At 47.3% G+C, this 72,089-nt stretch overlaps 1 long non-coding RNA gene across 2 annotated transcripts; it reads right to left on the bottom strand.

Moving 5' to 3' along the window:
• Nucleotides 1-24,006: 24,006 nt before the first annotated feature.
• Nucleotides 24,007-38,468, bottom strand: LOC138504284 (uncharacterized). 2 transcript variants are annotated; one of them, XR_011279818.1, is made up of 5 exons: nucleotides 27,612-38,468; nucleotides 27,184-27,348; nucleotides 25,885-26,022; nucleotides 25,273-25,457; nucleotides 24,007-25,041 (listed from the first exon to the last, which is right to left on the bottom strand). It is a non-coding gene; the product is annotated as an uncharacterized lncRNA (long non-coding RNA). The 2 variants fall into 2 exon arrangements; XR_011279817.1 differs by having other exon boundaries at nucleotides 25,885-27,348.
• Between the last annotated feature and the right edge of the window lie 33,621 nt (nucleotides 38,469-72,089).

A 72,089-nucleotide genomic window follows, 5' to 3' on the forward strand; every position in this document is an offset into this window, starting at 1 on the left:
AGCATGGCTTAATGCTGCGTATAAGGTTTTGGCTCATGCAGATATCACAATTGATCTTTTAGCTTCTAATCCAGACAAAGCAAAACTGAAAATTTTCCAAATGGCTTGGATTGACAACCAGCTAAAATGTTTGACATACAAAAATGCTAGCAGCAATCGTTGTCCTCCAAAATCTAGAGGAACTTTGGAAAAAATATTTGTCTAAAGCTCCTTCTCCATACTATAGACCATTGATTTTGCGCTTTCGTTGTCATATATGGAAGACTAGGGACTTGCTGTGTTCTCGACAAATCTTATCTGTTGACCAGAATATTTGTCGCTTTTGTTTAATTCCTGCTACTCCCGAATCCTTGGAACACCTCATCACTCAGTGTCCCTCATTATACACCAAGAGACAAACCCATTTTCATAAGTTTTGTTCTAGTTTTGCTCTGAGTGATCCAAGTGATAGCTGGGGCTGTATTTATGGTTCTTCCTCAATAGCTCTTCAGGTAGCAACTGTACATTTTTTATCATCCTTGCAATTGGACATTGCGTGAGATTCCTTGGCTAATGGATATTTTTGTGATTGTATCCATGTTTCTGTTTGCTGGTTTTTGTGTACCTATGATGTATGTAAGTGTTTTTAATTCAATTTGTTAAATTTGGTCTTCTTTTTGATTGTCTTACTTTATAATGTTAATTGTAAATAGGAACTGATATTGTATATAATGATATTTGTCTTTTCTTTTGTAAATGTATATTGAAAAGTTGATTGTTTCAAATAAAAGAATAAAAATAAAAATAAAAAGGAGGCGGGGAGGAGAGAGTGGAAGGAGAGATCACTAGGTGGTAGGCCGTGGATACTAGAGAGAGGATCTAGGGGTCTGCGAACCTCGTGCACCAGTATTGGGACCGAAAGGCAAGCCTGTCCCCCACCAGAGATAAGTGGCCCCGGATCGGCATGTAATGCCTTTTTTCTGTCTGAAGCGGATGCAGAGGACTGAGAAAAGCCCTTGTGTGCAGCCTTGTGTTGTTTACTCTGGTGTTGGATCGGAGATCTGCCCGGTTGCCTGGATCTTCACTCCTGGAAGCCTCGGAACCACCAAAGGACTGACCTTTGTCTGACCGCTGCATCTGGCTGTATGTTTTAGGGGTGGTCTTGGTGAGGATGGACAATGATTTTGCAGTCTGTGAACTGTTTTTCCTCTTGTCCATTTCCTCATCAGTGGTGGAATGGAACAGGTCGCCACCCTCAAAAGGAAGATCCAGTAAGCGCTTCTGACATCCGGGTTGAACTTGGTCACCCCTAGCCAGGCCATCCTTCTCATGTCCATAGCAATGCAAATAGCATGGCCTGAGGTGTCAATGTGCTCCACCATGGACTCCATAATGTCCTGCGCTACAATCTTTGCCTCATCCAGCCCCACCTTGAAGCGTGCCTTACTCTGTACCAGAGGTTCCTGGGAGGAAGTCAGCAATTTCTCACCAAAGCCTCTGGTTGACAGCAGCGAGCATAGCTTCCGCATTAGACTGACGAAGATGAAGGGAAGCGTTTTAGTATATCTTCTTCCCGTATGCTTCCAGGATCTTCTCTTCTCCTTACCTAGGAGTGCAGAGGCTGAGGTAGGCAAAGATGATTGTGGCTTGGAGTAAAGTGAAGCTGCAGCGATCACCGAGGAGTGTGGCTGAGGGTGTGCCAACAGCAAGAGTGGATCCCCCTCCATCTGCCTGAACTTGGCGTTGCGGCACCTGTTGGTACGCTGCGCCGATTGGGGTTTAAGCCATCCCTTCTTGGCTAGTGCTAAAACATCTTTTTGCATCAGGATCCCATTCTAGCCATGGGGCATAGAGTGAGGACCTCTGCTAGGACCCCCCGCATCCAGTTGTTCCACCTCCGGCTGAGGAAGCACCAAGTATTCAGCCAGTCCGGCGAGCCGCTCATGGAAGGCCTTGGCCGACGATGGCGTGTCTGGGTCCTCATCCGTGTCCACCAAGTTGTCCTGCTGGCCTGGTGCAGCTGGAGGAGTGCTGCGTGCTGGTGGCCATGCCGTACTGACAGCGGCCGGCGGCTGTAACGGAGGCTGCGGGGCAGCCAAGACCGTTGGAGGCGCGGGAGCCGGTGTGGTGGGAACTGGCAGGGGCAGCTGGGGCTGCTCCATGGGCAGAGTCACTGGAACCACTGGCAGAGTGGCCGCTGGCGGCAGAACTGGAGGGAGCATGTACCTGATCACATCCCTGAGGATGATGCCCATTTGCGGAGACCTCATGAAGGTCATAAACTTTTCAAAAAACCTGTCTTCACAGGCCAGTGGAGTGCTTGGAGGCGGAGGCATGGGCCGAAATATGGGCGCATTCTGCCTTACTGTCTGCTGGGTGTATCTGCCCTCCGACACTGAAGGATAAGCCAGTCCCACCTGTAAAATTGTTCCCCTACCTTTTCCCCAAAGGGGGAAGTTGTCGGCCGAGGCACCATTTTCTCTGGGCCGGCAGCCATTTTGTCGGGCTGCACACTTCGTGCCTGTGTCGTGGTGCTTGCCGCACTGGGCCCGGCCTCTTCCAACACTCTTGGTGGTGGAGGTTGAGGCCTGCCCTGCACCTCAGGACGAGGCCTGGTAGGCAGATTGTCCTTGGCTGTGTCGCCAGTAGTGCTGCATACAGATGCCCCCTTAACATTTGTGCGGTACTAGGGCATAGCCCCCTTGGGCGTAGACCCGGTAAAAGAACCTTGCGGTTCCGCAGTGACGTCAGCGGTAGGATCTCGTGACCCCTCGGCCTGGTGGCCGGTAGCTGTAGCAGCCTCGGTAGCCGCCCTGGTACAAGAACCTGAACGGTCCCTTCCGCTGGTGCGCTTCCTAGGAAAGGAGTGACCTTTGCGGGGTGCCGATGAAAAAAGTGCCCCTACTTTGGGCCTGGATTTGTGCTTGACGAATTCCTTCAAGTCCTCCGGAAGCGACCTTCCGAAGAGCTCCCTCCATCGAGCTAGCTTGTTCTTGAGAGCGCGCAGTGTAAGCACATCGCACGTGAAGCAGCCTTCCCAGCCGTGCTCAGGGTCAAGCCAGCGGAGCCAGCGAGTGTGGGGGTTCGACATGGGGAAGAGCCGCTCGCAGGCTGGACACCTGCTGAAGCCCGCTGACATCAACATGCGCCGGGGAGGAGCATGGCGCCGGAGAACAGAGGTATCTGAATAAGGACAAAAAAGAAGAAGACAAAACAACACTTCTCTGGGGAAGAGCGCGTGGAATTACTCAGGCTGGAGGCCTAACCGAGGAGCGCTGGTGAAAGTGGTCCGTCCCGTCGACACAGAAAAGTGGACTGAGGAGTGGCACTGGTAGGCGGAGTCAGGGAGGCGCATGCTCTCCGGGCCGCTCCCCCACGCGCCTTTAAATTTAAAGGGGAAGATGATTTGTTCTGGTGAAAAAGGTTCCATCTCCCGTGCCCATACAGTATAGAGGAAAGGGGACGGGACATATAAGTATCCAAGATCTACAATATTCACAGAGTCCCAAAAACTGCTACATTTGTTTCACAGTGACTGGCCTAGGCACGTTTTGAACTGCAGTGGCTCTTTATGACATTACCTTCCTTCCTGCAGGCGATATTACTTGCCCCAAATATACTACCTCTTTCTGTCTTTCTGTCAGTACTGCAATTTTTTTTTTAGTCCACTTTGTACCGCTTCTGTGCAAGCAGTGCGAGGAGCGTTATGGAATCTCCTCGACACTGCTTTTTTGAAATGCTAAAAACTAGCAAATCATCCACATACTGGATTACTGTACTGGACACATGTAAATTCCCCTTAATCCATTTGAACCACCCTGTTGAAAACACTCTGATATTCACAGTACCCCTGAGGCAACCTTGTATGCTTGAATCTCTGGCCACGATCCATAAAAGCCATGAGGTACTGAGAATCAGGGTCTAAGGGGACAGAGAAAAATGCATCCTTTAAATCAATCACTGTGAAGTGGGTCAGCCCAGTAGGTATACTACAGAGAATGCTAGCAGGATTGAAGCAGGTTTAAATGTTATCCACACTGCTCCAATACAGTCGGACATCATGAGGATTGCTGATCCATAAATAATCCAGCACTTTTTCCAAACCTTCCAATCTGGTAATGTATTTTTAACAAGCATACTATACCTTCCTCCGTGAAGGCAATTGACATGTGAAGTCGACTAAGGCGATCTATGCCCATGAGATTTGCTGGGGTATCTATGCAATATAATAAAGGAGCAGATACATTTTGTGTACTCTGATGAATCCTACAAAGTCCTCACAAAGATCCTACCTAAAGTCTCCTTCCAGGTGACATGGGGCAGGCAGCCGCTAACTGATCCCGACCCTGGTGGTGGTATAAGCTGGGAGGATCACCTGGGAGGAGAAGGTCCCCAGGGGAACAGGAGCACTGCATTGGGAGAGGTGCTCTATTCGTATTCCTCAGAGGAGAAAGTGTCAGTGATGCCAGAATATGTAATGGCTTGCTGTAAGAGGGAGCTTTTCTTTCCCAAAGCTAATTATCCCGATGGTGCAGAAACCTGTCATAACCAATCATGTATTGGGAGTAAGAATCCCCCTTCCAAAGTCACTCACATTTATGGAGGTGTAAGCTCCTATGATCAAGAGGGGAAATGTTGAAGGTGAATATCTAAACATTAATATCTCAGACTCTGAAAACCCTAATTCCGCTGTAAAGAAAACCAACTCATTAAATCCTTATAGTACTCTTTTAGAAAATGGAATTAAGGATATAAATTAAATTGGTAATAATATTTCCTTAAAAGAAGTACATTTGAAAATTGGGGACTTCAAGTCCCACAATGCCCAAAGTATTGGGCTGAAGAGGAGGGAGGCAGAGGCACTGGACTGCAAGTTGTAGGCTAATAGGGTTAATGACCAACACTTAAGGGCGACTGGGAGGCATAAAAGCCCTGTCAGGTGCAGGCCAGAGAGAGAAGTAGCTGGAGGTGGAGTGATTGCACTAACTCCACGTAGAAGATGCAGCAGAAGGAGATCAGAGATGCCAGATCCACCATCGTTTGCCAAACGGATGCCGGTTCTGAGAGGGTCTCTACCTTCAAAGACCTTGAATGCAGAGGGCGGGAAGTTAAGAAGCTTTCCCCCATTGTAAGTTAGGCCCCGATGGTAGGAGAGGAGCGCTCCTTTTCTGTCCGGTGTGTGCAGCGGAAAGGAAAGAGAAGCAGTTAGCCAAGCTGAGCAGAACACCTGGAGGCAACGGAGCGAGCAGACGTGTACGCGAAATCCGGCAAGTTCACCAGCAGTGTGTGACCCCCGGAACGCTCCATAATCGCCTGCTGGCCAGGTCTCATTATCCTGAATACCATCTTAATTTCAAGACGAGCGCATTGCCCCTGAGCTATCCTCCCCGCAGAAGGCAATAACAAAACAAGTTGATAAGAAGCAACATTGTCAAAGCCCAGAGAGGGCAATTAAGAAACTAGTTGTGTGTAGACCCTATGGCCGGAGTGAGAAAGAAGCACTCGTGAGAATTTACCTAAACAAGAATTCTCTAAGCCAAAGAAGAACACGAGTGAGAGAAACCCATTATCAGCACTTGTTTAAAACAAGATTGGGAAAGCAAGAGTGGCAGGAGAGCTACCCTTCTGACAGAGTATTCAGGAGGAAAGGAGTGTGGCCTGCATTGCATGTGGCAATCACAAGGGTGGAACAAACCGCACCAATGTGTTTCATGTCTTCCCAGAAAAAGTAGTCAAAACTGATATTGTGGAACTTGAAGAGACTTTACAAGTTGTTTCAACCACAGAAGTACTTGTAATAGTGTTAGTAGTTTCATTAGTCCTTGCCAGCAAGTACACCAGGGCAAGGGACCTTGTAGTGGTAGACCTGGCAGGTGCGTGGACCAAGTGCAAGTCATTTAAGTACTGTGGTTAAAAGTGTTGAAGAAGTGGCAACAGTGCTAAAATATATTGTGAACAGTTGCAAGTGAGAGACTTACTGGAGCAAGAAGAACTTTATTCGAACTTTGTTGCAAAACAGAATTTTCTTCTTTTTGAACTATTGATTGAAATCCTGTTTGAAACTGGGGAAGGAGAACTCAACCAGATTAAAAGGAGAAACAGTTACCAGGTTTTGAACATAACTGTTATTTTCGATATATCTGAATTGCCATATAACACCTCGCCAAGTTTGTTGCATGCACAAGTGTAAGGGACAGAATCTTTTTTGTTAGATTGTTTCCTTTAGTATATTTTGATAGGCAGGGAAATCCTCGACAGGGTAGGGATAGTGAGGCAGTCATCAAACCCTTTTGAGTTAATAACATAGCATGTTATGAAAAACCTTCCTAAAGTTGTCCACCTCACATTTCTGACCCCTCACAGTACCTACCTTGATACGTAGATATTCAGTGTAAGGAAGCGACAGGATAGCTGTTAGGCTCACCTGATATCCGCGGGGGCGTCTGGAAGGCTCTGAGATCTGGAACCCTGGATGCGTAGTTGCCCAGTGCTGAATAATGAATCTTAGTTGTTTTTAGGGTGAGCTATCCGTCCTGCGTTCCTTGTGCAGGAGCGCTTGACGTTTGTTGGCGAGCTTCCCAAGTTGCTTCACTGGTGCAGTACGCCCTCCTTGGGCCAAGGCCTGCTGTGACCGCGAATCTGCTGGTAGGCATGTAAGTTTGTTAATTGTAAGTCTTTGTTCTGTTTATGGTGGGAATTTGTTAATGTCTTTATCTCCTTTTCAGGTGTAAAGGTCTTGATGCTGGCATGCCAGATGAAGAGGCACGTTTTCTAGGTAAGAAAAAGCGCGAAGCGCAGCGCCTTTATTGTCTTTTGAAGCTAACCTGTGTTTTCTTCTTCTCCTCACAGGCCGCTGTGGTGCTGCGAGTGGATGAGGGCGCAATGTAAAAAAGGCCCCCGGAATCCGTTAAGGTAAATACATCGCTGTGCGGTTGTTTAATATTGAAATCAAACCTGAATATGTCTCTTTTCCTTTGCAGATGTTGCTGTGGTGCTCCGGATGGAAGCGTGTTGTAGCGCGATGGAATTCAGGTAAGACTGATAAATTCGATGTTTTGAAAGTATGCATTCTAATATTGTTTTTCCCTTTCTCATTATTGCAGGCCGCAATGTTCGAACAGCAGCTGTGGTAGCGGTTCGCCGGAAGTCCTTAAGCTAGTAGTCACAGAGTGATGTTTCTTCTTCTCTCTGTTTCCACAGATTGCATCCCAGTTGAGATGCTGAGTGCTGGATGGTGTTTTCTCAGGTAAAACAGAATAAGCTTGTTCTTGCAGGATTACAGGAAGATGCTGAAGACCAGGAGCAGGATACGGTGAGCGTCACGCTGCGGGTTGCAGAATAACACGAAGCGTGTTCTGCAGTCTGGATGTAGTTGATATAGTCCAGGTAAAGTAGTACCAGAGAAAGTAGTTCCAGGCCTGCCACACCCAAAACACTATACTGCATGGCTTGGTTCTTAGAACTAGACTGTGTGAGTGCTTCCACGTTGGATTTAAAGGCCCATGTACATAAATGGAACCTAGTTTGAACAGCCCTTCCTTCCTACATATGAGCCTGGTGCCAAAGGTACCAGGACTGGCTCCAGGAGCCCTTTTGCAGTGGTTTTAAGGCCATCAGGGTTCTGGTGGGAGCCTGCTTGTGGCACAACTTGTGCCCCCTCACAGTGGTCATGACAATAGTCCCAGAGAATACCTGTGTGTGCATTATTTTGCCTTACAAGGGGGATGCACCTTCCTTGCTGCAAGATTTTGTAGCCCCTGTATCGACCATGAATGAAAATGTTTGTCACCTACCTGCACACCTATCCAGGGTTCCTCTTCCAGATCGGTGGTAACTGACAGGACTGGACACATGAGAGATCCCTGTGGGCTGTCCTAATCTTGGTACATATTAGCACAAGGGAGCGAGAAAGTATTCCCTCCAAAAACGCTTGCTCCAGTGTAATGACTGACCTTCCTTGGGGTAAAGGACTTTTCTCCCATGCCTGTACTGGTGTGCCGATGCTGGTATGGACAGTTGAATCACATAGGTCTGTGCAGTCCCAGTCGGTGGATTCTCAACCCATGTATGCTGCGATTGCACAGATTTTGGAGCATATTGCTCAAGCAATCTTGTGCCACGTTTCCCATCCTTCCTCAGAACCAACACTGGATCCCATACAACCATCCATAATTATGTCCCATTGGTCCATTAAACCAGGGACCCATTCCTCCAAACCTGCCAAATGACCCACTTTCTAAAGAGAATCCTCCTCTATCCATCAGAAACGTTTTTGCCTTGGACCGGGAGCATACCTGTCCATTCAACCATACCCGATTCATTATGTCCCTGTTGTCCCAATTGTCCCTGGTGTCTTTCCGTGGTACCGGTCACTGCTCCTTTTAAACAGGTTTTCACTAGCCTTTTCTGAACAAGCTTGTCCCCTGCCTTGTGTGCTTGTTCTATACTCTCCTTTTCCTTCTTTTGCCTCCTTTTACAAAAATGCACAATATGTGCCTGAATTTCCAGCCAACTCGTGGCCTCCATCGCTACTACTTTATCTAGATCGTGCAGGACTTCCTTAGGAAGACCCTTCTTTAGGGTAGGGTAGATAAAAAAAATCACCACAATCTTATCCCACGCTTCTCCTGACTGAGCCTTCCACATCTCCTGAATTAACTGGATGTGTACAGGCCCACCATACCCGTGCCCTGTAATTATTGAATGCTTCTCCATCGTGGGTATTTGTATCCAACTGAACTCCCAGACCCTCGCTTGTCTCCGAAGCTCGTCTAACCATTTCCCCATTAGAGCCACAAACAAGCTTTTCATATCCCCTATGGCCAACATGACATTGTCAGTGGGTTTCTCTAATGCACCACACCACTTACCCGTCCCTGCAGTGAGCAAAGGGAGCATGCTCTTCAAATGACTCCGGTCATGTGTGACCATGGGACATAATACGCCTTTCCCTGACCCTTCTGGAGCAACAGAAATTGAGTTACATCCACTTTTACTGGGGCTACCCCATCTCACTCCTCCTACATAATATAGCCATGTCAGTACCACAGCACGTCCTAAGACCCCATGGTATACTCTCTGTCACTGCTACTGGAGCAGGAGGTGGGACTGCCACACCCTGCTCAAAACCCGACCCCCATTTACATTCTTCTCCTACTCCTGTTATCACCTCCACTGATACTTCTACAGACTCAGAAGCATATTCAGCACTACCAGAGTGTGTCGGGTTCCATTCTCCCTGCTCGAATCCTGTACCCATAGCAATACTTCTGTCGTCCAGGTCCACATTGACCTCGCTGGCAACGGATTTATCCAACCCGACAAGAAACTTGTCAATGCCTCCACCTTTCTTCCTCTATGCCCTTTGTCTGTCTATTCACTTCTTCCTACTCTTCACTTTTCTGCAATCGTAAGAGCACTACCTCTTCTTCCACTAGCCTAAGCACTTTTTCCAAATTGTTTCCGCTCCTGGGTATCTACTACCATTTGCAGCCTATCCTCTATCCTAGCGGTAAAAGGCACATTCTCCCCTTTCTCATCATTCTCAACCCTTCATCTGCTCAGCTAGTTGCTGGCCTCACCCTCTCTCGTTCTTCCACCCTTAGAGGGTTATTCATGGAATCAAGCGCAGAAGTGGTGCACACGGCTGGCGCACAGAGGGAGCTTGCGCCAGCCGCGTGCGCCAAAACCCATTTTGACACACAGCGCATTCATGGATTCTTACATCCATAACCAGCCGTGGCGCAGCGACCCTTCAGCAGCGCCAGTTACGGCCCCAACCCTGCCCCATGCGCCAAAACCATCCACACAAATCCCCTACATATACAAAGGCCAGTGGACCAGCATACAGCCACCACAACAATGGAAAACATGCTAAATACGCCACACAGCCCTCATGCAAGAACCTAATTGTGTGTAAAACTCCCCGCGCACCCCTCTGAATACGCGTGCCCCACTTATGCCAGCGGAATCGCGTGCAAACCACCCACGCACCCCTCAGAATACGCGCACCCCACTTGCGCAAGGCCAATCGCATGTAAAACTCCCCGCGCACCCCTCAGAATACCCGTAGCCCACTCGCGCAGGGCCAATTGCATGTAAAACTCGCTGTGCACCCCCATATTTGCGCACCCATGTGGTGAGGAGCCACCTGCACCCCCTGCAGGCAGTCCACACCACAGGGGTGATCCGCTGGCGCGAGCACGGTACACATATTCCGAGGGGTGCGCATGGAGTTTTACACGTGATTGGCCTGGCGCGAGCGGGGTACGCATATTCCGAGGGGTGCGTGGGGAGTTTTGCGTGTGATTTAGCTGGCGTGAGCGGGTACGCGTATCACGTGAGGTGCTGCATGCTGACCTAAGTGCCATCGCCACACAGGACCAGGCTTACCAGTCCGCAGACTTGCTGCCGTCGAGGGACAAGCTGCGCATAGGCATGGTCAGGGAACTGTGCCACCTCCACCTTCTGATTTCCATCCAGAGGGTGAGCAGGACGACTAATCTCCCACACAGGTCGGGCCGTGCAGGCGTTGAGCCCATGAAGGTTTTTTATTTTTTATCTCAACATCATCGCATATGGGTGTTGAGGTGCACCCTGTACCTCCCCCCTCCTGGATGCCCCCCGGGTCGTATGTGGCCATTTTTTATTTTTTTTAAATAATATTGTTTGTCTATTGTGCATTTATGTGACGGTGCAGTGCTTTGTGGCTTTTGAAAGCATCCACTGGCTGTTCCAGCTGGGCCCATTCAAGCTTGTCTCGTGTATGTGTTTGTGGCTTGGGGTCCAGACACATATGCCACTCCTGCTTCCCCTTTCCATGGGCTTGCAAGGATGGTTCGGTGTGACAACAATTTACAAAAGGGCATTGGACATTTGTCATATCTGTGGCCTGTCTGCTGCTGTACTACTTGTGTTTACACCCCTAGTGCGGATTATGGATGGTTTCTCCACAGGACGTCTGCAATCAATTTTGGTGAGTACATTTTTGAACTGTCAATTTATTGAAGTTGATTGTAAAGTTTTTTCATTTCTTGCCTGTATACATGCTTGATGCACTTCATGCTGTAGACGGTAGCCTGCACCCTTTAGCTGTCAAAGTCACACTGATGACGGGAGGAGGCCAAGTGGGGAACAATGTCAAGTTGGTACGTGTTGAGTTCAGCCCCTGGGGATTGTGGCAAAGGAGGATGCATTAGGAATGTGACCCAAGAAGCACAACTCACGGTCCAGTCCTCACCTGAGATGTCCGCCTATACTACTTCTCCACTCTGTTCTGTTTGGACGGCATGTTGTATCCGTCTTCCCTCTTGGTCTTCGCTGCTGCCTGACGGCACAGTTTTCCTACTGGACTACAGCTCTTTTACTTGTTTTTCACACCCTGGTGCCTCTAGTCCTGTTTTTCTTCCTGCTACTGTCCTTGTTGCAGATCTGTCCGCCCGTCTCTCGGGCAGTTATTTCCACGTACTCTTACACTGCCTCGGTTTGCCTTAGTACACTTCTGTTCCACAGCATCTCTCGCTTGTCCTGTCTTTCATTTATTACATCCATACCTTTATGTTGACTTTGGCCTTTTACCAATGCTATTCAACTGTTGTGGCTCTTAACTTGCTGTCACCTGTTTCTGGCTATCTCGCATTCCCTGTGCCTTTCTAGACTTGTGCTGTCTCTGCCTTTCTTTGTTCACACTATCAAGGATTGATTGGGTTTCAGCTCAACCATCCAATTGTGCCAGCCACCTTGGTTATTTTCACCTGTGCTACCTTGGTAGTTATTCTATCATTCAGCTTGGACATGTGCTTGGCCATATTCTGGGACTTCAAGTCATCTACTGGAGACTCTTCCAGGGTTTTTTGGTGCCTAGAAGCTTTTTCCCTGGTTTGGGGGTTTGGCTCCTTGGAGTTCTCTGCGATTTGGTATTTTTACTGGTCAAGGTGGCCTCTGAGTGGGCTAGACCCTATTTACACGAAAGGAAGAACAAGGAAACCAAGGGGAAGGGGGATCCTGAAGCCAGGTAGGACCCCAGATACAGTTCTTCTGAGGGTCATGGTGATGAGGAAATGAGGGAAGGGCTTTTGTTGTCAGACAGTACGCTTAGGCTACAGTGATTGGGCACTCTCTGACATTGTCAATGTGGGGTACTATGTATATGATGTGTGTGTTCTGCTAGTCAATGGCTGTTCCTGTGTTGGGTTTACTTTTCAGGTGTCAGGGGATTGGTGTGGTTTGACACACTGGGGTGTCCACACGGGCAATGTTCATGTGATGTGTACAGGACACTGAAGGTCACTTCATTTCACATGCATGTATTGAGTGCATGTCCCTACTTACACACACACTTACACAATGCACCACCACACATGCAACCACCCTTCCATGCCCACACGTGCACAGAGATTGCCTTCTCTGCCATGCTGTGTCCCTGCAGTGCATGATCACTAACCATTTGGGGATCGTATACATGCATCACTGGGTTATTTTTGTTGCTTGTCCTTTTTATATGATGCTCAAGGTGTATCCCCAACACAATGGCTGCTCACTGTACTGTGTGCTGAGGTGTGTGTTGCAGGAGACGCTCTCAGCACTCAGTTTTGGTATTTGCGGATTTGGATTGGCCAATGTGCATGCCAACAGGCATTCTGTCTTTTGTTGAAGGTACCGCTGGTGGCATGCATTTGTGTATGACTTTGTATGTGTGGGAGGTTGTTGGTCAGTCATTTTATCTGATTCCATGTCAGGTGCGATTGCCTCAGGCCTCTTTCCATTTATTACATGGTACTTCATATCTAATTTGTCATGTGTTGTGCTTTTGGTTTGCTCTTTTGCTGTTGCATGCAATGTCATGGTGTGGTTGACAAGGGTGATGAGGTTTGGGAGGGTTTGGGTGACATACCAGTGATTTTCATGGCCTGTTTTGCAGGGGGTGGGTGGTGGTGTGATATGCACCTTGCATGTGTTCCTTTTGGTCACACCGGATTGGTTATGTTTAAGTAGCTAGGGATGCACACAATGTAGCACTTCCGGGGAAACATTCTCAGAGTGGTAAGGTTGTGACAGTTGACTGTCTCTTTGTCATCATCGATTGTCACCTGGTATGTGCCAGACCTGTGTGCAATCGGCAGGGGTGGGAGTTTAGATGAAAAATGTGGCCACAAGCTGGGTCCGGGCTGCCTCGCCACGTGCCCTTTCCCCCTCCCATGAGCAGCACCTGTGCCTGTGGTTGGGGATGTGGGGGCACCACCATGTCCACCGGTATGCCCCACTGTGTTGCAACATTGTGCAGGACACATGCTGCCACAATGATCCTGCACACTACTGGGGGTGCATATAGTAGCTGCCTGCCAGAGCAGTCGCGGGAGCATGACTTGAGCACTCTGAATGTGCGCTCCACTATGCCCCTGTTTGCAATATGGGCTGCGTTGTATCTTACCTGGGGTGGTGTGGTGGGGTTCTATATTGGCATCATCATGTGGTTGCTCAGAGGGTAGGCACTGCCCCCTGGGGAGGTGAGGATGGTTGTCATTAGTTGGGTTTGTGTATTTGTCTGTGTGTGACATGCATGCATACAGACATTTGTACTCACCAATGAGCCATGTGTCGCCATGCTTCCCAGCTTCCAGGTCCTGGCTCAGGGTGGACATTCGGTATATGAAACTGTCATGGGTAGACCCAGGATAGTTTGCATAGACAGAGGTGATGATTCCATGGGCATCGCATACAACCTGTAGGTTGATGGAATGCCAGTGCTTGCGGTAGATGTTCTCAGTGGATGGGTGCAATCTACGGCACCAAGTACTTTGGGGAAGCGTGCCACCCTGTAAAAGTCCTGGACCACAGCCTCCCTTTCTGCAGGTGTTCTGGGCATGTATAGGTGCCTGCGGACTGAGGAGCACACAGTCATGATTGCCAACACCTGGTGTAGGCAGCGTGACTGTGTGGCCTGTGAGACAACCCCAACTATGGCAGTTGTCCGCTGAAATGACCCAGTGGCCAAAACATGCAGGACATTGAGCACCTTTTCCAAGGGGCTCAGTGCTTGGGAGCACAAGGTGGGTGATGTGAGCTCATCCTCCCACTCAGTGACCAGGTCTAGGATGATATGAGGTGGAAACCTATACCTGCCATAGACCTGGTCATCAGGCATCCCAAAACGGCTGGTCCTGGGCAAAGAAATGCAAGGCCTGGCTATTCTCCTCCTCCTGCGGTGTCCCACGATCACTGCTGTGAGAAATGGGACATTCATCGTAGCTGTATATACGTGTTGGTTGTTTGCGCGCACTTCTATACTGCGCGGGGACACTTCCACCTTCCTTCGTGTGGCGGACGTGTTTACACCGGTACGTGTCTTTTGGTGTGCGTGGGTTTCCCCTATTCCATTCCATGAAGACATGTTCTTCGCGACTGTGTGGGTGTTCTGTGTATTTCCCAGCAGTACCTCCCCAGTTACGCCCTCATTTTCACGTGTGTTCCGCCCCCTTTTTGGTGTGTGCGCTACATGTTGTGCGCTTTCGCTGTGCGCGTCGCACACAGCGTTTGGGATGTCGCAGTGACGTGTGCGCCACGGCGGTTTCGGCACAGCTCCCTGGAAAAAAACACACACTCAGACTTCCATGAATCGCTTGCGTGCGATTCGCATGCGTGCACTTGATTTTGCACGCTTGCGCCACCGAATTCGGCGCACAATTGTTCCATGAATCGGCCCCTTAATCTCTCTGCTAATCTAGCAGTCGGGGGTTATTCCTTTTCCGTTCTCAACCTTTCTACAGCCCTAACCGTTGGAGTTATTCTTCCACTTTCCTCAATATCCCATTTTCTAGAAATCGTAGCTGATGGAGGAGTTACCTGTGTCCATCTTGCAAACATTGCAGTGGCCACTGGAGAAAACAGATTTCAAACTCAGGGTCTGTATACCCTTCTGCAGGTGGCCAATGATAGCACCCATTTGGGGGCGTTGTGGAAGGAATACCTGCATCCTCTGTTTTTGGCCCTTCTGAGACTAACATTATGGTCCTTCCTGCTTTTCTCATACATGCTCCATAGATCTAAAATGTTTAACCGCTTCTCTAACTTCAAACCCTTGTGCCTTACAACTAAAAAAAGTATGCAGGTTTTCCAATATCCCCTTATCATACGTCCCCTCAATAGGCCAAGAATTGAGCGGTTTTACTCTTGGTATCCCTCAGCCATTCCCGATTGTACGTTAAAATCTTGACCTTATAGCCAGGAAGTACCGGATACTAATTATTCAGTGGAGTCTCCATACTCCACCCAAATTTACCCAAAATACTTTCACAAAAACAAAGAATTTTCACCAAAGGAACCCACACCTTTCCCTGACCCGGTTTCTTAGTTTTCCCCAACAATCATTCACCTTACTCGCTTTCAATGCAATCACCTCGCTTAGCTATTCACTTTAATTATGCTCCTCACTCTTACAACACAAAAGACAGCATATTTATCCAAAATAACACATGCCGGCCAATATCTATGAAATATCCCTTTCATTCGAGCATACAAGGAGTACAATGTTTTACACTACAACACCGCTGCTCTCGCCCTCTTCATTACAAGTACGGAATTCTCAACTAAAATACCGTCTTTCCCCGACAATAGGGAGATACCCTTCACTACTTTCAATAACCAAGAAAAGTGAGGAAGGTAGCTATGGGTGGACTTATCATAAGATGCCACCTCACCCGTAGGTGAGTGCTCCAGCCAACCAGACCAGCAAATTGAGGGATCTCAGGACAACCGTCACAATGCGCATATTGGCGGGGATACCACCTCACACCTCTAAAATAAACTAGGTAAAAATATATACAAAGGACTTACAACATAAAACAGTTCACTCACTCCTTCAAAGCATTCACCCTTTCAATCCCCTTAACCTTGTCTAACTCCACACATTCACTCCGATTCTACCCTTACCAAACACCTTAAATTAAAGAAACAACCCACTTTTCCCCTATTTACTCCTTGCTTTACTCCCCAAAAGTGCACTCGCATGAACCTAAAGTGCTCGGAAGTGGTGCTCCTTCAATTTGCACTGCACAGCTGGACCACGGTACCACGCATCCGGGGAACAGACAGTCCTCTAACCAATATGACACCTGTAGACCTCTTTTCTTTTCACTGTGGACAAAACACTGTTTCCCACAGAGAAGCGTTGCAGCCGAGTTGTGTGGACAGGAGACCCTCCCAACATCTCGGTAAGCCTGGGGCCCACCTAGGGATGCCAAATGTGCAGATGGGCCTCCAATTACCTAAACCCAAAGTAGGCCCACCACTTAAGTGAGTGCACATTTGTACAGTAAAGCAAGAGCACCGTCCAGGAGCCGGAGCTCCTCGAGCAGGTTTGACCCCTGCAGGAGCAGCGGGCACCCTGCACTAAGGCCACTGTGCCTTGCCGAAATCTGGAGGAGCGCTGCCCTCGCTGCGCTTCATTTCCTGAAAATCCCTCCATATTCCTTCATCCGTGCCAGTCGCCGCCACGCTGCCTTTAAAAAAGAAGCAGACTGCCTCTCGACCTGTAATCAGGTTTTTCTACCGAGGCAAGTGTGCATTCGCCATTACAACACATGTTGTATTTGATGCAGTCCAATATGGCCGCCCGATTTACGTTGCCGACTATGGAAGCCTAACTAGGCTCACAGCCCTGCATTGCAACCCCTGATTGGCCGCCCTTCCATTTTCTGTGGCCATTGGTCACCGGCAGGCGAAGCCGGGCCACAGCCTAAGGACATCGCCTGTTTGCTGCCTGTTTCGTGCCGATTCAGCCTCAGCAAGTCCCCCTGGCCCATTCACAAAAGATCCAGCATGGAGGACCCGCATCCGCAGGACCACTTACTAGTGCCCACCAGCGCCTGAAATCATTGGGTAAGCCTACTAGCTGCATAATATGTGCACCCACTGCTCCCAAGTTGGTCAGTCGTACCCCTAGGTGGTAAAACAATTCCACCGCCTTAAACACCCACCGCCACTGGTCTGTAACACTTTGGTCACGGTAGCTGCACATCCACCACGTGACAACCGCACTGTATGCGAGTAAAGCCTCTGATGCCTTTGAATGCCTGCACATGCACACACTGAACTATCCATACTTAAGTAATGCCTTTTTCAGTCATTGATTGCCTGCACTGCCTAGTCTGCCATACCTGAGTAATGCCTCTTTGAGTCATTGATTGCCTGCACTGCCTAGTCTGCCATACCTGAGTAATGCCTCTTTGAGTCATTTATTGCCTGCATACGAATCACTAGCGTGGTACTCTAGATAGGTCACCTCCATACAATTATGTATCTACCAGCTATTTACACAACCTTACTGAGGACTATCCTACATCTACTCATCATGCCAGATACCAATATATTTAACTCCCTGCCACCTTTGAAGCCCATAGTACACCTTAACACTAACGCTCCTGACTTTTATGTACGCCCGAGTCATGAGTCCCTTGTGACAGCTACCGTGATATCTCATCCATGCGTCACTCCCAGTAGGAACCTTAGACTCCGTGCTAGACTTTCGAAACTGCATGAACCCCACCCGCAGATCTTTGCCCTCTAGCAATATCAAAACAAACCTCAAGCAAACTTGCAAACCGCGTCATACTGGACAACCCTTACAACCTAATCCCTACACTTGTCCAACTCAAATCAATATCCCAAATACACCTAATATGTCTACTACTCCACCTCCTCAAGTCATAGAGGTCACTAAGACCCCAACTATTGTTGGAGCACTCCTCAACGTGAGATCGCTTGTTGCCCATGCCCTAGACATTGCCGACATAATAATAGAAGGCAACCTTGGCTTTCTCGCTATCACTGAGACCTGGCTACATAATGCAGCAGGACTAGCGCTCATGCTAGCCATCCCTGATGGCTACACGATAGTTAGACACGACCAAGTAGGTGCTAGAGGTGGCGGCATCGCGATAATCTCTAAAACAAGCCTTTCACTCAGACTAGTACCCACCCAATCGATTCAATCATGTGAGACTCTATCTGCTAAACTCCAACTAAACAATAATCACACCCTTATCATTCACCTCCTATAGAGACCCCCTGGCCCGTTAGGCACCTTCGAAGATGACCTCCATAACCTACTCACAAATAATCTTAAACCTTGCTCTCAATCGATCCTTCTTGGGGATTTTTACTTAGGTCTCCATGACACTACAGATACTAATGCTACATTGGTAGCCAACACTATTCACTCGCTCGGCCTAACTCAAAGAGTTGATAAGCCTACGCACCTGAAGGGAAGAACTCTGGATTGGATAGCTGACTGCAACTGTACAACCACTATTTCATCCATAATGCCCTTACCTTGGACAGACCATTCCCGGGTGTCCTTTAATCTAGCTACTGCCAGACCCAACCCTATGGCCCTTCCACTAGCGCCACCTTGTTTAACTAGAAATAAAAAATGCATCACCCAAGAGAAAGTAATCCCAGCCATTTTACTGACCCTTAATGCGGTATCGGCTAACCTAAACCCCAGCATCCTAGTGCAAGAATTCAACACTATCATGCTCACTACTCTAGATAAAGTGGCCCCTCTCAAACTCAGACCAAGTAAGCCGAAAGCTCATCTAAACAAATGGTTTACTCCACAGCTAAAAGATCTATGTATCCTAAAAAGAAAGAGTGAAACCACTTGGAGGCTTTGCCCATCAGTTGACAATAAAGCCAAACTTTCCACTCTCTCCGCACTGTATAAAAAAGAAGTCTGCCAGGCAAAACGTAATTCATACGATGACCGCATAGCTAAATCCAATTCTAGCATGAAAGAGCTCTTCTCCATTCTAAAGGAACTCGAGTCTCCCACTGCCATTCATGACACCTGTACCAAGGACAAACCTTGGTGCACGGATATCCAGCAAGCCCCAACAAATAAAATTATCACACTCCAAAATAAAATCCAGCAAAAACAAGAAGCACTCAAAATTCAGGATCCGCCTCATACCAACAACTCATTGATGCATAGTAACACCTTCCACTTCTCCAAAATGACCACCCTGGAAGTAGAAAAAGTTATCCTGTCGCTTAAACCATGAAACTGTAAAGGTGACATTTGCCAAGCACAGCTGATAAAAGACGCTGCCAGAGAATTATCCCCCTTTATTGCTAAACTGATAAATGCATCCTTCGCTTCAGGTACGATCCCTGCCAACCTCAAACAGTCCTGGGTTCTCCCTCTCCTAAAGAAGCAGACACTAGACCCCCTCATCCCCACTAACTACCGCCCTATTACTATGGTACTGTTTCTTAAGATTCTGGACAAAGCCGCCTACATCCAAATTCGAAGGCACTTGGAACTACACAACCTACTAGGAGAAAGACAATCGGGCTTCCGACCCTTACACAGAACAGACACTGCCCTCATAGACTTGAAGGCCCAAATTGGTGAGCTAAGAGACAAAGGGAGAACAGTACTCCTACTACTCCTGGACCTCTCAGCGGCCTTTGATTTGGTGGATTATAGAGTCCTCTGTAGTCACCTGGACTCCGCCGCTCATTTCTCGGCAGAAGCCATTGGATGGATCAAGTCTTTCCTGAGTGAGAGAACGATGCGAGTCTTCTCTCCCTCAGCGGAGGCAGATCCCACCCCGATCTCGTGTGGTGTCCCTCAGGGCTCTTGCGTATCCCCAACTCTATACAACATCTTCACCAAGCCCCTGTTTGACGATCTGGACCATCTTGGTATCACCTACACTAATTATGCAGATGATACACAGATCCTCCTCCCGCTTTCTGGGGATCATGCTAAGGACACGGAATTGGTGAACAAGGTATACCTTATCATCCAGGCATGGATGGCCACTCACGGCCTTTGTCTAAACGATAAGACAGAGTTGATTATCATGGGTACCCAAGCCAATATCAAAAAACTAGGACAGGAATTATCCTCCTTCAACATAGACGGGAACATCATCCAAGTATCCAAGGATGTAAAAACCCTGGGATTCTATCTTGATTCTACCCTATCTTTTGATAAACAGCTAAAATCCCTTGCCTCCTTCACGGCCTACACGTGCAAACTGATTAGAGCCGGTAAACCATTCCTCTCCAACAAGAGCTGCCTAATCCTGGCTAGAGCCCTAATTCTCTCCAGAATAGATTATTGTAATGCTCTATACTCTGGAGCGAATAAAAAAATAACCCAAAGACTACAAACATTACAAAATAATGCCCTGAGAGCGGCACTAGGCATTAATAGAAGGTCCCACATCTCTTCCACCAGACGACATTACAATTGGCCGTCTACGGAGAACAAAATAAAACTCAAGATGCTATCCCTGACCCACAAAGCCCTTAATAACTCCGCCCCTAGTTACTTGACTGACAAACTCCATAGGAGAACATCTCTTAGACCTACTAGAGCTGGCAACTCCAATTGCCTGACAATACCGAACTTTAGACTCAACACTATTGGAGGAAACAGCTTCCCAGTAAAGACAGCTAAAACCTGGAACTCACTACCACAAGACTTGAGAGCAGACCTGCCCTACCGTTGTTTCAGGAAAAAAGTTATCCAACTTCTTACCTCGACTGACCTTTGATGACCGGTGTTTCCCACCTCCCACGGGTATTTTGACCTCCTTGAACTTGTATATTTGCTGTAATTACTGTATGCCTGATTTGTGTGACCCTATGTAATCTCCAATGTACATTTTGCTATGATATAACCTGTAAGTTTCGCATTTTCTTGACCACTGCGCCCTGCTACCCCTGGGTCTGGCGCGCATAAAAAGTGAATAAAACAAACAAGTTTATTGTACGATCGGCTGGGAGGAGCTAGAGGACGCCAGAGTCAAACTAACCTGAGACTCCCTGAACCACACAAGCTGACACATTATATACATTTAATAACAACCCCCCCCCCATATGATTGGTCAAAACCTATACAAAGAAATCCAATCTTTCTCCAATTCCCCCATTCCCATTGGTTGCAGTTATCTTAACTACCATCTCCAGCTCATGTGTACAACAGAACGCTTTTTAGGATTTCTCAATGGCAGGTCATGACATCCTCATATAGTTACACATTCACATACAAACATAATTCATTACAAGTCACACCTGGCCTGAGACCTCCTAACGCCAAACACAATTGCACATGGTTAGCAAAAGTACTTCAAACAATAAGAAACAGGGATGCATAAACAGGTTCAAACAATAAGAAACAGGGATGCATAAACAGGTTCCCTTTGAACTGGCAATAACCATCTAACCCAGCCCAACTTGCAGGCATCTCTGAGCACGCTGATCTAAATGACTACCAATTCAACACGCATGGCATCTGGTCACATCTTGCGAAAACAATGGAAACACATGGAGTATCGTCAACTATGGCCTCAGGCATCCTTCACTCCAGGTTTGTTTGGTCAAAAAACAAATGGTTTTATCCCTCTAAACAGTAAAAAAAAAACAAGCTCCCATGCACTTAACAGATTACCTATTCCTTCTGCGATACTGCCAAGCCATAAAAACCATGGACCGTACTGTTGGTTTAGCATCTGCTTAAGTCGTAGTTACTCATCTCTCCTCCGGTCTCCGAACCCCTGCAAAACCAGTTTTTCCCAGCCACTCAGAATTCCCTTTGCAAACCCTAACTGCAGAATTTAACTAATTTATGAAAAGAGCACATTGCACTGAGATTTGTAAAGTCCCCATGTATGTATATACATGCATGCATGTTTAATAACCATCATGTCGCCTTCACAGTGGGTTCTTCATGACAAATCTACCTTGCATGCGTATTATGAAGCTACTCGTTGCCCAGCTTCCAGGTGATTTGCGACACACCAGGCCCAGATTGTAGTTATATTTCATCGCTGATTTTGACATTTATCTTGCTGCACACGTGCAAATCTTAAATGTATCAATCTAAACACAAATTAACACTTACAGTAACACGTATCCCATTTGCATTAACTACGCTAGATACATATAAAGTTGCATCATTCCAACTTCGAAGCTCCCCCAGTCACGAATATGGCATATGCAGCACAAACCACTCTTATTTATTGGGACCTTTCCCGACCAGCCCAACAAGTAAAAGCATGATTGTAGGCTTTCTTGAGTGGGCACCAACCTACAGAGCCAACTAATTGTCCATCTTAGTTCTCAATAAAGGGACTCTCACCCTTTGCTCTGTTGACTTAGATACGCTGCACTTCAGCCACACCTCACTGATGACAGTTAAAGCAGAAGCATGTTTGGGGTTGCAGATGGAACTTAGTTCAGTGGATAATTGTCTAGTATTTCATGCTGGACTCGCCTTGTGACCAGGCCAAAATGATGTGCAAAGTGCAAATGGATATTTCTCTGCACAGAGCCCATGAGGGGAGGGGACGCCATCCCATACAACAGGTTGTTTGGACGTGTTCATTCTCAGTTGAGGGGCTCTTAAAATTTTGGCCTACAATTTATGCTTGGACAATTGGTTTAAGCACAAAAGCAGGAAAGATCAGTGTTCTAGAAGAGAGCAGTCTAAGGGAGAGGTGTGCAAGAGAGGTAGCAAAGGAGAGTGGTGCAAAGGGAAAGATGGGTGCATTAAGATAAGAGTATGTGGAGAAAGACATTAAGAGGAGCGGGCGCGGTTTAGCTCCTGCAAGTCTAATGCAGGCACTGCCTTTCACACTTGCAGAATTAGCCACTTGGCACCCTACACAAATCAACCTCACAAAGACCAGCAAAGATTCTTTGTAAGTGAAGCAGAGCAAGTGTGCCACCAGAGCCCTTCTCGGAACGCACCAGACAGGCATAATCTGGAGAGACAGTTCTTGCACAAGTGAAACATGGCTCGGCAAAGTCTAACAACCGGATGCAGTTTAAAATGGGCAAAATATGCCTCCTGCCGTGCTTTCGAAAAATAAGTCTGTTTCACTCCTTTTCTTTGGGAAAAGAAATGGGTGCGATATTTATACAGCCCCTAGTCAAAAAGAAAGATCATCCTGGAATCATTATGGAGTCTTCCGATGACTCCACTCTAGAGTCATCCATGGATAGTCCAGGAAGATCATCCTGAAGTATGTGTGTGGGCTGAAATATTTAATGAGATGATGACTCTAGAGTCATCACAGAAACTACTCCAGGATTACTTCCAGTGATGATCTTGGATTACTCTAGGATGAGTCCATGACAACTTCAGGATGGGTGGGGATTACTCCAGGATGACTTCAGATTACTCTAGGATGACTCCATGACAACTACAGGATGACTTCATGACAACTTCAGGATGGGTGGGGATTACTTCAGGATGACTTCGGATTACTCTAGGATGACTCCATGACAACTTGAGGATGACGTCATGAACTTCAGGATGGGTGGGGATTACTCCAGGATGGTTCCATGATAACTTTAGGGTGGGTTTTGAATTGTGAATTATTATTGCAGACCACTCCAGGATGAGGTTAAATGATTTCAAGATGCTTCCAAAAGATTTAGGAAAAGGGGTTGGATTACTTTTGAGTAAGATTGGTGGCATTACTTTCGAATGACACTAGTTAGACTTACTTATAGTGTACTGGAAAAACTCCTAGGGAATTTTGCAGCCGTCACTTTCCCTCTGACTTCTATGCTATAGCACCCAAATGTTAACTAATCTGATTTAGTGTACAAAACTACAAACCCCCCCCCCCCATGTCACAAACCAATCTGTACACTCGCTCATTTCATTTCTCACCTCTAGCTAACATGTCCTCACACCCAATAAACTCCCACAATTACAAAGCGCTGCACTAAAATACACAATCTTCAAATAAACCCAAGCAATGGCTTCCTTTTGGTTTAATGCACCCGAAATATTTTAATTAGAAGTCCTTCCTGGTAGAAGCAATGCAATCCCACAACAATCCTATAAAAATCCCAAAGTGATGTTAACTATAACCCTGAAAAGAAACTCTTGCAGGCATTCCACTCATTGGGTCTTAAGTCGTCATTTGGGTAAAATGCTATGACAGTCGAACAAGGCTAATGGGATATTATCTATTTTTAAAAAAGAACACCTGCTTTTTATTCAATTGCATTTATTAAAAGAGGCACAATGAGGTTCAACCTGACAATTGGCACATATACACAAGCATGACTGTAGCAATCCCAGAACTGGGTACTTTATAATTAGTGCATATGTACGGATTTTAAAAAAAAACAATACCAGCCAGGGAGTCAAACCCGGATAAGCCCAGCAAGCACAGCTTTCAAGGAAGTTAGGTGGGGAGCCAGAACCAGCCAATGAGTCAAATTTAGACCCAGGGCAAGCCCAGGGAGCATGGGTGAAGGAAGGATCCAGAACCAGCGCAGGGAGCCAGATGGGTACCCAGACAGAGCCCAGCAAGTAAAGAAGTTCGTTAGGGACCCAGAACAAGCCAGTGAGTCAAATGGGGATCCAGAGCAAGCTGGGGAGCAAGGGATTCTGATGTGGACCTAGGGTGAGTCCAGGGATCTGGGGAGTCACATGGTGACCCAGAACGAGCCCATGGAGCAAGGGAGGGGAGCACAGACCCAGACCAGGGAGCTGGGGGGCACGTCCCATCCCAGGGAGGAAAACAGAGGTGTGGACACAACTCAGATTAAAGGAGAGGGTGATGCAGACCCATCCCAGGGATCAAGCAAGTGTTGGGGCGGCCCTCGATTAGACTTGGGAGCAGAGGAGAGGGAAGACACAGACCCAGCCCAGGACGCAAAGGGAAGGGAAGGGATACCGGCCCACGGAGCAAGAGTCAGAGAGGGGAGGGCACAAAAACATGCGAGGTAGCAAGGGGTGGCAGGGACCAAGCCACAACGCAGGGAGCAAGAGGGACCCAGACAAGTACAGACAGCAATGGAGTTCCCATGAACCAGCCCAGGTAGCATTTTATAATACAATAACTAAATGTTTTGAAAAATAAGATGAATTTTGCATTCTGTAAAAAGTGACTAGACTTGTGTAGAAAAAGACAAGTCAGGTGCCTTCTGCTTCAGTCAGTAGATCGCAATTGTGTTCGGCAGTGCTTTTCGGTATTCAACAGCAGAGTGTTCTCCAAAGCCCATTTCTGTTGCTTTAACAGATACATTCTGAAATGCAAAAAGGAATAATTCTGTAGAAATTGTTTGAAAAGAGCTGGAAAAAGACATCTAACCAATAGGTAGATCTTGAAAGGAGGCGCTTAACAAACATTATAACTTTGCTGAAGAAGTGCCTGGCACAGAGATGCCTGAATGAAAGGAGGCGCAGTAGACAATTAGCACTGTACAAGCTTCAAATAAATATATTTAACATGTGTGTTCTGACTGGCATTTATGTACCTTTTTATAGCTTCTTGTCGCTGACAATCCAATGTTAATCTTCCCTTTTCTGCCATTTTTGCTACATTCACGGTCCAGCTGTTTTTTCAGTAGGTAGCCGGGCCAAGTTGCTCGTCTGTCTTTTTTTGCCGACATCACAATCTCCCTTGGTTCACCATGAAGCCTTTAACGAGAAGAATGTTTTTCTGTGTATGTAAGAAAAGAAAAATTATTAGATTTCTCAAACCTGAAAAACTATATCAAGATCTGGAAATTGTTCAATTTCAATATTTAACAAAGCCACATCCACAAGTATGTGCTCTCTTTTTGGTGGTCTGTTTATCTGGTTTCCTTACTGCTTTTCTGCCTAACTGGTTATTTATTCACATAGTATCTTGCTTTGGTGAAACAGCTTTGTAAGCACAATACAAAAAATTATAGATCTTAGGCTTATAGTCGATTGCAAACTTTACAAGGGTATGGACCCCAAGATGTCTTCACAGGAATGCCGGGGGTAGAGGGGAGAGATGAGGCAGGAGAAGACTAAGATTTCACTGGCATATTGACTGAACATAAAGCATTACTTTTAATAGGGGTGTCAACCAACTTTCTTTTTACTCAAGGGGTGCTTACTTCTGATGCTGTTGCCGGACCAGGATCAGGCACTCGGTGGTTCCGGTCCCCCTCTTTCTCCACTGAAGAGCCAGTTCCAGGCAGTGTCCGATGTCCAGCTTGCAATGCAAGTCCATTCTATCCCAGGACACTGAAATACTAGCACAAACATTAATATTACACATGACCAGTGACCAAATTCCCTTCTACCCCCAACTGCTTGAAGGCGCGACGAGGCAAGGGAGGAGAAACAAAGGGAGGACGGACGGACAACGATCATACTAGGCCAGGTGACATTCAGATTGCGCTAGTACGTGGGAAGGGGGCACGGATAGTGCAGTATAAGATGATAGCAATAAGTAAGTGACGGCCAACAAGTGGCAAGTGCATGGGTAAGTACGGACATCAGGGGGCTGGTAGGGGGACTGTAGGGGTACAGAAACATTCCCCAAGTGTGGGGGTTGCCAGGTGGGCAGTACAGGTGTGAGACACTGGCGGGGGAGGGACCTGGGCCCGTGATCAGAGGGTGTCCAGGTAGCCAGTGCAGTTCAGGCTACAGCCAGGAGGTCAGGAGAGGAGGAGAAAAAGCAGAAGCAAAGAGAAAGGTTTTGAGGTGCTTCCGGAATCAGATTTGGTTTGCCTCAAGTGTAAGGGAGGAAGGGAGGCTGTTCCAGAGGGAGGCACCAGCCGAGGAAAGAGATCTTCCACCAAGTCGTTGCTTGGAGAAGCAACTGACCTTGAGGGATTTGGAGGCGGATGAGCGAAGAGCACGAGAAGTAAGATATTTAGGAAGAGAGAGTTGAAGGTGTTGAGGCCCCAGAAGGCCTTGTGGACGATGCAGACGGTTTTGAACTTAATCCTCACAGCCACTGGGAGCCAGTGGAGAGATTTCAGTCCTGGAGAGATACGATTCCTGGGCTTGAGGCCAAGGACAAGTCTCACAGTCCTGTTCTGGATAAGTTGCAGAAGGTAGAGAGTAAAAGCAAGCAGATTTAGAAAGAGGCTGTTGCAATAGAGTCCAGCCTAGAGAGAACCAGAGAACTCTGGAGAAAGTGAGCTTCTGGGGGAAGGAGAGGAAAGGAATAATACCTCTGAGGAGGTACAGCTGGTAGTGTGACTTCTTAGAGACGTCAGAGATGTGAGGAGAGAAGGTGTGTGTGGAGTCGAAGATGACCCCCAAGGCTTTAACAAGCATAACATTGCTGAAGAAGTGCCTGGCACACGGATGCCTGGATGAAAGGAAGCGCAGTAGACAATTAGCACTGTACAATCCCCAAATAAATATATTTAACGTGTGTGTTCTGAATGGCATTTATGTACCTTTTATAGCTTCTTGTGGATGACAATCCAATGTTAAGCTTCCCTTTTGCTAAATTTACCGTCCAGCAGTTTTTTTCCTGCAGGTAGCGTGCCAAGTTGCTCGTCTGTCTTTATTTTGCTGTCATCACAATCTCCTTTGGTTTCACATAGGGTTCACCATGAAGTCTGTAACAAGAAGAATTATTTATTCACATTGCATCATGCTTTGGTGAAATAGCTTTGTAAGCACAAAACATAAAATGATAGCGCTGTAGGTTTAGGTATATAGTCTATTGACCACAAGATGCCTTCACAGGAATGCCCGGGGAAGAGGGGAGAGATGAGGCAGGAGAAAGACTAAGATTTCACTTCATATTAACTGCGAAAATAAAGCATTTATTTTAATAGGGGTGTCAACAAACTTTCTTTTTTACTGAAGGGGCGCTTACTTCTTATGTTGCCGGACCAGGGCTTGGGAACAGACTAAAGCACTGGGTGGTTCCGGTCGCCCTCTCTTTCCACTGAAGAAGCAGTTCCAGGCAATGTTCGATGACCACCTTCTGATATGAAGCCATTCTGTCCCAGTACACTGAAAGAGTAGCACAAGCATTAATGAGCCATCCAGACAGACACCAGCCCACACACCCAAGAGTTGGGGGTGGGGGGGACTGTAGGGGTGCACAGGTGCATCAGTTATGTGTGCAGCTGATTATGTTGCCCGATGGTAGCTGCATCCTAGCGGTAGGTGTTGTGGTTTTGACATCAGGTGAATGTGTGCAGTCTGGCGGGTGAACATCCAGACTGGTCCTGGCTGCCTTAGGCCTGAGGGACGCTTATGTGAGCAACTAGGCCGGTTTCACATGGGGTAATGGGGTATAGCTGCGTTTTATAAGAGTGATGAGGTGTCCATGGGGTAGTGTCCGTATGTGAGCAGCTAGGCCGAATTGATCGAGGGGTATAGCTGCACTTTAATTGTGTGATGGTGTATAGCGGAGAGTAAGCATAGAGGTATGCGGGGGGGGGGGGGAGTGTTTGGGCGGAGTTATGATTTATCAGGATATGCATGTATATTTGTTCTATATAAACTAAAGCACTCTCTATCCAGACGCCCACTCCCATGTTACATCTGCACTGGATTTCTCTCTCCGACGCCCTCGCAGACATCACGGTACCGATTTCCTTTCGTCTTTTCTTGCACCAATGACTTCCTTAGTGCTTTAAAATTAGATAACTATGTTACATGAGGGCATCAAAGCAATTCAGAACCTTATAGTGTGCAGTAGCCAATCAGGACGCAAGGAACACAGGCTGTAACTGCAAGGACATGCTTATGTTCTGCACTTTACTATAGGTCACCATTTCACCCTCCTCCACGCACCAACTTTTTTGCCGCTTTTGGTCTCTTGCTGCACTCTCTATTGCCCGCTAGATTCCACTGCGCTCATGTCTACTGTTGCCACAGGCCTGTAGTCTGTGCTGGAAATCGAAAAAATGTACTAGAGGAATCCTGCTTATTGGGGGGTGCATGTCCCCACTATCTCTTCATAGAACCCAAGCCTGACGTTTTGCATAAAAGCAAAACGCATTATGGAAACACAGGAATGCTCACAATTTTAAATGTGAAAGATGCCCCGTAGCAATTCAGCAAGAAAACCTTTTGAGCAAATAATGGAAGTTGGCTTCTTTGCTGTTTTCATTGGTCTCAATACACGGCCTAACAAGAAAAATTTCTGTAAATTGCAAGACATATATACCAATTTGGACAGCTGCAAAACAGTACATGAGGGTTTTGGTTGTTTCGTCTTTCAGTGTCCTTTGCTTACCTTGGAACGTCATCATGCAGTGTTAGCTGCTCAGAATGGTATTATGGCTTAATTACTGGACTTCTAAAACCAACAGTGGGGAGAGCAACTACCTGAATACCGAGCTCGTATTGTGTAAGCCAAGCCTAGCGAATTTGCATAAAAGCAAAGTGCATTTTGGGTTATGCCCACACTTTTCAATGCGATACATGTCTGTGATCGTGACTGAGTAAGAAACCATTTTAACAGAGTAATGAAAGTTGAACTCTGCTCTTTTTTATTGGTCACAATACTCACCCTAACAAAACAATGTCTGTAAATTGCAAAGCACATATACCAATTTGGGCAACCTCTGAAGAGTGAGAGAAACCAGAAGGTCTCTCATCCACTAGTCCCCGGGGATCTGTCATCCAGGTGGCCAGGACATGGCCATCGCTTTTGGATCCAGTTCCTGGGGATGGACCAGTGTGGGAGGATCACCTGGGTGAGGGGTCTTCTCGGAGTGGGACACCAGATGGTGAGACAGTGTATCCCCTTCCCTGTAACACCTTTACCCCATCTACCCTGTAGGATATTTAGGAACTCTAACTCCCTCCCCCTTTTACCAACACAAACACTGTCTCACGGAAGCCCGCTATAAGGGAAAACTGACTAACACCCAAGCTGTGTACCTGACATGTCGCAATCCTATGGTCAGACGAGGTCAGGCAATTATCAGCAATCACGCACACCTGACTTCCATTACAATTACCCACACGGATAAAAGGCGGAGCATGAGCGCACACTCTGAGCGAGGCAAAGCACATGAGGAAACAGCAGTTTGGAGACGGCAGCTGAGGACGAGGGGAAAGACCGCAAAACCAAAAGGGATCGCAAGGAGGGAAATTCCCTTGACCTTTTCGACAAGGAACCATTACTTTCCAGATACCTCGAGAGTAGAACACGCAAGACCAAGAAACCAGGCTGGACAATCTGCATTGTGTGTCGGAGATACCCAGAGCCCTCCCGCGTCAGTAATCAATGCAGGGAGAATCACCAGCCACCGCGGTACTGTCCTCGACTCCATGAGCAAAGCAGCATCAGTGAAGTAAACATAGCCGGTGATTTGGGGAGACTGATACAAGACCAGTCTTTGTTGAAGCCAAGGTTGCAAGCAAGCAGCAACATTGTATGGTGAGCGCTGGAACGAACATTGTTAAAACACGTGTGATAAGAGACGCAAGTGTGATGTTAAACTGCTGATGAGTGATTGAACTTTAACGCAAGATACAATACTTTTGACAGAGTGGTCATGCGTCGCGTGGGTGCTCAATCGAAGGTCTCTTTAAGGTATCCAGCTGAGAAGTAATAAATTACTAGTTACTCACTGTAGTGACTAACATACTCTTAGTCCTTAGTCCCCTTTCCTCCATAACTGCATGGGCGCCCCTCGCTGGGGACGGGAGACAGAGCCTTTTCAACACAAAAATCTTCTTCCCCTTTAAATTTAGAGGCGCGCGTGGACCTGCAAGCATGTGTTCACCTGACTCTGCCCACCGGTGCCACTCCTCAGTCCCCATTGACGCGTCATTATTATTAGGGGGGGGGAGATGGTGGGACGTATGGAGGAAAGGGGACTAAGGTACGTTAGTCATTACGGTAACTACTAATTACGTCCTGGCACCTTTCCTCCATACTGCATGGGCAATTACAACTGAATGTAGCCCCAGGGTGGAGAGGAGACCCTCCTTAAGCAAATAGTTTCCTTAGAACTGCCTGTCGAAAGGTCGCGTCTGACTTGGAGCTGACTCCCAACCAGTAATGCTTACAGAAAGCGGAAGGGGTGGCCGCCCTGCTTATGATTCACAGAACCTGCCGCTGGAATGCAATGGCTGTGGCCTCCGCTTCGACAGCGTAAGAGTGCAGGTTAGCTGACAGCGGCTTGTGCTGCCCCTCATAGGCCTCTTTGATGGGTGCAACCATCCACCGTGCAAGAGAAGCCATGGATGCTTGATACCCGGGCCTGGATCACCCCCAAAGGTGACAAAAAGTGTGTCGGACTTGCAGAAGCCCTTGGTCCTGTCCAGATAAATTTCAGAGCGCGCCTGACATCCAGACAGTGCAAGGCACTGAGCCTCGTCCATGGGGTCAGCAAAAAATGTAGGTAAGACTATTTCCTTGTTTAGATGGGAAGTGGATGGTACCTTAGGTAGGAATGCCGGGTGAGTCCGCAGGGACACCTTATCCCTGTGGAAAGTGGTATAGGGTTCTGAGACTACCAGAGCCTGGATCTCGCTGACTCTGCAAGCGGAGGTGAGGCCCACTAACAAAGCTGTTTTAATGGTGACCAGCCTGATGTATGCAGACGCCATTTGCTCGAAGGGTTTGTGCACCAAGGTGCCCAACACCACATTGTGGTCTCACATGGGGTGTGGCTTCTTGATGGGCGGGTAGAGCCTGGACAAGCCCACCAGAAGTTTCTCGACTATTGGGTTGGAAGAGAAGAGCTCCTCCTCTGAATTTCTGTAGGCCCCTATGGATGCGATAGGTGCAACATGTGTCCACATGTACGCCTGAGTGCCCAGATGTGCAGAGAAGGAGAGTACATAATCCAATGTGCACATAAGGGGGGTCGATCTCCTTAGAGTCGCCCAATGACAGAACCTAGTCCATTTACTCTTGTATTGGCTCCTGGTAGCCTTGCTCCTGGTGCCCTGAATGATCTCAGGGTTAGCCTGTGAGAGGTTCAGGTGCCTGAGGGTGACCTGCTCAGGAACCACGCTGCAAAGGCTAACTTTTGTGGAGCGGGTGGATGACCCCGCCGCCCTGCTGGGACAAGAGATGGGCTGGACCCAGCGGAAGGTGAATGGATGGTTTGTCCGTGAGGCTGAGCAGTTCGGGGAACCACGGTATCGCCGGGCCACCAGGGAGCTATCAGAATGATGCTGAGGTGACAAGCTACCTTTATCTTGCAGATTACCCTACGGACCAGGGGTGTGGGAGGAAAGGCATAGGCTGTCATGCCTTCCCATCGAATTTAACGCATCTCCCAGGGAGCCGGGACCCTGCCCCATGCCAAGACACAGGCTGATGGAACTTCCTGTTCTTCAAGGAGGGAAATAGATCCACCTGAGGGTGCCCCCATTTGCTGAAGACCTCCTACAGCACTTGGTCATTCAATTGCCATTCGTAATTGTCCGTCCCAGTCTGCCCGCTTCCAAGTGGGCCACCCCCGGGAGGTGGACGGCCATGAGGTAGATGTTCCCAAATGCTGACCGCTAGGCTGCACAGGGGAGGGGACCTGGTACCCCCCTGCTTGTTGACATAGTACATGCTGGTGGAGTTTTCGGTCTGGAAAAGGACGGACTTACCCACAATGAGAAGATAGAAAGCTCAGAGCTAGCCAGATGGCGCTGAGCTCCAGCCAGCTCATAAGTGTCTCCCGCTCCTATCCGGTTCAAACGCCATGGACGCTGTGGCTGTCCAGAGTGCCCCCCCCCCCAGCCTTCTAGGGAAGAGTCCATAGTGATGATTGCCTGCGGGGCCGGCTGGCGGAAGGGCTTGCCCGTCCACAGGTTGCAGTTCCTGGACCACCAAGAAAGGTCCAGTTGGAGAGAAGGAGGTATGCTGACCAGCTCCGCTTGGGAGCCCTTCTCCCGATTCCATGAGGCTGCGAAGTGCAGCTGTAACCTCCTCATCCTGACTCTCGTGTGTGGCACGGACAGGAGGACCACTGCCATGATACCGAGTAAGTGTTGGTACCACCAGCCGTAGCCACTGCTCTGGTAAGGAAGGGTGTAGTGGCTCTCTTGAGGGCCATAATCCTGTCCTCCGAGGGAAAGAAACTCTGAGCTTGTTTCCCAGATGAGGCCCAGGAAGGTGAGGCTCTGCATGGGCTGCAGCTGAGACTTCTTGAGGTTGATAGTAAACCCCAGGTTGTGGAGTGTGTTCATAAGTGCAGAGGAAGTGTGTGTAACCCCCTCTGGAGATCTCGCCCTGATGAGCCAGTCATCCAGGTAGACCTGGTGGCCCAGAGGAGGGTTGCCACTGCATTCATGAGTCTGGTAAATACCCTGAGGGCTGAGATGAGGCCAAAGGGTAGCACCTTGTACTGGAAATGGCAGCCCATGATCCTGTAGCGTGGAAAGGAGCGATGTGGCTGCCAAATCGGGACCTATATATAGGCGTCCTTCAGATCCAGGGAGCACAGCCAGTCTCCCTTGTCTAGTCTCTCCGCATTGAGTGCTGGCGTAACTGTCAAACTCACCTGTCTCTCTGCAGGAGCGATGGATGAGCCTCCTTTGACCCAGAGTTCTCACTTCCTGTTTCACCCGGAGGAACACCTGTCAAATACAAGATGTACACTTAGACCTGAATTCACCCGATTCCCATGGGCCCTTCCCTTCTCTTTCTGTGTGTTGTGCTGTCCCCTAAGGGCTTACCTTGATTTTTAGTAGCGTGTGCACGCCATCCTGCATTCGCAGGGGCGCGATTCAATTGTAGGGATGATGCCAATGTCTGTTGGCTGAGTTCTGATGCCACGCGCTGTTATATGCCTTCACAGCGAGGCAAAGTGTTCTATGTGCCAGTTTCTTCACTAGCTAGGAAGTCCTTTCCACAAAGTGAACGTTGCGCGGAGGTTGTTGAGTGTCTGGAGTTGTCCGTATTGTCTTTATTTTGCCATGGTATTTTTGGGTGAGTAGAGCTGCGTGTAGAAGTCAGCTGCTTGTAGGTACGCGCTGCGTCATAGGTTCAAGCACACCTGGTAATGTTTCTCCTTGCCCTTGCAGGAATGGATTATGGAATGCTAGCGCCTAGAATCTTGGTTCAGCGCTTCTGAAGACTCGGTGGTCCGGTAAGTATGCACAGAGGCTTTGGCAAGTATGCACCGCGTTATTGGAGAGAGCACAGTGAAAAATGTCTCTGCGTTATTGGAGCGAGCACAATGAATAATGTCTCTTCTTTCTTTTGCAGGACTTTGAACGCGGACCTGGATTCCAGCGTAGCGGTAAGATTCGGTGGGTATGCGCAGCGTTATTGAAGTGCGCGCTAAAGCAGTTCTTCTTTGTGCTTACAGGTGCCGGTGTAGGATTCCCCTCTTGACCAGAGAAAGGTGCAGCGTGGAGAAAGAACGTGGGTTGATCCGGAGCAGGTAAGCAGAAGCAGGATGATCCGGAGCAGGTAAGCAGAAGCAGGTTGATCCGGAGCACGGCGAGTATGTTGCTGATGCAGCTCACAGTAAGCAACACGAAGCACTAGAAAAATATTGGGTGTGGCTTATATAGCCAGCCACACCCGAACACTAGAGAGCTCATGAATTGTCATGCACTTCCTGTTTGACAACAGGAAGTGGTAACCAGGAAGTTACTACAAACACCAGGAAGAAATTAAAAGAAGATATCTGCAATGGGTTTTTTGTGTGCCTATGCCAGGCCTGCCAGGCCTCCAACCAGCTTGCCCAGACTACCTGCCTGGTACCCATGACAGCCTTCCCCCTCAAGACCCCTCCCAATGGTGTGTGTGTGGGTTTTTGTTTATCAGGATAGTCCCGATGGAATCTTCGCACCAATCGGGGGGCATGCACGTGTGTGCTGGGTTCCCATGATCTTTCCTGGGGTCCATACCCCTTCCAGTCAATCAAGTAATACAGGGTCTTTCGTACTAGTTTGGAATCTTATATGTTCTTTACCTCATATTCTGGTGCTTTACCGCCACCGTTATTTCGGTACCGGGTGACTCATAATTTAGCAACAGGAAGTGGTAACCAGGAAGTAACTACAAACACCAGGAAGAAATTAAAAGAAGGTATCTGCTATGGGTTTTTTGTGTGCCTATGCCAGGCCTGCCAAGCCTCCACCCAGCTCGCCCAGACTACCTGCCTGGTACCCATGACAGCAACCACCAACCATCTTGAATTTTTGAAGAGGGAGGGAAAGGTGGAGAGTGGATAGGTCCAACACAACTCTCAGGGCAGCCTGGTTCTTATTTTGTATAGTGAAAATCCTGGAATAGAAGCCCAATCCTCTCTGGGAGGCTGGGACTTCTTCCACTGCCTGGCTCTTGACGAGTGACCGGATCGGTGGGAGTGGAGGGGAGGGGAGGAAGGGGGAAGGGAGGGACCGGTAGGCGGTACCCAGAGGATACTAGAGAGGATCCAGAAGTCTGCAAAGTTGTGGCACCAAAAATACATGTGAATGGCTAGCCTGCCCCCCACCAGAGACTGGAAGAAGCCCTTGACCCCCCCTTTGTTGTTTGCGCTGGTGCAGACTCAGCGAGTGGTCAGGCTCTCTCGAGCCGCCGTTCCTGGAAGCCCCGGAACTCGCCGAACGACTGCCCCCTGTCGGAGCAATGATGCGACTGGGTGTACACCTTGGACGTGGCCGTCATTAGGATAAAGACTTCACAGTTTTCAAACTGTTCTTTTTTTATCTAATTCCTCGTCTGTGGTAGAGTGGAAGAGGTCACTACCGTCGAACGGAAGGTCCAATATGCGTTCCTGGACATCATGGTTAAATTTAGTAGCCCGAAGCCAGGCCGTCCTCATATCTGTAGCGATACAGATGGACCGGCCAGAGGCATCGTTGTGGGCCACGGTGGACTCCATGATGTCCTGCGCTACCAGCTTAGCTTCTCCTAGACCCTCCTTGAAGCATGCCTGGTTGTGCACCGGAGGTTCTGGAAGGAAGTCCGCTATTTCCAGCCAAAGCCTCTGGTTAACGGCTGCCAGCATGGCATCCGCGTTGGATTGATGCAGGTGTAGCAAGGCATTGGAGTACAGCTTCTTCCCGTACGCCTCCAAGATCTTCTCCTCCTTGCCTAGCAGCGCCGAGGACGAGGTGGCCGAGGACGACTGAGGCTTACAGTAGAGTGACGCTGCAGTGATCACCGAAGAGTGCGGTTGAAAGTGCGCTGACAGCAAGAGTGGATCCCCCTCCATCTGTCTATACATGGCATTGAGGCTCCAATTGACAGGTTGGGCCGAGTGTGGCTTGAGCCACCCCTTTTCGGCCAAGGCAACAACGTCTTTCTGCATCGGGATACCCGTTCTGGTACGGGGTTATAGGGTGAGGACTTCTGCCAAGACCCCCTCCTCGGGCTGCTCGACCTCAGGTTAAGGAAGGCCCAAATATTCCACCAAACCTGCAAGCTGGTCGTGGACGGCCTTCACCGACGGCGTGTCCGGTCCTTCTCATCTGTGTCCGCCAGAGTGTCCGGCTGTTTCGGAGCGGGTGGAGGAGTGCTGGGCGCCGTGGGCTTCCGTGTGGAGACCAGAGCCAGAGGCTGCTGCAAAGGCTAGTGTGGAACCACCTGTACTGTGGGAGGCAGGGGAGCTGGCAGGGGGGGTTCGCATCAGCGCAAGGACCCTTTGGAAGAACCGGTCTTTGGAGGGTGAAGAGGTGGCAGGAGATATTGACGCAGTGTCTGGGGGCTGCTGGGGCTGGAGCTCACTGTCTAGGATGCAGAGGGAACCTGCCCTGCGCAGCTGATGGATAAACTGTAGGCCACATACCTGATTGACACCAGTCCCACCTTGAAACTTGTTCAAGCCTGCTCTCTTCCTAGGAGTAGCATCGGACGAGCAGCCATTTTGTCGAGCTGCGTGCCAAAGTCGTGGTGCATGGCTACCTGGGCCCGGCCTCCTTCAAGACTCTTGGTGGTGGAGCACGAGACCTACCATGCACCACAGGCCGGGCACTGGAAGGCATATTGCCCTCGGAAGTGTCACCGGTTGCACTGCATGCAGGCGCCCCCTCAGACATAAGGCCGGTACTAGGACGTTGCCCCTCGGGTGTACACACGGTAAAAGAATCTTGCGGTCCCTCAGTACTGCTTCCAGAAGGATCTGATGACTCCCCTCTGCCGTGAGGCCGGTAGCTGGACTAGCCTTGGTACGTGTGCTGGTGTGAGAACCGGAGAGGTTCCTCCCGTTCAAGCGTTTCCTTGGGAAGGACGCCCTTATGGGTTGCGATGGAAAATAGCGGCCCTCCCTTAGGCCTCAATCTCTGTCTGACAAAGTATTTCAAGTCCTCTGGAGGCAACTTTTCAAAGAGCTCCTTCCACCTAGCTAGCCTAAACTTCAGTGCAACCTTCCCAGTCGAGGTCGGGGCCAAGGCAGAAGAGACAAAGAATGTGGGGTCGGACATAGGAAAGAGCCCCTCGTAGGCTGGACACTTGGTGAAGCCTGCTGAGGTTGACATGCGCCGGGGAGGAGGACCAAGACACCGGAGGACCAAGTACCTGACTGACAAAAAGATAGAAGAATCCGGGGAAGAGCGTGTGGTATTACACTGCAGAGCCAAACCAAGGAGCGCTGGTAAAATTGGCCCATCTGCATTGATGTGGGAAAGGGGACTGAGGTGTGGCACCTGTGGGCAGAGTCAAGGCAGCGCATGCTCGCAGGGCCATGGCCCCGCGCATCTCTAAATTTAAAGGGGAACAAGGTTTTTATCCAGTGAAAAAGTTGGTCTCCCATCCCTAGGAAGGGACGCCCATGCAGTATGGAGGAAAGGGGACGGGACGTAAGAGAACATGTTGGTCTTACAAAAGGCCTTGGTCCTGTCGAGATAGAAGTTCTTCCGACTTCCAAACAGTGGAGTGCCTTTTCCACGTCTTGCTTGGGGTTTGGAAAGAAAGTGGGGAGCACAATCTCTTCGTTAATGCAGAAAGAGGAGACCACTTTTGCTTAGGAACCTGGGGCGCATGCAGAGCATGACTTTATCCCGATGAAACAGTGTAGGGCTTGGAAGCCACCAGAGCCCGAATCTCGCTAACTCTGCGAGCTGAAGTAAGACTCACCAGTAGTGCTGTTTTAAGCGTGACCAATTTGATGTCCACTGTGGGCATGGGCTTGAATGGTTTGGGCGCTAAGAAAAACGTTAAGATCCAAGACTTGGTGCAGGTGTTTCACAGAAGAATATAGCCTTGTCAACCCTGCTAGATGCCTCTTCACCACTGGATGAGCAGAGAAGGTAAACCTATTAGAGTTCCTGTATGCGCCAATGGCTGCTAGATATGTTCTGCAGGCGTCGACCTGGACCACTGATTTGGCTAAATACACAGAGAAAGACAACACCTGGTCCAGAGTGCAGGATAGGGATTCCACTCAGTTTTCCTTGGACCAGAAGAAGAACCTGGTCCATTTGCTCTTGTACTGCTTTAGGGAAGTCAGGCTCCTGGCACGCTGGATGATTTCTAGGTTGTCTCGAGACAGCTGGCGATGTTGCAAAATCACCTGCTCAGGTACAAGGCTGATAGGACTAGAGTCTCCGGCCAAGGGTGAATCACCAAGCCCACCTGCTGTACCAGTAGCGGGCCCTCCCAGAGCAGGACATTTGGTTGAGCTGACAGCTGCCAGAGGTCTGAGAACCAAGGACTTGCCGGCCACTGCAGTGCTATGAGGATGGGACAAAGTCACTGGGATTGTCTGATCTTGTAAACAACCTTGTGGATGAGCAGGGTAGGAGGAAAAGCGTACAGCCACATTTCATCCCAGGGGATCTGGAGCGTGTCCCTGAGGGAGCTGAGCCGCCCCACACCAGCCGCCCCACACCAACCGCCCCCACGGCACCCCCTCCCCGCGGACGAACTGCTGACAAGTCTGGTTGCTCTCAATCACAAACAGGTCTGTGATCGGATGACCCCACCTGCTGAAAATCTATTGAAGGACTCCCGTGTTCAGTTGCCATTCGTAATTGTCGGAGACCATCCGACTGAGTCTGTCCACCTCGTGGTTCGATTATCCCAGCAGATGCACCTCTGAGATCCAGATGTTCTGCTCGATAGCCCACTCCCAGATGCAGAGGGCCAGTCTGCATAAGAGGAGGGCTCTGGTTCCCCCCTGCTTGTTTACGTAATACATGCAGGTAGAGTTGTCTATCCGAATGAAAACCGCTGTGCTCCTGATTAATGGCAGGAATGCCTTGAGTGCGGGCCAAATGGCCATCTTTTCCAGCCGGTTGATGTGGTTTTGCTGGTCGGTCTTGGAGCAGAGACTCTGTACTGAATGAGTCCCTAGGGTAGCACCCCACCCTTGGAGTGAGGAGTAGTCATAGTATGATCTGTCAGAGGTGGTCTGAATGGTCTGCCCACTATAAGGTTCGCATCCTGCCTCCACCACGTGAGGTCATGCTTAAGGAGCACAGGTATGTGACCGGGCCCTTTGATGACCTGACCCCTGGTCCCAGGATGCTGAAACATGCAGCTGCAGAACCCTCATTTGCAGCCTGGTGATAGGGGATAGCCAGAAAGCATGCCGCCAGTACTCCTAGCAGGTGCTGGTACCACCAGGCCGTAGTTACTGTTCTGCAGAGGAAGTGAGCAACAAAAGCTTAGATGGCCGCCACCTTCTCCCCGGTTGGGAACACGCTCTGCTTCCGAGTGACCCAAAGCAGCCAAAAAAAACCATCAGTTTGTGTAGGGAAGAGTTGAGACTGCTGGAAGTTGATTGAGAACCCCAGTTCGTAGAGTGTAGTCACGAGTCTGGTCACCGAGTACCTAACCAGCTCTGCCAACCCCCTCTGACTAACCAGTCATCGAGGTAAGGGTACACATGGAGGCCTTCTGACATGAGCAGAGCTGCCACTGCTTTCATCAGTCTTCTGAATACCCTTAGCAGTGACTTCAGGCCGAACATGCGGCACCATGCATTGAAAGTGCAACATCATGACCTGGAACCTGAGGATCAATCGATGGGACTGCACTATGGGGGCATGCAAATATGCATCTTTCAGATCCAGGGAGCACGTCCAGTCCCCCCACACAGCGTGTCCACTATAAACGCTGGCGTCACCATTTTGAACTTCTGCAGGGGTAGGTATAGATTCAGGAAGGAAAGATCTAGGACCACTTGCAGGCCAGCCTGATTCTTCTTTTGAATGGCAAAGATGCAGGAGAAAAAGCCCTGCCCCTGCTGCGAGAGGGGAACCTCCTCCACTGCCTCACTCTCCACCAGAAAACGAATCTCCACCAAGAGTGAATAAGTCACGATCAGTGGGAGGGGAGGGGGGCAGGGGTGACAGGGGAAATTGGAAGCCAGATAACATCACTGGAATCACCCATGAGTCAGTGAATGCCGAGCTTGACTGTGCAGGGCCAGCCTTCCCCAGACTGTGGTGCTGTGGACCGGAGAAGAGCCATCATTGCCTTTTTGGGTCAGAGGCAGATGACGGAGGGGGACTGAAAAAAGCGTTTGTGCAAAGACTTCTGGTGTTTTTGCCTATGCTGGCTGGGTGACCTGTCCGGTTGTCTGGATCGGCGGTCCTGGAAATCCCAGAAACCGCCAAAGGATCGGCCTCTATCTGATCAAGAGTGGCCTTGCATGAAGGTTTTGGCCGCTGGCTTGGTAAGAATGGCTAGGGACTTGGCCATCTATGAGCTGCTTTTTTTTTTTTTTTTTTAAATCAAGTTCAACATCCGTGGAGGAGTGGAACAAGTCACTGCCCTCGGAGGGTAGGTCTAGGATCCTGTCATGAACATCAGTATTGACTCTGGTTGCCTTGAGCCATGATGTCCTTCTCATGTCCTCGCAGTATCCATGTGCGCCACTGTGGACTCCATGATGTCCTGGGCCATGAGTTTTGCTTCTGCGAGTCCTGCCTTGAAAGAGGCTGGTTTGTCATCCGGAAGGTAGTCTTGCGTCCCTCCACAGCCATTGGTTAGCTGCTGCCAGGCTGGCGTCGGCATTGGCCTGCCTGAGGTTAAGTCCCACGTTTGAGTAGACAACCTTCCCGTAGGCCTCAAGCATTTTCTCTTCCTTGCCCAGCAACGCTGAAGTTTCAGTGCTTGTGCTGGAGGTCTGGGGCTTGGAATTCACAGATGCCGCTGCAATGACTTAGACAGTGGCTGTGGGTGCACTGACAAGAGCAGAGTGTCTCCCTCCACCTGACTGAACTTTACATCTAGCCTTTTATTTGTTGGCCGAGTAGAGTGAGGCTTGAGCCATTCCTCCTTAGCAAGGGCCTCCACACCCTTCTGTAATAGGATGCCAGATCAGGACTCTGCTTTTATGGTGAGCACTTCCACCAGTTCCCCCGACTCCGGCATCTCCCTCTGGGGCTGAGGAATGGCCAGGTACTCAGCTAACCTGGTAATCCTATCATGGAATAGCCTTGCCGGAGAAGGCTTGTCCTGCTCCACCTCATCAGCGTCTTGTTGGAAACTTGTGTTAGAATGGGGCCCTAGGTCTGCAGGCGTTAGTTCTGCCACTGAAGAAGGCCCAGGTGCTGGAGCTGGGGCTGTAGGCGCTGCTACTGGAATTACCGGAAGCGTGGGCAACGGTGGTGGTGGAGGTAAAGGCTGCATGGGCATCGGCTGCGGTGGCAGTGTGGGAGGCAGCATCTCATGGATTATGCCCTCGAGGATGTTCCCAATCTGTGGAGACCGCATGAGGGTAAAAAATGTTTTTTTTTTTAAAAAGGTATACTCGCAAGCAGGCTGGGTGCGATGCTCCACTGGCATCGGCGGAATAAAGGCCTGCTGTCTGCTCCCTCCTTGCGAGTAAATGCCCTCATGGTACTGTGGTTAACCCCCAAATGTCAGGTATAAAGTGGTCCACATGACAGAGTCATTGAACCCCAACATGCCCTGGTCACATGCGCAAGACTTTGCGGTACACAATGTTGGCGGGCTTCTGTCCTGGGCACCATTTTGTCCGTGACGTCTGCATGTGCCACTGTGGACGTAGGCATTGGCTCTTCCCCCACCCTGCACCTCAGGTGTGGGCATGGTAGGCAATTGGCCCTCAGTCATGTGGCCGGTAGTGTCGTCTGTGCTGCGTGTAGGCATCCCCTCATGCATGTGTCCGGTAGCAGAGCTAAACCCCTCAGGATGTGTCCCAGTACCAGAGCCAGTAGCCCCCTTGACGGTGGAACTGGTAGGACCCTTAGAACCCTTGGCCATTAAGCCAGTAGCTACAAGAGCTTTGGTGTCCTTGCTGCTGGTGCAAGGGTCTGACAGATCCCTCCCGTCAGTAGGCTTTCCTGGGAAGAGTCGCTCCTGCAGGGTGCTTGTGAGGAGAGTATGCTTACCCTTCTTGGTCTTCCCGCATATATATTCCTTAATGCTGTCCGGCGGAGTCCTGGAGAATAACTCTCTCCACCGCACCAGAATGTTTCTGAGGGATCGGGATGTGAGCATTGCACCCTGAGCAGCCTTTCCATCTGTGGTGTTCCACTAGACACCGGAAGCAAAGTGCATGCGGATCCACCTTTGTAAAGGCAATTTGCCATTTTATTTGATATATAGCGCAAACCACACTGGGAAGCAACATAGCGCTGAACAAAGGATACATACAGGGGATATAATAACATGGACACAATTAAAAAGATAGAGTTTGAGTGTTGTGATGAGGTGACACAGATAGTTGGGAATCAATTGTACATTTGTGTCAGTTTTAATAAGGAAAAGGCGAGACTGGTCTTTTCCCATTGGAAAGTACCAATAGGTGAAAAATGACTATGGTGTATAGGAATGACACTGGATTTGAAATTTAAAAGATATTTTTTTTCGGTCCCAACAACTTTTACTCTGAAGTGGGGTGTCTCAAAAATGCCCACATTCATATTATGAACCCTCATTTGTACTTTATAATGGGTGTTTCACAGTAAACAAAACTCATCAATATGAAATTTGAGTAGTTCCTTTATTTTATCTTGTGAAATACGTTTATACTAACAGTACGACCCAGCGTTGCCCGGGTCTGTAGCCGACATGCACGTGGGGGTCTGCTATATCCTTGTGTATGTTTTATTGTGTTATAACTTCCAATGGAGCCAACAATCACAAAATCAGCAAACTCCCAAAATCACCTAGAATGATGGAACAGGGCCGGACCGCGCCCTGTGCACGGAAAATGGGAGGAGTTGGTCAAATTTAATTTTCGTCAGTACAACCCAGTCTGGTATGCCCCTGAGGCTCCACTGGCCCCGGACAGAGCGGAGCACCTGTCTGGGCCCCACTAACAAAATAACTGCCCTCTTCCCCCCCCCCCCCACCCTGGAAAGGGGGACCAACTCTTGATGTCAACTCAGCTTAGGTCTCAGGGACCAGAACCGTGATGAGAGAGCAACAAAAGGGCCCTCACTGCCACCAGGTATTTTTATCAGCTGAACAAGTTTGGCTTACATAAAGACATTTCAAGAGGATCTACCAAAAAGTGGCACTTCCCCCCCCTCTCCTCGCTCCTGTGGGTGCTCTACCCACATTTTCCACTCACTTCCTAGGGTGCCCCAGCCCACGCATCAGCCACATCAATCCTGCCCACAGCTGAGAATAAAGGGACCCTGCCTGCCGCACCATCGGGGGGTCGTGGCCTCCAGAGGCTTCCATTCCAATAATTAACGTTGGCTGGGGCCTTTTGATCCTCGTACAAGCTAACCACTGTGAATTAACCTAGACAACAGCCTTACAAACCCTACTCCACATCAGAAGACACTGTGCTTCTCCTTCCACCATACAGAAGACGTTATGTCTAAGCAGCTAAAATCTGGTAAGAACCCAGACATAGCTACAATGTTGCTGTCGGCTGATGAGGAGGGAGGGGTGGTCATGTTTTCCCCCCTAAGCTCACTCCACACAAGTCCCCAGATAAGGGGTCCCTAGCTACCGAAGACAACATTTAGGTCTTCATGGCAGATATTAAGGCAGAATTTAGGTCATGCATGACCGAGCTCACCACAAAGCTGGAACATACTGATCAAAGGGTAACGGAAGTAGAACAAAGACTAGGGGAGGTTGAGTATCAGTCACAAGACCACGCAGCCCCCATAGGGGAAATTCAACGCTCGATCAGGACCCTGCAAGACAAGTGTGAAATCCTTGAATTTAAACAGGACCACCTTGAAAACAGGGCCCGACACAATAACCTTTGGATTTGAGGGATCCCAGCCTCAGTCCCGGACAAAGATCTAGTGGAATACGTGGGAGATTTCTTCCAATCTCTGATTCCACAGCTGGACAAACCTCAGCACCTTCTGGATCGCACCCATAGGTTGCGCCCGCATCGAGGGGAAGAATCAGACCCCCCCCCACCCCTGACGTAATAACTAGGGTGCACTTTTTCACAACAAAGGAGGCTATCTCAGCAATCAGCCGCTCTCTGGACGAATTATCCTTCCAGGGCTCTCCCCTCCAAGTCTACCAAGACCTCTCCCTCCTCACACTTCAAAAGAGGAAATCCCTTCGACTTCTGACTCTCTTGCTTCAAGACCACCAGATCCGACATAGATGGCTGTTTCGGACTGCGCTGCGGTTCTCGTATAAAGGCATGCCAAGGAAAATCAGTAACCTTGAAGATGTTGAAAAGATCATGCACCCAATCTCACCTGAGGGGGCTGCACCCCCAGCGGAAATCGCTATAGACGAGGGGCTTACCTCCCCACTGAAACCTAGGCAGGCATCCTGGTTGAGGGTACCAAGGAACGGCAGGAAAAGATGAACCGCTACAGAAACTATTATTGGGAAGGGAGCTGGATTCCGAGAGAGTCCTAGTCTGCCCAGAAAACTCGTGAGGAGCTGTAGCAACAGCATTTGTTTCCTCTCTGCTACTGTGACTGGCCCTTTAATCTCACTGACTCCACCTTAAAAGGTGTTTGCCGGCGCAGAGTCCCGTGAGAGTCCCAGTCTGCCAGTCCGCCTCAGGAGGGTGAAGAGCAAGTGGGCGGTGTGCAATAAACAAATCTTGCGTGCTCTCTCATGGCTGCACCTGGTCCTCAGACGCAGCAAAAGACATTGTTTAAACGCTGCCTCAACCGGGTCGTGAATAGATCAGGATTCGCCCATGGCAGAAATACATCTCTTGAGGTAAGCACTGATATAATGATGCTTGAACTTAATTCCAAAACTTTAAAACAAACGTGGCAGGTGCCTTCGCTGACGACACTTGCCAGTGCGCGTGTGGACAATGACTTTTCCACCAATGATTCCCCTGATGTGTAATTAAGATGTCAATAGACATCAGGGCAAATTGCGGTCTCTTCTGACCGTAAAGCATTCGTGCCATCCCTAACCGTAGGGTTATAGTAGTTCACAAAAAGACGGTTACTCGGGGGAACAATTCTACATTGGGTTTGGTTGCCCCTTTTGTTGCGTTAAATTTCAGGAGTCCCATTCAAAGGGCGCTGGATGATGAGTATGTGCTGAAACAAGGGGGGAGACAAAACACCCATTGCGTCTTAGATTGCTACGAGAATGAAAGAATGTCTCGTCGTGATGTCATACATATCTGGTGACTGGCATGAAAAGAGTTTCAGAGATGTTGGGATTTCCTGTGTTACTCTTTATTTACCCAAACAAACTGGAGGTATATTTCATGCGGGTGATTGTCTCCATAAAAAATGTTAAAAATAACAAGTGGTAAGAGTCATCACTTAGATAGTTATTTTTTAGAAGCTAAGAAATGCTGTTTATACACTTGAGGTGCTAAAAAACCCCATCTGTGGCTGGGTTGTGATCTTTTAGTCTTGGGATCCTTCCTCTTTCTTCAGAAGGTATCTTGTGAAGGTGTGGAGAAGCCACAACTGTCAGGTCGACCGGTTTCGATGGTTAAAAAGGGTTATAAACCATCTTCTTCAGGACACAGAAGTGATTTAAAGGGGGACCTAATCAAATTCCGCCCTCGGGTGTAGGGCAGTTTGTATGCGCCAACGGCAGGCTCATCCGTAGAATCCGGGTATCAAATAGCAAAAATGCTATCTGCTGGCGCGGTACTCAACGTCTCGGTAAATCGGAGGGAGTGTAAGATGTCAAACAGCGAACGATGTTAACCATGATAATCAAACAAACACTCGCATGTTAACACCCCGAAGTGAAGTGGGCAACAGAGACAAAAACGACAAAGGTAGGAAGTATGGCAACACTGAGAGGGTTGTTGCTGTTGTTGACACCACCTTATTTCAATCGCCATTCGACATCACGGATACAGAAATGCTTGAAATACAAGTTCCAACTAGATCCATCATGCAAAATGGCTTGTCCTTTGTGCCGCCCTTCACAGCTGTGGACAATGTAACAAAGGATTGTGAGTTGCATCTAACGGCAACTAATGAGTTATTTGCCACAATGCCCGAAAATGAATTGAATGACATGTCTCGAAAGCCTCAAAAGGTTGGCTTGGACGTGACTCTGGAATAAAGCCCACTGACGACTTACCTAGCTTTCCAAGTATAGCAAGCACAGTTCGCACAACGGAACAACTCGATTTCAAAACATTTAAACTATGGGTCCAACCAACATTTAGCAAATTACAACACACTGATTGCTGGCAGCAATCAGAGAAATCAGATAAATCTGACGATAATAGGTGGCGAACAGGCAAAAAAACTCCAAATGCCAACGTTGAGGAACCTGTACCATTTATTCCCCAGATTGACTTAGGTAACCTGATGACCTCAAATGAAGATGCTATCCAGATCGCAAGTAAAAATAATTCATTATTCTTTGTGAACACACCAAGAGTCGATCTGGCCAGGCGCGAAGCCCGCCTAACGGAACGTTTAAAGGAAGATTATCTACAAATTAAAGACAAATTAATAAACAGCTTTGCATCATCTGCCGTGAAAAAGCTACCATTACATGAAAACTGTAGAAAAATGTTGGACGAAGCAGCAAAAACAGCAGGCTCTCAGCAGAAAAAACAGTACGATCGTACAAGTACGCCATATGGGAGAGGCTTGCTAGTCGGAAAACTTACAACAGCAAGAAACTACAGGACGACAGTGACTCAATGATGTTGAGAAACAAGTTCTGACTGACTCACAAAATAACATGAATACACCAGCAGAATTAAACTGTCATTCCTCAAAAAGAATTCAGCATTCTGAAGAGATTGGCACAGAAAATAAATGATAAAGCCAATCTCTCAGTGGCCGCTGGAATCCAAATTCATAATAACGTGCTTGCGGCAACATCTCTTGCGCTCATCCCAAAAAGCTTTACGATACTCTCAGCGAGTCATTAAAGGACCAGGTAGCTCTGTTGATTAACCTAAATGCAAAGTTGTCTAATTTAGAACACAATAATGACGTACTACAACAAAAGATTGAAAGGGAAGCAGATTTGACTTTACAGTGGCAACACAGACTTGGCGACCTGGCAATGAGAGAGCATACAAATTAGGCAACCTTATTGATGCAATTCTTGAATGTATGAAATGGTTTTGTCACCGAGATAAACGTCTGTACTTAAATTGTGAAAAACGGAACCTATGCCAGCAATCAGGCGACTCTCCCCATTTGAACCGTAAAGGAGACAAACAAGCAAAACAGTACCAAAACTCATCGGATAAACAAAATGTTGATTGCATAACAATAAATTATGATCAACAGACAATGAGATCAAGTGGCGATAATAGCCAAATGAAGTCAAAGTCGGCCTTCACCGAAATTCCAAGGCATCAATTAGGAGCGATGGTGAAAGTAAACAAACTTGTTGCTCTAACAAAGTCAACGACTTGCATGGCGTCATCTTCCAGAATCAACTCAACCGAACAAAGTTTGGTCATGAACAAAGATGTATAATATCGGAACCACAGACTGCACAAGTGACAAAAGTGCAGACAAACACCTTTGGAATTTTTTCTGGCCCTGCAAAGACTTTGACATTAAAATTACAAACACCAAAACCTTCTAAGCCTAAAAAAAAAATCTGGGCCCAAAGAGATCATCAGGAAAGGTAGTAACAAGAGGCGCCCGGCCGAAACAAAACTATTTGTACGAAATCTATCTACACCGCTAAAGCCGGGGTTATTCCAGCGCGGCACTGTGACTAAGTCACAAAAACAAACAGACTTGGGTCAAAAATCATATACTATTTTAAAACTAAAAGAGCGATAAGGAGGAGGACAGGTGAAAAATCCTAAAAAAACGAGTGCAGCATGACTCAGAAGTAATCCTAAACGACTCCAATGAAGGGTCAGTCATTCAATGTGTGTGGTGAACCTACTCAATTGACAAATGGTGTTGGATGGTCATGTGGACCATTCCTTAAAAACTCCTCTGCAACCTACGCATAAAACTGGAGACAGACCAGCACACAGTGCCATGCTGGCAGGCAAGAGCAGAGTTGAGATAATCAGAGCAAGGCTTCTAAAGATTTACGATTAAGTAATAGTCCAAATGCAGTCAGGTCTGAAACTCAAAACAATCCAATAAAGAAAAAAATATCAACAAATCTAAATCCTAAAATGACGACTGCTCAATGGCAAAAACAAAAAGAAAAAAAAACAATGGAGTGGCCTGAAAGAAAAAAGGATACACAGTTAAGGAAGTGGAAAGTTCGAAATGAAAATATTTTTCCTGATGGCAACAAGGTAAATCTCAACAGAAGAAATGTGATGCGTCTTCTGCATATCATTCCCTCACTGTGAACAATTACGTCTGAAGATAGTCAAATAGTGGAATACATCACAGAAGAGTGTTCTGATCAGGTTTCCCTGCACATCAGGTCCCAGGCAGTGGAAAACACCCTCTTGGCTATCAAAGATTAGCTCCTATCATATGGATTTGACCTTTCTGTGGAAAAGGATTGTCAAAATCCTCGAATCGGCAGTTCGAATTCCGAAGAGGACGGGAGATCCACAAACAAAAAAAGACTAGAGATTCTGAAAGAGCTGTTCAGAACTAATCCTGCAGTGAGAGTGGAAGAATCGCATCAGTCTTCGGAACCTGGAAACCTGAACACAAATAAGCAGCAAAGAACATTTCAGAATTAACTAAGAAACAAAAAAAAAGTAAAATCTTAAGTGTTCCGATTTCATGGTTTTAATCACTTGTTCCAAGAATTCCCCTTTTCTTTAGACAATAAATTTGCTATATGTCTGCAAGAAACATGGTTGCCTGAGGTCCCTGTTAGACATGGCTATACAATTCTGCTAAATCCAGCAGGGAAAAACAGGTTAGGTCATCCATTTTCCGGCCTTTTGACAATGGTGAACACCACCAACGGTTGGGCAATAATTCAAACATTTAATCCAAACTTGCTTGTACAAGCAACATTGCTTCAATTGCAACTTGCAAACCATAAACAGTTTTCACAGTTGCTTTTGATAAATACATATTGGAATCCCTTGATGATTGACAGTGTGTTACATAACCTCTACAACGACGATGATTGATGCTTGCCTAATTAAATTTAGTGACTTTTCTGTGATAATACGTGGCGACTTAAATTGTTTGTGGTTTGACGAAAAGAATGATAAAGATTCCATCAGAATTAAGTAGTCAGATAACAAGGTTCGCCAACGAAACCACTGGCAAATAGCATTGGAAGTGCGCAGTTGGGAAATGTTGACCGGCATGACAAAAAGCGATACACCGGCCAATTTTACTTGGCATCAGGACTCAGTCCATAAAACCTTAGACTACATTTGGATTTCAAACTCAATGTGGCCACATATCAAAGATTTGAAAATACAAAAATCACTGAACAGTGATCATGACTTGTTGGAAATGTCGTGGTTTTGCCCTTGTGCTGATTCACAGGACAAATATACAATGTCGCTGGAGGTTTATAACGGCTCAAACAGACTAAGAATAAATACATCCCAACTTAAGATGCCAACTCAAAGCATACATCATGGCAACTTGTCTCCAAGAAGCAAGATAATTTACGCTCCGCTACTTTTGAAATTCAAAGTGGAAGGCCCACAGGCGAAGAACTGTTCGCAAATAAAGACGCATATGTTCAGCGTTTCAGTGAACAAGGAAAACAAAATCTGAAGAGTGATATCAGGATGCTAATCAAGACGCTGGGTTCTAAAGCCATGCAAAAAATTAAAAAGAGAAATATGAGATACCGAAATTGGCTAAAATCATTTTCTCTGATAAGAGAGCAAGAACGAGGCAAACAAATTTTGAAACTCACAAGTCAAGAGAAATATGGACAATTTTAAACAAAGGAACGTTGAACCAAGTAGAAAGGCTTTCAAACTGCATTTCAAGTACCAAATGGGAACAACATTTCCGAGAGGTATTCAGCACCACTAATAAGTTGCAAATTAGACAAATAGCTAAGTGTCAGGAAAATTGGAACCCAAATGAATCAGCGGAAGACATTGCACTGGTAATCCAACTATTAAATAATTCCCGCGCAGCAGGCCCAGATGGCATAACAAATGTCATGTTGAAAGCGAAAAAGGAGCAATGGTCAGGATTTATTGCAGAGCTGTTTAAACTGATCTCTTCGCTGAAACAACTACCATGCTCCTGGCAATCAGCGATAATTGTTCCAGTGTTCAAGAAAGGCAGTCGGGATAATCTGACAAATTATCGCCCGATTGCCCTTCTTGATACCATTGGTAAGATCTTCGCCACATTTTTACAGCGGAAATTGACATCTTGGGCCAGTAAGGCTGGCTTAATGGACTGCCGGCAAGCAGGTTTTACTAAAGGAGTGGGAACCGAAGTAAACCTGATACTACTGATGCTGTTAAAATTAGAGACCATCAAAAAGAAGAGCAAGTTAATTCTCGCTTTTGTCGATATGAGACAAGCATTCGACACAATAAATCGCCATAAATCATAGGCAAAGTTGATTAAGTGGTCTTGTTCTCCCTCATTGCTCCATCCGCTGATGACCCTTCACGCTAACACCAAGATTTGAGTGAGAACCAACGAAGGTGGTGATCTGACCGAAGAAACAGTCACAACTCAGGGTTGCCCTTGGCCGCGTTTTTGTTTAAACTATTCACTTCTGATATCTCAGTTGCATTTCATGAAGTTCACTGTTTTTCACCTAAAGTAAACAGCCATCCCATAAGTTGTGCCATATACGCTGATGATATTGTTTTGACAGACTCAACACACATTGGCCTTCAAAGGCTTTTAGTGCGACTTCAAACATACTCAGAAGAGAATGATTTAGTAATAAATTAAAAGACGACGAAGATATGAACTATTGGCAATACTGTGAAAAAGAAAGACAAATTTCATGTGGATAGTGGCAGGTGAGATGATTGAAAGTATCATCCATCCGTTATCTAGGATTCTTATTCAACAATTCAATCAGAGTGGGATTGGATATTGGATCTGAAACAACAAATGACAACCTTCTCGCTCGAAGGAGGAAAGTTACATGCCAAATATGGCAAATTTACATTAAATCCAGTTTTGTTATTTTATAAGCAGAAAGTGGTTCCATCAATCACTTTTGGTGCCGAGGCAGGTTGGAACATGAATCATCAAATCTGGTCATCTCTAGAAGAGTTGTTTTGGAGGCGAGTTCTCAGATTACCGACAAACATTTCAATAACAGCAATAAGGAACAAACTGGGCCTGGACTCCTTATATTGCACAGTGTTATTGAGATTAATCTCTGTGCTAAGGAAAATACAAATACCCGTCCCAGCATATCGTATTTTGGCTCCTACGTTCCAAAATCCTGATTCCGGTATTTTGTTAAATTGGGCAAAAAGATAATTAACATTGTTGAGTGTGCAGGAATAAAATGGCAAACAGTGATGTCCCATCCACAACTAGCTAAGAATAAAGTGCGACTGGGCAGTTGGATACAGAATAATGATAAACAAGTGCGCTGAAGACTTCTTTGTATACAGGCAGCGCAGCAAACTGCTTGGATCGCTCGCCGAAATACCTAAAAAAAATCCCTTCAAAATACCATTGAAAACAGTTTGAGGCTTCGGCTGAACACCTACAACACAAAAGATGTGTAGTGGATTAAGCATGACAAAAACACGGTTGACAACTCTTGCACATTCTGTAAAAAAGCAGTACAATCGTTAAAACATTCGACTACTGAATGCGCTGATTTAACAAACGAAAGATCATTGTTTTTGGCGAAATATGCACCGTCAAATAACAATGTTGATGATTGGTGGTTTTCAATGCTTTCAAGTAATAATGTTCACCAAACATGCGCAGTAATAGATTTCTTGGACAAAGTTCTAGTGAAGTATCCGGAGGTTGGGACCATTTCTGGACAAGAATAGAAGTGAACTTGCTATAGTTTATGTAAGGTGGAATTGTGATGTGATGTAACTGTTCTCAGGTTTTATGGTACTCTATTAGGATGTGTGACAGAATGAAGAGTAAGGCGAGATTGGTTAACTTTGGAAGCACAGATGATTTAGATGTTGATTACTTCTGTTGTGTGTTTTGTAATAAAAGTTTGTATAAACTAAATGTTACAAAAAAAAAAAGAAAGATTTTGAGACATTGGAGACCTGGCCGCAAGGTCCTGTGTCCTCTGCCCAAACACGGCCCTAGATGGCGTGGCTCTGCTCTTCCCCTTCATTTGGGACTTCATCCCTCCTCAGCGGAACTTCGCCGACTCAAACAAGAAACTACAATCGTTGCAGCGGGCCCCCCACAGCCTATGCCCATTCCCAAGGTACAGTCCATCTAGGAGTCCTTGGAATGAAGCACAGTTCCTGTTGGGCCCAGTTGGCCTGTAAAGGTACCGAACCCACAATGTCGTCCCCCCACCGGTTAAAGTTCCGACCTCCCGTTGGAGGCCTGGGTTAAAACTCCAAAGGCAGGATGGCATACAGCTATTGATTCCCTCAAGTGATGGCTGACTCACACTCGCGCCCCCCATCCAGTCCCTACAGCGGCCTCGAACCCCACCCGGGAACATCAAACTCTGAGATGTGTCTCCCTCAACTTCAGAGGATTAAACTCCTGCGCCAAGCGCAAATCCTTCTTGCAAAAGCTCCAGGATGAAGACGCGGCTGTTGTCCTACTACAAGAAACTCATCTATTTCCAGTAGACTTTGGATGACTACGTTCTAGGCACTTCCCACTTCAATTCTTTGCCTCAGGCGGCACCAAGAAAGGGAAAACGGCAATCCTCTTTGTGAAGAGGTTAAACCCCCAGATCTTGGAAACAAAACTATGCTCCGAAGGCCGATATGTGGCGGTCAAATGCCTGCTGCTGGGTCAATTATACACTTTTATCTCAGTGTACACCCCAATGTTGGACAATCCGCTTTCTATGATTCTCTGGGCACTACCCTCTCCCCCTTCTCAGAAGGTCAAATTGTAATTGGAAGAGACTTTAATGTGGTGCCGGACCCCACAAAAGACAGATCGCACCCTCCTTCCCCCAGGGACTTGATGCTTTGCTTGGTCTCCTGCACCCATTTTGGACCCTGGAGGTGGTAGACTCATGGCAGGTGCTCCACCCCTCTGAGAGGGACTGCTCCTTCTATGTTCATAGAACCTTTTCAAGGATCAACCTCCTCCCGACATCCCCTTAGGTACTAGCCTACACCAACAAGGTATCTATAGGGTCGAGGATCTCATCTGACCACGCCCCGGTAACTCTGGAGATCCGAGCGCATGAGCCAACTCCTAACACTCAATGCAGATGGGCCCTACACGACCCGACGCTTAACGAGATGCCACTAAGGGAAGTAATTCCGACAGCAATTAAAAACTTCTTTAGAGAAAATCCTAGCGAAGCTACCTCCCCAGCAAATACTTGAGACACGGTGATTCGGGGAGAACTGATCGCGCAGGGAGTGGCATTCCAAAGGTATAGATGACAAGCCCACTGAGTTCCTCAAAGAGTAACTCCAGAAAGCAGAAGAAATCCATAAGAAAAAAGGCTGGTCCCCAAAAACACAGCGAGCCATCCGCACGGCACGGAAGATGATAGAGGCCCACTAAACTGAACACACAGCACAGCTATTGGCTAAAGCCAAGCAATTTTACTACGCGAAGAATAACAAAGCGAACAAGTTGCTGGTGGCTAAACTGGCTAAAGCTAAGAGGAGCAACAAAATCATCGGGCTGCGAGATCCACAGGGTGTGATACGTCGAATAAGAAAATCAACGGCTGGCGGCAAACCACCTGGCTCAGGTAATGACCGCACCACCATGAGACTGGCATGAACAGAAATAATATCTGTAGAAAGCGGCCCTCCTCCGGCTCAAAGACTCAGTCCGAGATAGCTTGGATCCTCTGATCTCAGATGAGAAGGTCGAAGAAGCCATAAAATGTCTTAAATCCGAAGCCCCTAGCCCTGACGGACTCTCCACCAGATTTTATAAGATCTTTAGGCCCCAACTGATTACCCCCCTAGTCGCACTTTTCAACTCCTTTAGGGAAACAGGTTCTGTGACCCCCTCCTTGCAAAAAATCAATCACCATCCTCTTACCCAAACCAGGGAGGGACCCAAGAGACCCTGCTTCTTACAGACCGATTGCCCTGCTAAATATAGATGCCAATATCTATTCCAAAATTCTCACTAATCGCCTGTCACATATATTGCTCGAAATTATTCATCCTGACCAGACAGGCTTTATTAATAGTTCCGCAGGTGATAATATTTGCAGAGCTCTGGATCTGGTAGACCTTGCCTCCCAGGGCTCTCAGGGATTGGTAATGGTGGCCCTGGACACTAGCAAAGCATTTGATAGAATGGATTGGACCTTTATGTGCCGCACCCTGGAAGCCTTCAGGTTTGGGCTGGCATTTCAGGGCATGGTTCTGGCCAAATATAAATTCCCAAAAACCCTCCTTAGGATTAATGGCTCCCTTTCTAATCCAATCCCCCTGACATGTGGGACCAGGCAAGGTTGCCCGCTATCTCTGCTTCTATTGGAACGAATCATGGAACCTTTTGCCCAAAAAAAAAAAAATCAGACTGAATAACTACATCAAGGACCTCCAGGTCGGTCCTTCCCAACATAAAATTGCCCTATATGCGGACAATGTCTTGCTTACCATCTCAGAGGCTCGCTCCACACTAAAGCACGCTCTTTCTGAAATAGGATCACAGGCTTCTCCATCAATTTCGATAAATCTGTGGCTCTGGGGGATAGGCTTGTCCCCAGATGAATGGGAATCCCTGGGCCCGATGTGTCGTATCCAATGGAAAACGAAGTCGATCCCCTATCTAGGGGTTCGAGTTCCCGCAAATCCTAGAGAAACATATCGCGTAAATTTCCCCCCGCTCTTTAAAGAACTGGAAGATGACCTGAGGCGTTAGGCGTCTCAGGAAATCTCACTGATGGGGTTTATTACTGCCTGTAAAATGAACCTCCTCCCCAGATTCCTATATGCTTCTTCATCTCTACCTGTCGCAATCCCGGTGCCCACTCTCCGCAGTCTACAGCAGAAAATGCTCCAGTTTATCTGGAGAGGGGAAAAAGACTAGTATTCCCCAAAAAACAATGCTAGGTAATGCAAGGTTAGGCGGACTGGGAGTCCCTGACCTAAAGGGCTATCAGGTGGCAGCACAGCTGGCGCACACCCAGGCGTGGTGTGTAACCACCCGTCACCTTAGATGGGTGGAGCTGGAACAATCTTGCTTATCTCTCCCCCTGCGTTTTTCTTCCACACATCCCACCCCCACTGCGGCGGCGATGGGATGGATTACTATCATCTACTAAACACACCATAGACACTTGGAATTGGGCCCCGAGGCGTAAAGGGATCCCGAGAGGTATGGGCCCCTCATCCCCGGTTTTCCTTAACCCGGCATTCTCACCCGGGGCAAATCCCCAGAATTTCAAAAACTGGATTGCAGGGGGCCTTGAAACGCTGGATCAGTTTTTTGAGGGAGGCTTGCCCCGCACTTTACAACAATTTAAGGAGTCCTTCTAGCTTCAGGAAAGCGACAGATTATCCTATATTCAGCTTCATCACTGGTGTTCTCCCCTCAAACTCTTCAGGCAGCAGCCCGCACTCCTACGTCCCTTGAATTAACTCTCAAAGACCTCCCGGCCCGGGGAAATATTTCCATCCTATATAGACGCTTCCTGGGACTTCCTTGCTTCGGAAACCCTGGGTATGGCACAATGGGAGGCAGACCTGGGGCACCCCATAGAGGACCAAGCTGACGCAGTGCCTTCAGGTGGGAAGGATAGTGGTCGCCAGCTCCTGGAAATCCGCAGACGGTCCCCTCATGTCCCTATGGTGGGGGAAGGTATGGGACATATTGATGCAGAGAAAGTAACGGCAGCAAGGATGGGGCTTCTGCAAAGCTTCCAGAACATTTGGGCCCCATTATTAGACTACGACCAGAAATTTCCGGCCTTGACTTACAAGCCTCAAAGGGTTGGGAGGGTCCTGGGTGACGGGGCACGCTCCAGGGAAGGGGGGGCTGAACCGGGAGTAGAGGACACAAACTACTGAAGCGTTGGCCCTGGTAAGTGGCCGTGTGGGGAGGAAATGGAGGGAGTGGTTGAGATCACTGTATAATGAACAAGGCGTTCTGATGAAATGGTATTGTTGCCACCCTGCTTTGGTTAAAAATAAACATATTTTAAAAAAAACAGCCAAGCGCAATTCAGTATCCCCCGCCCATACTTTGGCTAAAAAACCTCTACACACTTCTTTTACATTTACATGAATGTACCTCTTAACTTTACTTTGTCTTAATCTTCACATTTCCAAGAGTGTTGAGGTGGGGTAAGAAAATGTGTGAGAAAAGAAGGAGGGTTGCAGTTGGTCTCCCTATGTAATGAGGAAGTGAATGTAAGAAGTTAACAACAGATGTAAAGGTATGGAGAGGCAACTGTGACAAAGTGAATGCAGAAGAAGTAAAGACATACGTCTGTGCAATTCTGCAAGCTGTGTTGTACTGGTTTTGGGCTGACAGACCTGGCAAACTAATGCTTCCTGTTTATCCAGTATCTGTACAGCATATTTGTCTTGTGCTACTAGTGAAATAAGCCTGCAAGGGGACTAGTGATACTGATACGATTAACTCAATTGAAATAATGTGTTTTGAAGTAGACAAAGACAGACTAAGATAAACGGGTGTATGCTCTGCATATACATAGTTTTGTAACTCCCTGTTCTGTGGCACTAATGGCACAAAGAATTATCATATGATAATTCTTAGTGTCTGCTCGTCTTTTGCACTTCCAAGACAGTCCAACGAACAATTTGAGCCAGCTACCTCTACACGACATGCCAAACCAAGTCATTTCTGGCCATTTCTGCAGGGTACAGCATTTAATTAATCTTTTAAAATTAATATATGAAAGTAGCATCTTCATTGTAACATTAGCAATGCTTGTTGGGTCTATAATTGTTAGTGGATTGGGTGTTTTGACTGTTTTTTTGTAGGTTTCAAACTGCACATATACTAAATGTATTTCATTCTACTGAATGCGTCAGCCAGATCTGTGTGTCTCTGTATGCATTTTGACTTGTCTACAGCTTGCACTCCATGCTCTCAACAATTGAAACAGAGAATATAATTTCATGTGGAGTACTGGCAATTATTGTTGTTGGTTTGCTGTTGCTTCTCAGGGATTGGTCAGATCAAATTCAAGATCTCGATCCATTTGCTTATTTGCTGACAAAGATACATAGTTCCATCATTATTAATTTATATGACCAGGGTGCAGCAGAGGCTTCATAGAGCCATAATGTGTCTGGTAAATCTACTTGAAGCTGTAATTAACTTACAAGTAGTCTGTAAAAGCACCATCTGTCTGCTCTTAGCTCCAACAGTAGCGGTCAACAGAGATTTAGTTTGTTGTTGCAAATGGAATCCCTTACATTCATGATGCTAAATTCAGAGCAGAGTCTCTGTTTTGATCTCATCATAGGATCCAGTGCAAATAGCATGTAGCTGACGAACATCTTTTGTAATACCATCAATAAGAACAGCCATGGTTGATGTGTTTGGGCTCCATATATGAAAGTGCAGGTCCATCATATGAAAATGGATCGCAAATCCATATAATCTCAATGAGTAATGTGTACTGCAGTATATTTTCTGTTTACTCCTCCTTCAGCGACAATGGCGTCTGTGTGATGTGGTTTGCTCTGATATCCCTGTGATTTCAGGTCTATTCAGATATATGAGCAAGTTCTGGCAATGTTTAAAACTAGCATGCAAGCCCGATGGGTTGTGTTACACCTACTAAACTTCCGGTAACCTTCAATACTTTGTTTTGAGGTTCAAGTGGCTTCAAGAGCATAGAATTTCCTTCCAGCTCAGTTTCCTTGTTCAAACTCTTCCCATATGGCAGGATCAGACTCTTTGAAACCACTAAATTCTGTGATTATCCCAGACTAAATATGGCATTTAATAGAAAGAAATACTAAATGATAGCTTCAAATGATGAAATGTGTGCATTCAAGTAATCACATGTACTAGACCTTATCACTTGAAACAAATATTACACCATCGCCATGTAATACCACATAATTTTAAACATAGGGTAGAAAAAGTCCTTGAACATTGTTCAACCCCCTTCAAATTTTCAGACTTCTTATATTTCTCCATAGTTGCTAGCAGGTCTTTAGAATCCCTGCTCTCAATGCATTTCGTTTGCAATTTTTTTTACCTTGTTAAGGATTTCTGCATGTGTGCTTTTGAATAAAACTTCCAGGCCACAGGCTTAACGTGCAACGAGTGTGCATTCAAATGCTTCTTTAGCATGTCGAATACACTTTCCCATGGTAATTTGTTGTAAAGTGCCCCCACTGTACCAGTCATCCCACATTTCAGTAATACTAGATCCATTAAAAAACGAGCCAATATCAAAGTAATCCCACACATAGGCGAAGTTGACTGGGGCATAATACACATTAATCAGGGGTGTAGAGATATCAGCACGGGACCAAATAAACGAACATCTAATGTTACAACACATTTTGAATGAGTTCCACAAATATGCTTTGCTAAATTTTCCAGATATTTCAAGAAAATCAACATAACTGAAAAATCTGTTGCATTCAGCAGGTATGCTTGACAGAGCCCATAAGCAAGTTATTTGCTTTTGAACTTGTAATAGGTTCTACGTTGTTTCATCGAAGCAAATTACTTTATGGTAACTCACTAACATTATTTAGCTTTTTTTAAATAATGCCCCTTATCCCCTCAAACATACATATATACATTGCGTTTCCACGAAATTAATGCATCGAAGTGAATTACCATCAATTAATTCACTTTGATGAAACAACTGTACACCCATGTGAAATTGAATTAAAAAAAGTCCAGCTTGGGGGTACCCTCAGGAAATAACTTTTTTTCCTAAGATTATTTTGGGCACTTGTAACCATGTCGTCATCATCAGTCTTGAGTGTAGGTTTCTCCGCCCTCATTATTTGCAGTCTTCTGGGTGAAACGTGCATTTCCAACCTGCAAGCTCTCAAACATTCCTTTTCTACCTATACACAATTTGAAAAAGGAAACCACTTCTTGTGCTATTGCTTTTGTAACTGTGTCCTGTGTGATGAATCCTTAGATGTAGTCACTTCCCATGAGGCCAGGGAGGTGAGGCTGCTCCGGGGTAGTTCCTCTGGGGTTGGGATTCAGTGGGAGCATCTCATCGGGAGAGACTCTCTCCCCCCCTCTACAGAAAAGGAAGGCCATCCACACAGTATGCCACACAACATCCTCATATATCCCTAGCCATAAATCCTGTTTCACACACCTACCCTTGATACCACAGACATCCATGTGACTCTGCAAAATCCAGTACTTAACTTCCACCAGGACTTGTAAGAGTAGAGACTACCCAAGAGAAACATATTTGGCTCATACTGGGACGAAGAAGAGCAAAGACTACCCAGAACAAATACAATGGGCAAGTACTGGGAGGAGGAGCAGGTGCAGAGCCCTACCGACTATTCCTGGAACCTCCAATGAGTCTTCTAGTGGTTCTCTACTCTAACTCCCCTTGGAGAAGCACACATATAGGAGGAAGGACTAAAGAAGACAGATTCCCTCCCTGGAGGTGCCACAAGATGCAAAGCTGAAACATGTGTATAGGCGCGTTACAAATACCATACCATATCATATCATATCATAAGCTGGCAAGCGAGGACTGGAAGGGAGAAAGGGACCCAAGGCACTGGTCTGCCAGCAGAGGCAGTCCTTGCAAGTCCACCGTGGAGAGACTGATGAAACGGGAGGAAGAATGGGCATCCAGCCGAAAGAGGGAGCTGGAATGCGCAGTCAGCTGGAGAAGCACAGCCCAAGAAGGAGTGAACACTCAAAGCCACCACAGCTACTTGAGAAGCAGCCCTAACCCTGAGAGGGGACGACGAGAAACCCACAACCGATCAAAAAGAACCTGCAAGTGCCCTGCAGGTATCTGGGTTGGTGGCACACCAGAAGGGCTGAAAAGTAATGAACTGGCCTGGGACCCGCACCCAATAACAAATAGCCCCTTGGGTTTTCTTCATGGCAGTACCTGGCAGGGTAGTGAACCAGGTGTGCCAGAGCAGGAAAGACTAGAAAGGCCAGGGGAAGGGAGTCATTCCCCCTGCTGTTGTGAACTGTGGTAAAGAGCTTAAGAAAGGCCAGGGCAAGGGAGACACCCCCCCTCGTGTTGGAAAGCCAAGGAAAGATACCCGGAGAAGGTAGACATTCTCCAGGAACCAAACAGTGAAGAAGAAACTATGGGCAATAAGGAAATGTTGATGTTTGAAATGCAACTTTACCTTTTGAGTTGAATTGAGAACTTTACCTCTTATTATCTTACCTGGAACTTTGTGTTGTGCCTTGGAAAGGGAATGAGACCCAGGGAAGGGAGTCATATCCTCAGGTAAAGATCCCACCTAAAACGAACGGTGTTCTATTATCCAGAAGAAGGGAACCATTCTTCTAAACCAAGAAGATCCACTACCTTTTTTATTTAGTTATAAGTATGAGGGACAGAAGTAGGCTTCTTGACAAAGGAAGGAGGACTATTGATTGATACGGACATCCTGACCGTATCCTTAGTATTTTAGTTGAGGCAGGGAAACCCCTCAGACTTAGGAAAATATAGATTTTCTCTTTATTTTGATCTTAAATAAAAGTCTTTAGCAACCTATATCCCACCTGCATGTCAACCACCTCCTGCACCCTTACACCGGTCTGATGACACCTGTACATTTCTACTTCTCCTCTGCCAGGACGGTTTTCCATAATAACTTAGCAGCCCAATATAGAACTTGATATCTGAAATGTATGTTGGAACTTGCTTCTGCACATTTAGGAATAGAATTGTTAACTGTTCAAGACATTTGCTGTGATTGGTTTTGGGAGATGGGATTGCTGAAAATTAAACTGCAGGTAATAAAAGAAAAAAAAATAAATCCAATACATTTCAATTTTCTTTCCCATATCATATATTCCTGTTATGACATGGGTATTTATACAACGCACGTATGCCAAAGGCATCATGGCGCTAGAAGCGGCAGCATCCAGGGGCTTAAAATAGTAGTGAAATTAAGGAGCGACGAAAAACCAGTTGGTCATCAGTGGCTCGCAAGGCTCTTTAATACACAATAAGTTACTTAACTGTAATTCCTGTTCTCCAGCATTGGTTTGTTTATTTATATAGTGTGCCTGACCCAGAGTTATCTGGGCACTTTCATAAACAGTTGCATATACAGTGAATAAATGCAATTACATATACAGAGAATGAGTTTTATAGCGTAAATAATCATTGAGGTGTGGCAAATAGAGTAGATGACGAATAACATAGGAGGGGTAGATAGTATCAAGGGAGGTAGGGAGGAGATAGGGCTGAAGAAGGGGACAGAGATTTGGCGGTAGCAGAGTAGGTGTTGCATCCGGCTAGCTGATATCTTACATTAGGGTTGAGCTCATGATAGATCAGCAATTAGTTCTTGCCGAGTATCCAGGAGATAACGCTTCTTCTGAAGTTGGCTAATACTTGGATAGACTTGATGTCAGGGTGGAGGGAGTTCCATAGTTGGGAGGCAAGGACCGGAAAACTGGAACCCCCGGATCGTTTTAGGTTGTACCTTGGGATCGTAAAACAAGAGGTGTTAGATGATCTGGTGACTTGTGAGGAGGCTCTGTGTGTGAATTTTTCAGTGAAGTGGGGGGGGGGCTATGTGGTTCAACGCTTTGAATGTGAGACACAGGGTTTTAAGTTCAACCTTTTCTTTTATAGATAGCAACTTAAGTTGTTTCCTTGTTGCTGAAAGATGTTAATTTCTAGGAATGTTCAGTGCAGCTCTGATTGCATTGTTCTGCAACATCTGGAGTTTGTTAGTTACAGTTATGTTGGCGCCTAGGTAGAGACCATTACAGTAGTCCAGTTTGGATCCTATAGGAGCTCTGGCTAGGGTGAGACAACTTTCTGATGACAGCAGAGGTCTGCAAGCTCTGACCAGTTTGTGTAGGCAATGGCTGAAGCGGTCATGTTGACTTGTTTGCCAACGTTGGAGGTGGCATCGAAGTAGAAACCGAGTTTTTACTGCTTTGGTAATTGGGATGTTGTTCCCGTCTATGTTGAATGTGTTGTAGTTGAGGCTTAATTTTTTTAAGTTAACTTGCGAGCCTACTCTTAAGAGTTCTGTTTTATCGTCATTCAGGCACAGGCCATGAACGGCCATCCATGCCTGAATGACGGTATAGATTTCATTCACACAACCTAAATCTGTGTCATTGCTACTTGTAAGGGGTAGGAGTATTTGGGTGTCATCTGCATAATTAGTTTAGGTGACACCCAGACGATCCAGTACATCAAAAAAAGGCTTTGTAAAGATGTTATACAAAGTGGGCGAGACTCAAGAGCCTTGGGGCACACCGCAGGCGATTGGGATGGGTTCAGCTGCAGCCGATGGCGAGAAAACTTGCATGGTCCTTTTGTTTAGGAACGATTGAATCCAAGTGATGGCTGACCTGGAGAAATGAGTTGCTGTCGCTAGGTGATCGCATAGTACCTTGTGGTATACAAGGTCAAACGCCGCCGACCGATCCAAGAGGAGCAGAATGGCGGCAATCTGGCTTTTTAAATCAACAAGGGCGGTTTCTGTCCCATGTGGCGGTCTAAAGCCAGATTGTCGAGATCCAAGGAGTTTATTACTCTCTAGGTAGTCCTGTATTTGCAGGTATGCAACCGTATCCAGGATCTTTAACAGAAATGAGACTGTCATAATTGGTCTGTAGTTTGTGGGGATGTTGGTGTCTATTGTTTGTTTGTTTAAGGAGCGGAAGTACCCAAGATTCCCTCAAATTGCTAGGTACTATGCCACTTGAGAATGAAGCATTTATAAGTTTAGTAATTAATGGGGCCAAGACTCGGGCCGCATCTTTAATAATCTGTGCTGGGCAGCTGTCGCCCTGACAGGTTTCAAGCAGGCTATGATTTTTTGTATTTCAAGTATGGTTACATTCGAGAATTTGAAGCCTTGTGGCTCTGAGATGGGTGGTTCTGAAGGGTGCATGGAAGAGGCCGGGTTAGTGAGAAGTCTGCGTTTATTTGCTATTTTAGTCTGTAGGCTGCCAATTTTATTGGTGAGAGTGTTTTGGATATTCGTACACCAAAGTTTGTGTTTTATGCAGGAGTCTGTGGGTGGGTTAGGCATCTCCATTTCTCGCAGAATGGTGAAGAGTTCTTTGGTCTAGAGCCTGCTTGGTTTATTCTATTATAAGTGTCTCGTTTAGTACATATGATCTTATCTTTGTATTTATTGGAGATTGTGACTAAGTTAGATTTGTTCTCTGGTGAGGGTGTGTGTTTCCAGAGGGTTTCTAGTTTTCTTTTTTCGGAATGAAGTGCTTTCAGCTCAGGGGTAAACCATGAGTTCACATGGGCTCTTGGTTTCCCTTTGCGCAATTTGAGTGGTGCTACTAAGTCTATTGCTTTAGACATGGAGGAACTGTAAATGCCTACAAGAACGTTGGGGTCAGTGTCTTTAGTAGTGCATTGAGGGTATTACAAGAGGCATAATTGCCTCAAGTGTAATATTCTGTTTGTTTCTAGTAGGGCACAATGGTGCTGTGGGACAAGTTTTATCATGTGTCGTGTTCATGTTAAGCTCAAAGGAGATAAGGTAATGGTCAGTCCATGATAGCGGAGTGATCTCATTTACTGAAATGTTGCAGTTTAGATCTACTACCCAGTCAAGGGTCCTTCCTTCCCATTTTGGCCAGCAGTGGCCCTGGCAAGCCCCCGCCATGCCCCGAAGCGTCCCCCTCCTGCGGCTCCCCTTCCCTCCCTCCTCCCTGCCCACCCCGTCCAGTGATTGGCCAGGCTGAGGCCTATGTTTTCAATATGGAGTTGCCAGCGCTCCCTGCACGCCCGATTCCATCTCAGCGTTGCAGGTGAGTGCAGCACTCCAGGTAAGGCTGGGCATGGGCTGCCTCCATTTTGGCCAGCAGTGGCCCCGGCAAGCCCCCGCCATGCCCAGAAACGTCCCTCTCCTGCGGCTCCCCTTCCCTCCCTCCTCCCGCCTCCCTGCCCACCCCCTCAACCCTATTGGTCCATCAAGGCTCTTAAGCCACCTTCCCAGGGCAGCCCCTGCCCGGCAGCCCCTACAGCTAAGGACCCCGAGGCGAAGGACGGATACACGAAGTGTCTGCAGGTGTCAGCAGGGGAAGCCAAGGAAGCCAGCAGACACCAACAAAACTGAGTGTGGCAGGGGTGGGGTATAGAGCAATCACTCTACTCCAGAAAGCCCCTATCACTCTACCTTACCTTCCGTAGCGTAGACTGCCATAGACTTTAATAATATATACTTATGAAGACTTGTGACCTCTGTAGATGGAATGTAAATGTTGCCATGAGATGAATATGCTAGTGCCACAATCTATGAAACTGAACCCTACCTTGCGTCGCATCTAGATAGAAGTGCGATTGCTAGCATTTGCCACACTCGGGACTCTTCCCTTTAGCCTGCGCCGCATCTAGATAGAAACGTGACTGTTAGCATGTGCCACACTTAGATGGAATTTCTCAAGTGTAGTCTGCGCCAGATCTAGACAGAAATGTGATGGTTAGCATATGCCACACTTGGATGGAATTTCTGAAATGTGTCTGTTAGCATATACGATTCTCTGCATGCACCACACTTAGAATTATGAACCTAGCTCGCGTCAAATCTAGATAGAAATGTGACTTTCTGCATGTGCCACACCTAGATGCAATCCCACAATTGCAAGGACAGCAATGCCAACTAACCAACCAACAATTCCATCCCTCTGCATACACCTCTCAAACTATAGCCAAACACAACCACAAACCTAAAACGCAGCAATCTGCACAAACTTCACAACAATGCAACAACAAAACAAACCACACATAGACTTGCACAACAGCACACGACGACTACGGACCACAGAACACCCCAAGCCCAGCCAACGGACCCACCAGGTTGAGGCTGTCAACAGCACATCACTGCTCTCTTGCACTTTTCCAGCTTATTCCCACTAACCCACCCCCTTTCCTCCCCTTTTTCATAGCCGCCAGAGCACCAGGGGACCACTTTGGTGGTGAAAGTGCGCGGTACAAATGTTCTTTAACATTAACACTAACAAGTGTTCCCGATTGCATTTAGAAGTGTGCCCAACTGCATTTAGAAGTGTACCCAATTGCATTTAGAAGTCGTGCCCAATAGCCTCTCTGAGAAAAGTTGAATCTAGAAGTGTCCCCAATTGCATTTAGAAGTGTGCCCAACTGCATTTAGAAGTGTGCCCAATTGCATCTAGAAGTTGTGACCAATAGCCTCTCTGAGAAAAGTTACATTTAGAAGTGTGCCCAATTGCATTTAGAAGTTACCCAATCGCATTTAGAAGTTGAGCCCAATAGCCTCTCTGAGAAAAGTTGCATTTAGAAGTTGTGCCCAATAGTCTCTCTGAGAAAAGCTGAATTTAGAAAAATATCCCCAATTGCATTCAGAAGTTGTGCCCAATCGTGTCTCTGAGAAAAGTTGCATTTAGAAGTGTGCCCAAATGCATTTAGAAGTGTACCCAATCGCATTTAGAAGTTGTGCCCAATAGCCTCTCTGAGAAAAGTTGCATTTAGAAGTTGTGCCCAATAGCCTCTCTGAGAAAAGTTGCATTTAGAAGTCGTGCACAATAGCCTCTCTAAGAAAAGTTGCACTTGGAAGTTGTGCCCAATAGCGCCTCTGAGAAAAATTGCATTTAGAAGTGTGCCCAATTGCATTTAGAAGTGTACCCAACCACATTTATAAGTTGTGCCCTATAGCCTCTATGAGAAAAGTTGCAGTTAGAAGGGTGCCCAATTGCATTTAGAAGTTGTGCCCAATAGTCTCTCTGAGGAAAGTTGAATTTAGAAGTGTCCCCAATTGCATTTAGAAGTTGTGACCAATAGCCTCTCTGAAGAAAGTTGCATTTAGAAATGTGCCCAATTGCATTAAAAGTGTTCCCAATTGCATCTAGAAGCTCCGACCAATAGCCTCTCTGAGAAAAGCCGCATTTAGAAGTTGTGCCCAATAGTCCCTTTGAGAAAAGTTGCATTTAGAAGTGTGCCCAATTGCATTTAGAAGTGTACCGAATTGCATTTAGAAGTTGTGACCAATATCCTATCTGAGAAAAGCTGCATGTAGAAGTTGTGCCCAATAGTCTCTCTGAAAAGGTGCATTTAGAAGTGTACCCAATTGCATTTAGAAGTTGTGACCAATAGCCTCTCTGAGAAAAGTTGCATTTTGAAGTATGCCCAATAGCCTCTCTTTGAAAGTTGCATTTAGAAGTGTGCCCAATAGCCTCTCTGAAAGTTGCATCTAGAAGTTATATGCTTTGGAATGCAGGGAACATTTGAAAGAGCATATACCATTCCACACCCCACGCTTACTCTCTTTTTTACACCACCACTCAACTAGAACACAGAGATACTATGTCACCATTCGGTATAACTGTTCTCATATCAACATCTCCCGCTCACTCCCCATCACCCTGAGTAAACACTGCTGGTTTCACCCCCCCCAGCCAGGCGTTCTCCTCAGGCCTAACGCAGCCACACTCGGTCTGGATAAATCCTGCCAGAGCAAACACATACTCCTTATCTCTCAACCACCACACCTACCGCTAAGAAGCAGCTACCACATGAATTCTGCACCAGCTGCACACATACCTGGTGCGCACACGCACCTTTGGACTCTCTACTGACCCGAACTTCGGTTCCCAAGGGCGTTCAACCTACCAGCGCCTTCAGACCATACCAATGGTATATAAGGCACTATATAAATGCAAAATAACATGAGTGGGTTGAGTGATTTTTTTGGGTGAATCCGTGTTCAGCCAACGTATTAGCAAGGGAGATGGCAGGGAGGTCCTTAGGATCATTGAAGCCTAGGTTGAAATCTCCAAGTATTAGGGTTTGCGAGGAGGGTTTAATATTGTCGGAAAGTAAGGTCATTCTATCCTCTTCGAAGGCGCCAAGTGGCTCAGGCGGTCTGTAGATTAAGTGGATAGAGGTGGTACTTTTGTGTGAGGTTTGGAGTTTAGCTGAGAGGATTTCACAAGAGGAAAGTGTTGGTGATGGAGCTAATCTCATGTTGAGCGAGTCTCTGAAGATAAGGGCGATACCTCCTCCTCTGGATATGGGTCTGTCGAGTCTGATGCTGGAGTAGTTATCTGGGATTGCTAGTAATAGAGCAGGACCTGCTGCGTGCAGCCACAATTCAGTTACTGTTAGGACGTCCAAATTATTAGATAATATGATGTCGGCTACTTCGGTGGCATGAGCAACTAAAGAGCTTGCATTCATTAAGGCTCCTTTGAGAGGGTCTGAATGGTTGACTGATTTTCCCTTTGAGTTTGACTGATATTGCTGAGTTTAGCTGGTTTCTGAATTTCACGATGGCTAGTTTGGACAGGGTTGGTGGCCCGGAGTCTCTTCTGGTGGTTGGTTATGTGGTATCTTCCATAGATGCACATGCTGTATGAATATTCCCAGTCAGGCTGGAAAACATCAGTAACTTAGATCAGTTTCATTTTTAAACTGAAATTTCAGTCAATAACTCTAGTGCATTCATTCTTGGGTCATATTGCCCACAGATAATGAAAAGGGCTCCCTTTGCTTTCCCCCTGGCGGCCCATTCTCAGATTTGGCATAGCGCACATAAAGCAGAAGTATGAGCCAAGCAGGGTAGGCAAAGCAGTACCACATAATGATAATGGGAGAAGGTAAGCTCTTTGTAGAAACACTTACCAGAGGAGACACTGACCTAACGTGAAGAGGTTACATAGAACTGCCTGGCCAAATGCCGTGGAATCCCCATCAATGCAGTAAAACCCTGTAAAGGTGCTTACAGATTTCAAGGTTTCGGCCCTGCAGATGTCCAACAGGGGACCCCCAAAAAGGAAAGCGGTTGTTGCTGCAACAGCCATTATTGAATGCGCCCTGGGTTTGCCGGGGAAAGAGCTGCCAGCCTGTTGATGACAGAAGATGATGCAGGAGGGAGCCCACCTGGCAATTTACAGGGGGCCAAAAGCTACAAAGAGCCAAGTGGTCTTCCTGAATGACTTTGTGCAGGATACTTAATACTTTAAGGCACGCACAACGTCCAGGAGAATGCAACAAGCGTTCCTCAGGGGAGCCGAAGACCAGTAGCACCAATGGTTCATTGAGATGGAACACTGATGGATCTTTGGGCAAAAATGACGGGTTAGTGCGTAACACCACCTTGGAATTGTGGAAGACTAGGCAGGGGGGCTTTGCAGGACAACGCTTGGATCCCGCCTAGCAGACGTGATGGCAACAAGTAGATCCTTCTTCCAAGACAGGAACTTGAGTGGAAATCGATGCATAGGTTTAAATGGAGGCTTCATGATTCTTGAAAGGACAACATATGGAGCAGATATCATGACTTGCAGGAAGGAATGAAACAGGCCCTTAATGAACTCTTTAACCAAGCGGTTCGACAACAGAGAAGGTGCAGAAGAGGAGTGATTATATGGGGAAATAGCCGCAAGGTGCACTTTGATGGAGTAATGAGCCAGGTCCGACTAGGCCAGCAACAGCAGATAAATTGTCCTTCGGTTGAGTGGTAAACAGGTCTAGGTCCTGTGATAAATACCAGTAGTAAAAACCTGTCCATTTACTCATGTAACAGGCGAACAAAGAAGAAGGGTGCGTTCGAGCTAGAATGTCTTTGCAGTCCCGGGGTAGCAGTACATGTCTGAACACTAGGAGCACAGAAGCTAGGCCGCGAGTTCCAGGGAGGCCAGATCATGGTGGAGGACTACACCATCTGAGGCAGCTTCATTGGGGGAGTGGAAGGCAGGGCAAGTAGGTCAAAATACCAGAACTGTCTCAGGCAGGCAGGGGTCACTAATATCAGTTTGCACTGATGTTGTCTGAAGACATATAACACCCAAGCTACCAAAGGGCGATCAGGGGAATGCATAGAGTAACGTTCCTCCCATGGGAAAGCAAAGGCATCTCCTAGGCTCTACGGATGAGGGAACCTGTTGGCAAAGGCTGTGCACCTCTTGACGTAGATGGCGAGCAGGTTGATTTCCAGGGTGGTCCAGCAACAAAAAGCCCAGCAGATTTGAGAATCCTGGAGCTCCCATTCGGGACAGAAGTGGAATCCACCATTGTTTTCTGGGCACCTGGTAGGTGGAAAGGAATGAGAAGCATCTGCTGCTCCAATGCCCAGTGCCACAGCGTCTGTGCTTCCATAGACAGGGAGCGAGCCCTGGTGCCCCCTAGCTTGAATATACATCATGGTGTTGTCATGAAAATACGCACCACACGACCGCTGAACTGAGGCAGGAAGGACTTGATGGGCCAAAAGACTGCACGCAACTCCAGAAGGTTAATGTGGAGAGACTTGTCCTCGCTGTCCAGTGACCCCCCCCCCTGGCATGCAGATTCCATGTATGCACCCAGCAGGACAGTGATTTGGTGTGGAGGCAGCAAAAAGGAGCACCTTGTACAAGGTGAGGCCGGGCAGACCACCAGGATAGTGCCTCCCTGAATATTTGCATGCGTGGGATCTTGTCCTCCCAGGAACCCAAAGCCTGTTGCCAGTGTGCATTGAAGAATTCCTGAAGGGGCCACATGCAGAACCTGCAATGCTGAAGGAAAGGAATGCACGAGAACATCACCCCTAAAAGGGACTTCAGGAGACTGACAGAGGCAGTCAGCTGTTAGACCTTAGCAAGAAGGGATCCCACCCTTTCGTCAAGGGAGTCACCACGTAAGAACATGTGTCCAGTTGGAACGCCCAAATAGACAGCCCGTTAAGACGGGGTTAGACAGTATTTTGGAAAGTTCACAGAGAAGAGATTGTAGGCATTGGAAGTTCTGAGCGAAATGATGTGCAGCCAGGAAAAAATATGTCGACTTTACCAGCTAGTTATCAAGGTATGGGTAGACATGTGCACCTGAGCAAAGGTGTGCCACAACTGGGGCCAGGCATTTGGTATAGACCCTCGGGCCGGGCCAGAGGCTGAAGGGTAGTGCCCTAAACTGGCTGCCACTGTGAAGCGCAGGAGTTTTCTATGAATGGTGATGTGGAAATATGCATTACTCCAGATCCAGAGATGCCAGAAATTCCCCTTTCTGCAGTTGGGATAAAATATGCTGCAAAGTAACCATCCTGAAAGATGGAGCTTTGAGGAATTTGTTCAGGACCGAAGGGTCTAGGCTGGGCCACCAGTTTTAATTTTTTTACTAGAAAGTACCTGGAGTACATTCCTTGTCCTCACTAATGGGATGGGACTCTTTCAATGGCTCTCTTCGACAGAAGCAACTGAACATCCTGTACTAGTAGAAGGAGGACATGCTTCTCTACCGTATGCAAGGGAGGAATGGTGGATGGTCATTCAAAAAACTAGCATGTGACACTGCTGGATACGGGATAACACGCATCTGTCTGTGGTGATGGATTTCCACGGGTCGATGAATTAGAAGTGTAAGAGTGTGTGTGAGAGAGAGAACCAGAGACATGACAGGTTTGATTGGATGGCTGAATCCTGGTATGAGGAAATGCGACAGTGCTAGTTTCCCCGGTAAGATTTGTCTTTTAAGTGTCCATAGCCGAGTAACATGGGGACCTGTATGAATGCGATTGGTATAAAGGCTGATAGTCGCCGTGGAGAGACAGATCTTTCATGACCGAAAGGATGGAGGGAGGGAGGGAACACATGTCTTTGAGTCAGCTTTGATAGTCTGCAATGTCTCTTCTTCCCAAAGAGGTCAATCCAATTAAAAAGCATGTCCACCACTTTAGCCTGAACTTCAGCTGTAAAATTGGTGGCCTTGTGCCAGCCTGCACAGAACAGCACTATTTCCAAGCTGTCAGGAACCTGTGTCCACAATGTCAACGGACATCGCATGGTCCGACGCAGACTCACCCTTGCGACAGTTCCCTTTCGCACCTGGTCAGAATGCCTATTGCATTAGCTGTTCATTGTGATGGTCGTGGTGACTGTTGAGATAATTTGTTTCCTAAAAGCATCCAGATACTTGCCTTCTTTGTTGGGGGGGCGGGGGGAGTGAGCAAGCGGAGGAGGGGTTAGAGGACCATGTGCTGGCTGCCGCATACACCACAGAATCTGGCTGGATTGGGTCCCGAGACATTTTGGCACAGCATACTTTTTATCAAACCTCTCCTCCTTGCGAGATTCAGATGATAGGATGGCCATGGTTAACAGATAGTCTTCCCATATGTCGTCAAGAAAAGGGATGGCCACAATCAGGCCTCAGGGTTGCTCACTGCATTGGTAGAGCAAGCTGTCTTTGATCTGTTCCTCTGGGACTTAAACATCTTTGTGGGCCTGGATATTAAAGCATGGAAGGCGCAGATTTCATCAGGGCAGCAGGTCCACCACTTGGGCCTGGTTGAGTTGTGGATGGTTGAGGTGAGGCAGCCTGTGTTGCAGCTCAGACAAGGACGGCAAGGTGGAAAGAATGTCCATGGAGATGTCTCCAAGAGACTCTACTGTAGGAGGTAGAGCTGCAGGAATAGCAGGAGGAACCACAACCGGGCCGGAACTCTCTTGGCAGGGGGCATGGTCAACTTGGGGCTGCAGTGTTCCTCCTCCATTTCCTTGTCAGAGGAGACTCCCAAGGAACCCTCTAAATCCGAATCAATGTTTTTTTTAAAAGAACATCCTCCAGCGGAGCAGTCTTTGTGCTTGGTGGCCACTAACGTTATGGGGAAAGGACGCAAAGGCCTGGATAAGGCAGCCAGGGTAGATTGCCGAGCTATTGCAGGCATTGACGCTTTGTCATCGAGGAAGGCGTGAATGGGGATCCATCTTGCGTCACTGATGAGGACTTTAACCCATCGACAGAGCTGTAGGTGAAGACCTGGTCATTGACAATTTAGACATCAATTTACCATTAGTCATTGGCGTGCCTTGTGCCGCCGCTGAGTGCTTACTCGCTGAGGACACAGAGAAGGACATTGCTGAGGTCGCCTTCGAGAGAATCTTACTAGATGTTCTGCTCTGGGAAGCCTCTTCATGCAACCTCTACCTCTCGCTGGAGGGAGTGCGC

The sequence above is a fragment of the Ambystoma mexicanum genome, chromosome 11, assembly GCF_040938575.1.
Source record: "Ambystoma mexicanum isolate Mex_15411 chromosome 11, UKY_AmexF1_1, whole genome shotgun sequence".
NCBI classification, from domain to species: Eukaryota; Metazoa; Chordata; class Amphibia; order Caudata; family Ambystomatidae; genus Ambystoma; species Ambystoma mexicanum.